The sequence below is a fragment of the Marmota monax genome, unplaced genomic scaffold (genome assembly GCF_021218885.2).
Source record: "Marmota monax isolate L192 unplaced genomic scaffold, Marmota_monax_Labrador192_F-V1.1 WCK01_AAM20220418_F8-fsc00395, whole genome shotgun sequence".
Lineage (NCBI taxonomy): Eukaryota > Metazoa > Chordata > Mammalia > Rodentia > Sciuridae > Marmota > Marmota monax.
The window spans coordinates 217,314-287,789 of NW_026693011.1; the positions used below are offsets into that span (position 1 = coordinate 217,314).

Genomic DNA, 70,476 nt, shown 5'->3' on the forward strand with positions numbered 1-70,476 from the left:
CCCCAGACTCCACCAGCTGCACCTCACACTGGACACCTGCAAACACAGAGGCAGCCTGGTCAGGACACTGGCACTCATCCACTCTTTCTCTCACTCCTGTCCACTCACCCACTCAGGATCTCTGGTTCTCCATTCATTACCTTTGAAAACAGCCACCAGGAAAACCCAGCTGAACACACTCTCCATGGTGAGCAGCTGTGCTCAGTCCTGATCACTGAGTGGGCTGAGCTGGGAGTCCAGGGCTGGGCTCCTGTGCAGAGCTGCAGGGTCAGGTGGGCTGGTTTTCATGAGCAGAGGGAGGCCCTATTTGCATGTCCTCCTGCTATATAGAGCTCTGGGTGGAGGCCTCCTAGAGGAGCATTTAGGGTAGAGGTGAGCATAAGGTGCAGTTAGAAGCACACAGCAGCATTTAGGAAAGTAAAACTGCTTTTGTGTATGTTTCTATTCTGCCCACATCATCCATTAATGTGTTTTCCACATCTACATAATCATGACAGAGAGATCAGGGTCAATTCCATGATGCAGTTCTGAAATGACACAGAAGTTTGAGTGGTGATGCACTGTGCCCAACAGCTCATATCTGGCAAGAGCAAGTTGAGTATTTAGGCTTCTGCTCTTACCCTGGACAGGTGTGGTCCCCTGAACCTCCTATAACTCACAGGTGGACACACTTAATGACTTTCTCAGAACCTGTTTTGTGGATGACCTCACACTTGCTGGGAGCTGGGCTCACTCAGGCTGGAGCAGACTGTGGGCTGGACAATCTCAAGGGCACAGGTGAGGCCCTGGCATGTGGCCCCCTGACTGATGTCAGGCCATGTGCAGGACAGGGAGGGGCAGAGAGGGGCAGTGCAGGCAGAGCTGGTGCTTTGCACTTTGGCCAGGAGAGCAGCACACTTGTGGTGCTGCCCAGGAGCTGTGGCCAGGAGGGGGAGGCCAGCAGCTCCACTGGGAGCAGCCCAGGCCTTGCACCCAGAGGATGGAGGGTGTTTCAGGATCCCAGGGATCAACAAGGCCCAGCTTCCCCAGCTCAGAGGCAGACATGAAGACCTGAAAGACCCTCCAGGGCAGGGCCTGTGGGAGAGAGCTCTGGGCTCCTGACCCAGGACTGCCCAGGGCGTGGTTTCCCCTGTTCAGCCATCAAGGGGCCCAGAGGTTCCGAGCCCTGGTTCAAGGGAGGCCAGGACCTGCTCCCTGCTGAGGGTGACCTTGTCCTCAGCCACACCATGCTGGCTTTGCAGGGGGCAGACTGTGAGAGCTACAGGGTCAGGGAGGCTTACATGAATACTTGAAAGGAAGGGCTGGGAGGTCAGATGGGGGTCAGGGGTCAGGGTCCCTGCTGGCAGCCCTGGCAGGTGATGCATGGGGCTGTGAGGTGAAGTCAGGGCTGCTGAGGAGACCCCAGGATCAGAGGAGCCATCAGTGAGAAGCAGTTGTTTAGAAGGATGCAGGCTGCAGGCCAAGCTCACTGAGAGTGAGACCAGGGGACTCTGTCCACCTGGTCTGGGGCTGGGCCTGCCCAGAGTCCTCACCCTTCTCCCCGTAGAGTGACCCTGAGGATAGAATTGGAGCACTGGGTTTAATGAAAGTCCTGCTGGGCTTCAGTCCCCCTCAACATATCTGTGTTTTTTTCCTTTTGAAATGGGAATATCACTCTTTCCATAGAGCTTAGGAGTGTGTGACCCCTCTTTGATTTAAGGCACAGAGTCGAGTTTTCCCTGAAACTTTTGGAGTCTTTGCACTGTACTTCTGAGCTCTGCTGAAGTATTTGTGCCTTTAGGGTCTCAAGGATGAGGACTGAATGTGTTCTGCATTATGAGATGGACGTGAAAGTTTTGTGTCCAGGGATAGAATGATTAATGTGCATCACTGTCCTCCCCAAATTCCATGTCATAAGGTTGTTCTGAGCTCCTTGGGCAGTGGGGGATCCCTTGGGACATGTGGACTTGGGGAATTTATACCAATCACCATGGACATTCCATGCAAGGGGATTGTCAGACCCCATCTCTTCCTCCCTCCCCTTTGATTCCTAGCCACATGGAGAGTGATTTCCCCACAGGGGGCTCTCTGCATTGCCCCTGGCACATCCAGGAAAGGTGTAAATGCAAAGGACTCAGCTGAGCATGGACTGGAGGTTTAATGTCTTCATCCATAATAAAGATCCTGTTTATGTGCTGATGGTCTCAGGTACCTGCTTCAGGGATGCAAAGCTGAGGAGCAGAGTTTTAGGTCCTATGTTAGGAGAAGAGGCTGGGCCTGAAGGACACACTCCAGGTGGTGGCAGGTGTCAGACCCCCTCAGTGAGCTTCCCCTGGGGTCCAGCTGGGCCCAGGTCCCTCAGGAGAGCACTGAGGAGCAGAGGACCTTCTGTCTTTATGTGTGGAGCTTCTCACCTGGGCCTGTCTGGAGAGCCAGGGCCAGTTCAGGTCCTGTCACCAGAGTGAGTGTGAGGCCCAGGTGAGGGCCTGTGGCATGGAGCTGGGAACTCCCAGGGCCCTGGGCTGCCCTACAGCCAGCTGCCCCTGGTTGGTTTTCTTGCTGACATGTGCTCCTGCCATGGGATTTCCAAGTCCACCTGTCCTTTCCACAGTGGAGGGCTGTGGGCTGCTTCTTCTTATGACACACAGGTGGCTGCCATCTGTAGGATGTCCTGTGAGCCTGGGGTTTCCGTCGTCCACAGCAAGTGCCCAGTGTTAGACCAGGACACATGAAGAGACCACTGACTCCAATTAAAATCAAATTAAAGCAAGCTTATTATTCCGACCGGTTGGGATGCCTCTCCCTCCCAAAATGGCAGGAACAAGACAGCACCCCAGCTTTCCTGCAGCCCAGCTTTATAGCCCAGAATGTTACACAAAGGGGGGTTACAGATAACAGAACTCTGACAAGCATCACACTAATGGTAGGTTACATTTTTTGCTGGCCTCAACATCAGAATTTATGAGGACCATTAGAGCCTCAGAGAGGGTCATTGTCTGGCCAGGGAAGGCCAATATTTATGAGGTGTCACTAAAGTTTCAGAGAGGGCTGCTATCTGGTCAGAGAGCCAGGCATGGGTGAGTTCAAGGCACGGGCAGACATTCCAAGCAGGTTCAGAATTTGCAGTAATTTATATTAAAGCCGAAATTATCTTTTCATGGCTTTGGGGCAAGATTGCTCCCAATTTTAAGAAAAGATCAGGTTGGGTCTATCACCCAGGAGGGCAGCTCCCAGGCCTGAGTGAAGGTCACCCTTGAAGGAGAGGTGCAGTCCACTCTGCCCTCCCACAGCTCCCCCCAGCTCCAGGCCCTGCCTCCACCAGCAACTCTCTGTCAGGTTTTCCTGGTGCTCTGAGCAATCCCACCCTGGGAGGAATCTCATGGGGTGTGGATTTGGACTGTCCTGGGGGCAGATGAAGGAGAGCTTCTGCTCAGGAGCTGCAGTGTCCTCTCAGGCACTCTCCCCAGCATGTGCAGGTGTGACCCTCTTCTGCTGCTCAGTGGTGAGGCCCTACCCCTGCCCTGCACGGGCTGTTGGTGTGTGATGCAGATGTTTCCAGAGTCTGACATCTTCACAGCCACGTGGGGTGAGGTGGTTTCCAACTTAGTGGACCACAGGGATCCTCTCTTCTCCTGACCAGAAGGTCCCTTTTGATGACCTCTGCCTCCTGGTAATGATTTCCTGGTGCCGCAATCCACATATACACCTTGATTTACCTGGTCCCTCCTCATGCTGACCTGGTCACTCTCTGAACCCAGCCCACTGTGGAATGGCAGGAAGGTTCTCCTAACGTTGTAGGAAATTCTGTTTTCATGCTTAAATCTCAACCTAGAGATTCTCATAAATGTGTTTCCACATTCCTGCTTTATTAACTCTTTGATAATTAGCTAGTGTTTCGGTTTCTGTTTTATTAAGTTCTTTATAACTTGCTAATGTGGCTGGTTAGATGGGCATCTGACATGGAGCACACACATTCTGCTTCAGCTCTCAGGCTGTCCCCCTCTCTGAGCACCCACTTCTCTTCTGGCCATGAGGACCATCAGGAGCAGATCCCAGGGATCCCTGGAGTCAGGTTTGCACAGTGCCTGCACCAGGCCTGCACAGTGGGGAGACCTTGGACCTGCCACCACCTCATGGGTTATGTCCTCAGTGCCCCTAAGGACACATGTGTCTCTTCTTCACTGCAGGAAGTGGTGTCTGTCCTGCCCTCTTGCATGGGCTCTGACCCCCAATGCCAGTGCAGCTCCTGCACAGCAGTTAATGAAGGCACAGCTGGTGCTCAGTGGTGTTCTGCAGTGGGTGGGATTGGAGGCCCTGTAGCAGGTGGCCTGTGCATCTGTGTGGCCAGGGAGCAGTCACCCTGCATGCTGCCGTCATGAAGGAGAGCACAACAGGGCACCTGCTTGTGCAGTCCAAGGGACGTGGCCAGAGAATTAGAGGAGGAACAGGATTTCAGGGCTCTGAGGCTCTGGATGGAGAGGGAGCCAGGGAGGCTGGCAGGAAGGCACTTTCTCCACACTGTCCCCAGAGGAAGAGGGACAGATCAGAGCTGAGGCCAGCCTGGGCCCTTGTGCAGGAAGCCCCAGGCTGTGCCTTTAGCACCTGAGCACACTCATGGGGGCTGCCTCTGCAGGGTCCATGTTGGTCACAGTCATGGGGGCTGCATCTGCAGGGTCCAGGCTGGTCATAGTGAAGACCTTCTGGTTGTTGCAGGGGTCCTAGGAGTTTGTGAGCCTGCTCCTCAGGGCTGGGTGGACCAAACACTGGCCAGCCCCTGCAGGGCCTTCCCTGGGTGACTCAACCAGTCCAGTCCCCTGTTAGTAGAGACCAGTGAGGACCTAGAGAAGGAGCAGGTCAGCCTGTGGTCATGGTGGGTCCTCCAGCTCAGGGCCAGACACCCTCATGGTGACCTTGAGCAGGTGCCCTTGAAGGAAAAGCCGGAGGCTGTGGATGAGGACAGCAACTTCTCTTCCTTGAGGCAAGTCTCAGCAGACCCCTCACAGGCAGTGGCTGTCACAGCAGAAGCCTGTCCAGAGCCCAGGGCATCCCTATCTGTGATGCTGCTACCTGGAGACTCCAAGGTCTCAGTCCATGGACAGTCTATACCATTCCCCAGGCCCAAGGTGAGGCAGGACCAGGGCAGAGCACTGGGGGAGGAAAGCAGCCCTGGACACCAACATGGAAGGACAGAGAGACCCTCCCCTACCACAGATGAAATACAAACCCCACAGGCTCATCACAATGACCCCCTCCTCCAGCCACAGCCCATCTGCCCACAGTCACCACCCAGCTAATCCCTTAGGGGGGACTTGGGTTAGGCTCTGGTCTAGGTTGAGGCTCTCCTACCCAACCTTTCTACCTCAAATGCTCTTGCTTTTTCTCACAGATGAGCCCCCTGGGAACCTCATATCTAAACTGTAGATGGTAGTCCTCCAAATGCACTGGGTGAGGCCATCGTCACCAGGTCCAAAGAGCCTGCCTAGCCCTCTCCCCTGCCCCTCTGGCCCCCATTCTGGGCTCAGTGAGAGATAAGGGGAAGAGGGCAGGGGAGCAAAGACAGCCTAGGGCATATAAAAGTGGCAGAACCCCCTTTTGTTCTGGGGATACCAGGAAACCAGCTATGGCCCCATCTCCCACCAGGAGAAGTCTATGCCACCCTTTTTAAATAAGCCCTGCTTTAATAAGGCCTGTGTTGGTGTGCTTCTCTAGTGCTCATACTCCAACATGTGAGGAAGCAGAATCGTTACCATAACTGGAGGTATCCCCATCACTAGTAATCTGGTTCCCCGGATGTGAGGCTGCTCCTCCTTTTTCTCAGGTCTTAGGCTTCCTTTGTTCCCCTGCTCTCTTCCCCTCCTCTCTCTCCTTCCTCCACAAGTGACTAGGCCCTGGAGATGGTCAGTGGGATGACCAAAAGGTGAGAAGCAGATTGGCTGGTGACTCCCTGTGGGAAAATCCCTGGGGCACGTTACCTTAGCAACAGGTTGGAGCAGGGCCAGGTTACCTTGATTAGGGTGGCAAAGGGCTCTGAAGGCACTGGCGTTCCAATCCTTCCATTCTCTGGATCCCACCCTTGCCTATCTGCCTGATTCTGGTTCACTGCTGCACCAGCCCGGCTCTTCCTGGGAGTCCCTGTGGGGGACTCAAAGTGTCCCCCAAATCCTGTGTGTCTGTGGAAGGATACTGGGACTGAAAGGAGCAAATTATCTTCCAAATATGAATAATTATGTGTAAAGAAAACCTAATGTTATGTTTAACTCTAAGGAAGAAAACTTAGGACCATTACAGAAGAAAGTCTGGAGGACACAGCCCCAGCTGCAGGGCCAGCAGCCCTGCTCCTGCATTCATGAGCCAGAGGTCATGGTGAGGGCCTTGGGTTACTTCCAAGTGCACAGAATGACCCACGAAGGAGGCAGACCCTTCTCAACATGGACAAGTGATGGGAGTCCATGTTGGCTTTGCCTTGGGGGACATGTTACACACCCCCCCAGTCCTTCTTATGTGTTCATATGGATGGGGCCATGTGTGCCCTACGTCTGGCCCTCTACTTGCATGTGCAAGCAGGTGGGTCCTGTTCACTTCCCAGGGAGTTGTAGAAATAGCAACAGCAAATTGGCTCAGGAGGACTAATTAGGACAGAGACTATGGCCACAGGGCCAATGAGAGGACTTGACTGACCCTAATGGCCTCTGGTGTCTGGAGTCCCCTAGACTGTGTCCTGATTGTCCTGGTGAGGGCTTCCACAGCAGAGAGCTCTTGGCTGTGCTGGTCATGGTGGTGGCTGTTTCCTGGGTCAGAGTCCAGTAGGGCAGCAGTGGAGGACATCTGAGCTACTGTCTCAGCAGCTCCTGGCACAGGGGTCATCACACTCCCTCCCTGAATGTCCATCAGGCCTCCTCTCTGCCCCACAGAGGGCTGCTGTGGACAATTCAGGTTCAGGGCCACCTGGAGTCTCAGGCAGGACCTGGGCAGTCAGGCTCCTGTTCTCAGGTGCCAGGTCTGGGGTGGGCAGACTTTGTCAAGAAAAGGGCTTACTGAGTTGGCTGGTCAGAGTGCCCCCTGCCACTCACTAGGGCTCAGCTGCTGTGATGACCCAGCCTGGCTGCCTGTCCCCCTGAAGGAACCTCACCTGATCCTCAGCCCCTTCCCTTCCATCTACAAGCAGCAAAATTGTCTGAATCCTGTGCTGAGTCTCAGGGACTCTTTGGGATCAAGGAAGACCATGAGCCTGAGGTTCACCAAGTGTCCAGGGCACCAAGCCTGTGTGGGGGTTGGCTTAGCTCCCTGTTTGATATACAGAGAAACACAAAGACAGCCCTGATCAGGGAATCCCCTGGAGGACTCTCCCCTGAGATGATGGAAGAGAGTCCTCAGAGTCCTCTGAGCTTCCTCAGCATCTGTCCCTGGTGACCACAGTGCAGTCACTTCCACTTCAATAATGCTGTTCTGCGTGTTGTTCATGTGAAACTTCTCCTGTGTCAGAGTGTGCAGTGCAGGGACCCAGCAGAATCAGAGTGGGAGAGTGGACATCCTTGTCTCTGACCTGAGCCGAGAGGAACTGTTTTCTTCATTCAGTTTGGTGGTGGCCTTGGGCTTGTCATATGTAGTTTTTAGAAGGTCGAGATGAGGCCCTCGTACCTCTAGCTTCTCCAGTGCTTTAAACATGATGGGGTGCTGAAGTTTGTCCAATGCCTTTTCTGTACCTGTTGATGTGATGGTGTGACTCTTGTCCTCACCTCTGTTTATGTGGTGAATCACAGATGGATATGACATTATGGATCTGTCTATGTTGCGCCAAACTCCCAACCCTGTGGTGGTGACCACCTACTCATTTACACAATCTTCTTATATGTTTTTGAATGCATTTTGTCAAAATTTTATTAAGGAAATGCACATCTATGTTGATCAATGCTATTTGTCTGAAGTCTTCTTTTCTGGATGTGTCTTTGTTTGGTTTTTGTATCAGGGTGTTACTAGATTTTTAGAATGATTTCTTCAGTGTTTCTCCTTTTCCATTTCACAGAATATTAGGAGGAGGTTGGCCTTATCTCTCTTTAAAGTTCTCTTAGAATTAACTAAGAATCTTCTTCTGAGCTTTTGGCTCTTGGAATAACTTTAATGGCTTTTAAATTTCATTGCTTGATTTTTTTCTGTTTTAGATTTTGATATTTTTGTGCTACAATTTGTGTGTGTCACAGGTGTTTAGAATTTCCTCAATCTCTTCAGTTTTTCTAGTGTATTGGAGGATATTTTTCAACATAGTTTCTAATAATCTTGTAGATATCAGAGTAGCCATATCTTGTCTTTTATGTCTATTTTTTTTGTTTGTGTCTTCTGTTTTTTATTAACTTTAGTTCCTTCATGATTTTTCAATCTTCTTTATGTTTTCTAGGAACCATTTCTTTGTTTTTTTGATTGTTTGCATTGTTAACATAGTTTCTAAAAACTCTTAAACATAGCAATTAAGCAAGAGAAGGAATTTAAAGGGTTACAGAGGAAAGACAGAAGTCTGACTATGCTGCTTGTAGGGGATCCAATACATAGAAGGACCAATGTCTTCATGAGATGCTTTCAGATCTGGTAAATAACTTTAGCAATGTAGTTAAATACATCATGCATACATAAGTAAACCACTTTCTTATATTACTAAAATAGGCTTGCTGAGAAAAAAATCAAGAAAATGGTCCCATTCAAAATAACCTTAAGACTGACTTCAAGATGGTGGGCCAGAAAGAGTCACCATTCTGTGACACTCCATGACCCAGGTCTCACCTAGTCAGAATACAACATCTTAGAGTGTGTGAGAGGACCTCTAAACAGCAGATTTTCACAGAAATCACCAGTACTGTGACCCCCATGCAGAAATCAGAGCCTCTGTGTTTGAGTAGGACTCCAGACTCCAGGTCAAAAGCCCGCAGTTCTAACTCATGCATGACACTCAAGTGGCTTAGCAGAACCACCTATCAGCACCTTTGCAGAACTCCAGACTGCACTTGGCTCCAACACTGGTTACCGGGCTGATACATATCCACAGCACAAGGCCATTGCCCAGCTCCCGCACCTCAACAGACATCCCGGCACTGGAAGGAGAACAACTCCAACTTGGAAAACCTTTCTCGCCATTTTTGGTGGGTGTGGTTCTCAGATCAAATCTCCATCTGAGCAGCATATCATCCTAAACCTGACCGCCAGTTCACTGTCCACAACCAGAAACCATAAACCTTTTTATGAAACTACTGATTATATTTTAAATAATAATTGAACCCAACATTTCTGGACATTGAAACTAAGCTGTAAATATCTTAATAACAACAAATTGTTCACAGGTGAAATATTGTTGATATTGGGACCTATTAACATTGTCCTTCCCCAAAAAGGGGGGCTCTTGGCACCTAAAAGAGCACTACAAATCTATAGGGTAAAAAACAAACACCCCAGACCCACAGAGGTTGAAAGGAAGACACATGATCAACATGAAAAGACAAGGGAAGAAAGTTCCACAAACAATTCAAGACAACACTTCATTAGAATCATTGGCAGCTAGAGCAGAAAAATGACAGAGAAAGATTTCAGGATACACATGATTAAAATGTTCTGGAAACTCAAAAGAAGTCATAACAGAACAAATACAAGCAGTGAAAGTTTACGTCAACAATGAGCTAAATAAACAAATCCAAGAAAGAAAAGTTCACCTCAACAGGGAGATAGAGGTTCTTAAAAAAAATCAGAAATCCTTGAAATGAAAGAAATAATAAACCAAATTAAAAACTCAAATTAAAGCATCACCAACAGAGTAGACCACCTGGAAGACAGGACATCAGACAATGAAGATAAAATAAATCATCTTGAATAGACCATAGACGACACAGTGAAAATGATAAGAAATCATGAACAGAACATTCAAGAAATATGGGATAGCATATAAAGACCAAATTTAAGAGTTATTGGGATAGAGGAAGGCATAGAGGTTCAAACCAAAGGAATGAACAATTTATTCAATGAAATAATATCAGAAAACTTTCCAAACATGAAGAATGAATTGAAAATCCAAGTTCAAGAAGCCTACAGGATGCCAAATGTACAAAATCACAACAGATCCACATCAAAGCATATCATAATGAAAATGCCCAACATACAGAATAAGGAGAGAATTTTAAAAGCCACAAGAGAAAGGAATCACATTACATATAGTGGAAAACCAATTAGGATAACGGCAGATTTTTCCACACAGACCCTGAAAGCTAGAAGATCCTGGAACAATATATATTAGGCTCTGAAAGAAAATGGTGCCAACCAAGAATCATGTATCCAGAAAAATTAAGCTTCAGGTTTGAAGATGAAATGAAAACCTTCCATGATAAACAAAAGTTAAAAGAATTTATAGCTAGAAAACTGGCACTACAAAAGATATTCCATGAAGAGGAAATGAAAATCAGCAGAATGAGGTAGTACCCTAAAGGAAAAAGTAATCAAAGAATAAAACAAGTCAAGTTAAATAACAAAAATAAACAAATATTGCTGGAAATATAAACCATGTCTCAATAGTAACCCTAAATATTAATGGCTTAACTCACCAACCACAAGACATAGGCTAGCAGATTGGATTAAAAGAAAAGTACCCAACAATATGCTGCCTCCAGGAGACTCATCTGATAGGAAATGCCATACACAGACTGAAGGTGAAAGGTTGGGAAAAATCATATCGCTCACATGGACTGTGGAAGCAAGAAGGGGTTTCCATCCTCATGTCCAATAAAGTAGACTTCAAGCCAAGGTTAATCAAAAGGGATAAGGATGGACATTACAAGTGAGAAGCGGCTGCAGTGCTGAGCAGAGGAGGCAGAAGGCAGATACCAGAAGCGGCTGGGTGGGCGCCATGGGGGGATCACCACTGTCGAGGTGGTGAAGTGTAAGATGCAGGTTCTGCAGCAGCAAGTGGATGATGCCCAGGAGAGGGCTGGGCGCCTCCAGTGGGAAGTTGAGGGAGAAGGGCGGCCTGGGAACAGGCTGAGGTAGCCTCCTTGAACCGCAGGATCCAACTGGTTGAAGAGGAGCTGGAAGGTGCTCAGGAGCACCTCACTACTGCCCTGGGCCATGCTCAGGAGCACCTCGCTACCGCCCTGGGCCATGCTCAGGAGCGCCTCGCTACCGCCCTGGGCCGGGCTCAGGAGCGCCTCGCTACCGCCCTGGGCCGGGCTCAGGAGCGCCTCGCTACCGCCCTGGGCCGGGCTCAGGAGCGCCTCGCTACCGCCCTGGACCGTGCTCAGGAGCGCTTCGCTACTGCCCTGCAAAAGCTGGAGGAAGCAGAAAAGCTGCGGATGAGAGTGAGAGAGGTTTGAAGGTTACTGAAAACCGGGCCCTAAAAGATGAAGGAAAGATGGATCTCCAGGAAATCCAACTCAAAGAAGCTACACACATTGCACAAGAAGTAGGCAGGCCTATGAAGAGGTGGCTCATAAGTTAGTGATCCCTGAAGGAGACTTGGAACGCACAGAGGAATGAGCTGAGCTGGCAAATACGAGGAAAAAATAAAGATCCTCACTGATAAACTCAAGGAGGCAGAGACCTGTGATGAGTTTGCCAAACTGGAAAAGACAACTGACGATTTGGAAGATAAGCTGAAATACACCAACGAGGAGAACCTTGTACACAAAGGATACTGGACCAGACTCTGCTTGACCTGAATGAGATGCAGACTCCCCAGTCCTGCCTGCGGCTGCTCCTCCATCTGACCCTGACTCCACCTGAGGCCAGCCAGCCCGAAGCTGACCTTGAAACTGAGGGCTGGTCTTTAACTGGAAGGCTGCTTTCTCCTTTCAACACCCCCACTACCCCCACCCCCTGTCCTTTCACCAAACTGTCTCTGCTTCTTCCCAGAGATTCCAGCTGGGCTAGAGGCTGAGCACCTTTGAGAACAGCATTTAAGGGAATGTGAGCAGAACACAAAGTGTCTCTAAAAGCACGTTGTGATGTACACACTTTGTGATTACTTTTTTGTTGTTACAGTAACCATTTGTAAACATTCCAGATAATTTCAATAACCCAATCAATAACTCAGAATTAACTGACATATATAAAATATTCAACCTGCATCAAACAACTCTTAGCAAATAAAAAAAGTAGAGATATTACCATGCATTTAATCAGATGATAATGGAGTTAAATTGAAAATCAACAACAAAAAATAAAATAAAATAAAAATTTCTCCATTACCTGGAGACTAGACAATATGCTACTGAATGAACAACAGGCTGCAGAAGACATCAAGGAGGAGATTAAACAATTCTTAGAGGTAAATAAGAACATAGACACAAAATATCAAAATCTCTGGGACACTATGAAAGCAGTACTAAGAGGAAAGTTTATTGCATGGAGTTCATTCCTTAAAAGAAGTAAAAGTCAACAAATAAATGACCTTACACTACATCTCAAAGCCCTAGAAAAAGAACAAATCATCAGCAAAAGCAGTAGAAGGCAAGAAATAACTAAAATTAGAGCTGAAATAAATGAAGTTGAAACAAAAGAAACAATTAAAAAATTGACAAAATAAAAAGTTGATTCTTTGAAAAAATAAATTAAATTGACAGACCCTTAACTATGCTAACAAAGAGGAGAGAGAACTCCAATTACCAGCATACGTGATGAAAAAGGTAATATCAAAACAGAAACTACAGAAATACAGAGAATAATTAGAAATTATTTTGAAAACTTATACTCCAATAAAATAGAAGACATTGAAGACATTGACAAATTTCTTTAGTCATACAATTTGCCCACATTGAGTCAGGAAGATATACACAATTTAAACAGACCAATATCAAGCGAGGAAACAGAAGACACCATCAGAAGCTTACCAACCAAGAAAAACCCAGGACTGGATGGAAAAACAGCCAGTTCTACAAGACCTGTAAAGAATAACTAATACCAATATTCTTCATTATTATTTCAGGAAATAATAAGAGAGGCAGTAATTCCAAAGTCATTCTATGAGGCCAATATCAACTTGATCCCCAAACCAGGCAAAAACACATCAAAGAAAGAAAACTTCAGACCAATATCTCTAATGAACATACAGCCAAAAATTCTCAATAAAATTCTTGCAAATTGAATACAAAAACATATCAAAAAAATTGTGCACCATGATCAAGTGGGATTCATCTCAGGGTTGCAAGGTTGGTTCAATATACGGAAATCAATAAATGTAATTCATCACATCAATAGACTTAAAGATATAAATCATATGATTATTTCAATAGATGTGGAAAAAGCATTTGACAAAAAACAGCACCACTTTATGTTCAAAACACTAGAAAAAACTAGGGATAACAGGAACTTACCTCAATGTTATAAAGACTATCTATACTAAGCCTCAGGCCAACATAATTCTAAATGGAGAAAAATTGAAGGCATTCCCTCTAAAATCTGGAATAAGACAGGGATGCCCTCTTTCACCACTTCTATTCAACATAGGTCTTGAAACACTGGCCAGAGCAATTAGACAGACAAAATAAATCAAAGGGATCTGTTTAGAAAAGGAACTTAAATTAGCACTACTTTCCAATGATATGATTCTATACCTAGAAGACCCAAAAAGCTCCACCAGAAAACTTCTAGAACAAGTAAATAAATTCAGCAAAGTAGCAGGATATAAAATCAACATCCATAAATCAAAGTAATTTCTTATATCAGTGACAAATCCTCAAAAAGGGAAATGAGGAAAACTACCCCATTCTCGATAGCCTCAAAAAAAAAAAAAGATACTTGGGAATCAACTTAACAAAAGAGGTGAAAGATCTATACAATGAAAATTACAGAATCCTAAAGAGAGAAATCAAAGAAGTCCTTAGAAGATGGAAAGATCTACCTAGCTCTTGAATAGGCAGAATTAATATTACCAAAATGACCATAATATCAAAAGCACTATACAGATTTAATGAAATTATAATCCAAATTACAATGGTATTCCTCACAGAAATAGAAAAAACAATCATGGAATTCATCTGGAAAAATTAGAGGCCCAGAACAGCTAAAGCAATCATTAGCAGGAAGAGTTAAGCAGGTGGCATTGCTATACCAGACCTTAAGCTATACTACAGAGCAATAGTAACAAAACCAGCATGGTATTGGCACCAAATCAGACTGATAGACCAATGGTACAGAATAGAGGACACAGATACTAACCCACAAATTAAAACTATCTTATATTAGACAAAGGTGCCAAAAACATGCACTGGAGAAAAGATAGCATCTTCAACAAATGGTGCTAGGAAAACTAGAAATTCATATGCAAAAACTGAAATTGAACACCTATCTCTCACCATGCACAAAACTAAACTCAAAATGGATCAAGGACCAAGGAATGAAACCAGAGACTCTGTGTCTAATAGTAGAAAAAGTAGGCTTTAATCTTCATCAAGTGGGATTAGGTACCAACTTCCTTAATAAGACTTCTATAGTGCAATAATTAAAACCAAGAACCAATAAATGGGGTGGAATCAAACTAAAAAGTTTCTACTCAGCAAAAGAAACAATCTCTAATGGGAACAGAGAGCCTACATCCTGGGAGAAAAGTTTTACCCCTCACACATCAGATGGGGCACTACTCTCTAGGGTATATAAAGAACTCAAGAAGATTAGCACCAAAAAACAAACAAACAACAAACAAACAAACAAACAAAAACCTAAATAACCCAATCAACAAATGGGCCAAGGACCTGAACAGACACTTCTCAGAAGAGGACATACACTCAATCAACAAATACATGAAAAAAATGTTCATCATCTCTAGCAATTAGAAAAATGTAAATCAAAACTACTCTAAGATATCATCTCACTCCAGTCAGAATGGCAGCTATTATGCATAAAAACAACAATAAATGATGGTGATGATGTGGGGAAAAAGTACACTCATATGTTGCTGTTGGAACTGCAAATTGGTGCAGCCAATATGGAAAGCAGTATGAGATTCCTTGGAAATCTGGGAATGGAACTGCCATTTGACCCAGCTATCCCTCTGCTCAGACTATACCCAAAGGACTTAAAAACAGCATACTACAGGGACACAGCCACATCAATGTTTATAGCAGCAGAGTTCACAATAGCTAAATTGTGGAGCCAACCTAGATGCCCTTCAGCAGACAAATGAATTAAAAAATGTGGCATATACACACAATGGAATATAACTCAACATTAAAAGAGAATAAAATCAAGGCATTTGCAGGTGAATGGATGGCATTGAAGAAGATAATGCTAAGTGAAGTTAGCCAATCCCCAAAAAATAAATGCCGAATATTTTCTAAGATACAAGGAGGATGACTCATAGTGGAGTAGCGAGGGGGAGCATCAAAGGAATAGATGAATTCTAGATAGGGAAGAAGGGTGGGAGGAAAAGGGAGGGGACAGGGGATTAGAAAGGATGGTGCAATGTGATGGACATCATTATCCAAAGTACACGTATGAAGATATGAATTGGGTGTCAACGTACTTTATATACAAAGAGAAATATGAAAAATTGTGGTATACATGTGTAATAAGAATTGTAATGCAAAAAGTACATGTATAAACACATGGATTGGTGTAAACATGATTTATATACAAAGATATGAAAAATTGTGCTCTATATGTGTAACAAGAATTGGAGAAGCTGGGGATGTGGCTCAAGTGGTAGCACGCTCGCCTGGCATGCATGCGGCCCGGGTTTTATCCTCAGCACCACATACAAACAAAGATGTTGTGTCCACTGAGAACCAAAAAAAATAAATAAATATTAAAATTCTCTCTCTCTCTCTCTCTCTCTCTCTCTCTCTCTCTCTCTCTCTCTCTCATCTCTCTCTTTCTTTGAAAAAAAAAGAATTGAAATGCATTCCACTGTTATATATTTTAAAAAAATAAAATCAATTAAATAAACCTTAAAAATACTTGGAAAAATACAACAAAGGAGGTGAAAAATCTGTATAATGGAAACAGTGAACACCACAGGGGGACATTGTGGAACTTTATATGGGAAGACCTACCATGTTCCTGAACAGTCAGAATTAATATTATCAAATGGCCAAACTGACCCAAGTGTCACACAGATACCACAAAATCTCCAACAAATATCAAAAACATTCCTAAGAGGAAAAAAGAGTGCTAATATTTGAGTGGAGAAGTACAAACACAACATCCAAAGCAATCCTAAGTAGGAAGAGCAAACATGGGGATATGACAACATCAGACCTCAAATTATTTGAGAGAGCAGCTGGGGTTGTGGCTTGGCGGTAGAGCACTTGTGTAGCACATGCAAGGCCCTTGGTTTGACCTTCAGCACCACATAAAAATAAATAAGAAAGCGTATTTTGTCCAACTACAGCTAAAAAATATAAAATAAAAAGTTATTTTACAGAGGTACTGTATCAAATCCAGCATGGAGCTGGCATCAAAGCAGACATGAAGATCAATGGGACAGATTAGAAGACACAGAAACAAATCAACATACGTGCAGTTACATGGCACTTGAAAATGTTTCCAAAATCAGGTTGGAGACAGCCTAATCAATAGATAGAGCTAGGAAAACTGAATATCAATATGTGAAAGATTATACTAGGTCACTGTCTCCCACCCTGCAAAACCCAACTCAAAGTTGGCCACAATTAAACTGGACACTCTGCAAGAGCTAGAATCAAATATTGCACCAACCCTCCTGTGTGCTGACACAGACACCGTCTTACTCAACCAGGTTACTAAAGTTCAAGGATCAAAACCTAGAATCAGTAAATGGACAGTATCAAATTAAAACCTTCAGCACAGCAATGGAATCCAGTCACAGTGTGAGGAGAGAGCCTTCATAATGGGAAATCATTGTCACCTGCTCCCCAGACAGGGAACTAATATCCAGTATATGTGAACAACCCAAAGCACTTTATGACGAGATAAATATAACCCAATAAATAAATGGCAAAGAACGGATCATACTTCCCAAAATAGAAAATAATAGTAGCCAACAAATATAGAAAATCATACTAAAAATTCTTAGCAATCAGAAAATGCAAATTGAGACTACAATAAGATTTATCTCACACCAATTAGATAGTCATCATCAAGAACAAAAATAATAACGTGTTGGCAAAGATGTAGGAAGAGATACAGGGAAGTGTTGTTGGTGAGACTTCAACTTAGTGCAGCCATTCTAGAAAGTCAGAATGCACATTTCTTGAAAGACCAGGAATACAGCCACAATGTGACCCAGCTCTCCCACTCCTTGGTATTTATCCCTAAGAAGTAAATTCAGCAGTCCACAGCTACACAGCACCTCAATGTCTGTACCAGGGCTTCTCACAACAGCTCTACTACAGAGCGTTCCCAGACGCCCATCACAGATGACTGGATAAAGGGTTCTGGTGTCTGTGCAGAACAGGGTTTAACCCATCCACAGGGAAGAGGGAAAATAGGGCATTTTCTGGTCAATGCAAGGAACTGGAGAATATCATGTTAATTTCAATTAACCAGATTCACAGTGTGAAATGTCAAGTGTTTACTCTGAAATACAAATTCCAGACAAAACAGAGAAAAAAGGGCTGGGAGGAATCCCATGGAGATAGAAGAGGGAGGAGGGAGGACAGGAAGGGGATCAAGGGAGAGGAAAGAGGGACAGAGATGGGAGGGGAGGTGGAAGGAAATTGACCAACCACCTGTGCCCCTGCATGAGGACACCACAGTGGATTTCCCCTTATGTGCTCTAAGAAGCACTAATGTAAACAGATCACTAAAAAGATGTGTTAAGAAAAGGAAGAGGAAGAGGGTAAGGAGGGAGGGATAAAGAGGAGGGGAGGGAAAGGGAATTGTTAGGTTGCTGAAAAAAGTAAATTGCATCCCATGATTTTTTATTATGGCAAATTGAAATGTGATATTATTTATAATTTTATGTGGTAATAAAGCTCGAGTAAAGTTTTAAAAATCCAAATTGTTTCTTTTATATAAGTCACAGATCAGTACATAAAATATGTACGTAGAGCTCCCTTGGGAAGCTGGTTCATGAGAGGCTCCAGATGCAGAAGTCCAGCCCCACCCCCTCAGCACTTGCTCCATCAATAATGAATGAGTGAAGACAATGTGGAATATACCAATAATGCTGCTCTCTTCAGCCATTAGGAAGAGTGAAGGTGTGGTTAATGGATGGGGCTGGAGAACATTAGCACAAGGGACATAGGAAAGCTCAGAGCATCAGGATTAAGTGTTTCCTCTCACATGTGGAAGATATAACAAATAAGAAAAATAAAGGCAACAGGAATCTCAAGACAATAGCACAGATCAGTGAAAGAGGAAGGTGACCAAGGTGAGGGAGGAGGGACAGAGAAAGGGAGGAGCCAGGTGTGAACTGTGCAGATGTGAAGGGCCAGTCCCATGGATCCTGCACATGTACAGTGCAGCATAGAGTTTCACTATATAATATAAAATACAGTGTACATACAGACACACAGTACATACAGTGTTGATTTAATAAAAAGTATAAAGAAGAGGAAGAAAGATAAGTAGGGCAAAGCAACTGGGGAACAGAGGAAAAGAATGAGGAGGCACAGTGAAAGAAAGAGACTTTAAAGTCAATGAGTGTGCATAACCGGGTCACAGTGAATAACAAGGATATCTATGATGTCCTATTTAGAAAGGAAAAATAGAGTTAAAAAATAATCATTTTCAAAGCCATCAAAGTTAAGTGTAGGCCACAAATACAGAGGTGCCGCAGTCCGGCTATAGCACAATAACCGGGGGTGACAAACAACTTGTGTACATTGATACAGCAGGAGTGGGAGCCATTTATTATAGTACAGGAGGGGTATATATACATTCCACATGTTATCTTAATTAACATAAACTAGATACATCAGTCAACCAATAAGTAATCTCCACACTTAATGGCTCGCTGGCGTTACTTCACAAACCACTCCCTCTGGCAAAATGCCAGGCGCCATCCTGACTTGTTTACAGACCCTAACACAGAGGCTCCCCTGGGAAGTGAGCACATGAGAGGACCCAGACACAGAAAACCACCTCAAACCTCCTCTGCACCTGCTCCTGGGCTGACCTGACCTTCTGTGTGCTGAGCGCCCCCTGCTGGCCCTGGGCACCCTGCAGGAGGTTTGTGTCTGGGCTCACACTGAGGTCCCCTCACTGTGTCTCTGGCACAGTAATAGGTGGCTGTGTCCTCAGTGGTCAGGGAGCTCAGCTGCAGGGATAAATGGTTCTTGGACATGTCTCTGGAGATGGACACTCAGCTCTTGAGGGATGGGTTGTAGTTAGTATCACCATCATACCATATGTACCCTATCCACTCCAGCCCCTTCCCTGGGGCTTGACGGACGCAGTTCCAGCCATAACCACTGGTTGTGATGGAGAATCCAGAGACAGCACAGGTGAGGGACAGAGTCTGTGGGGGCTTCACCAGGCCAGGTCCCGACTCCTGCAGCTGCACCTGGCACAGGACACCTGGGGACAAAGACAGTCACACTCTGTCAGTCACCTGCAGTCACAACCTCCCCATGGACACAGGTCTGACACTGGGGACACTCACCTTGGGGAGCTGTGACCAGGCACAGGACAAGACCCAGCAGCCTCATCTTCTAGACCACACCTGCCTTCCCAGAGACCTCAGCCCTGTCTGAGCAGAGAGCTGGGAGCTCCCACAGCCCAGAGGGCCTTTGAACCCAGAGCAGGGGGAGGGATTTGCATGTGGGTGAGGCTCTTCTGATATCTGGAGAGGCTGAGGTCAGGCTGCCCAGGTCCTCTGTGCTCCTAGATGTGTCACCGTCTTGAGCCCAGGTGGAGCTTTACCTGTGAGAGGAGAGCAGGTGGTTTCAGGGGTGCTGGAAGGCTGTCAGAGGGGGAGCCCACCCTCCTGAGCCCAGCCCTGCCTCCTCCAAGCCCTTCCTCCCTGCACCTGGGAGGGTGTCAGAGTGGCAGGAACGTGCCCAGCATGCAAGAGGCCCAGGTCCACCTCCCAGCCCTGAAGGAGAAGCCCTCAGTGATGACTGAACAGAGCCCAGGGCTGAGGATGGGGTTCCCCCCATCCAGGAGAAGAGCCCCCTTTGTTCTCAGGACGAGTTCTTCTCTTTCATCTCTGTGAGATTTGGGGGCTGCAGACTGAGCAGGAGAGGAGGGAGCAGGGTCTCAGGAGGGGAGGGGCTTCCTGCTGTGTGCCCACTGCCCTCCCCCACCCTCTGCCCTGCTTGTCCTCCTGACTGTCCAGCCAATGCCTGTGGACAGCAGTGGGTGGGAATCTGCCCTGAGCTCCTCCCCTCACCTGTCCTGCCCTCTGGTCTCCACCAGGAGAGGACAGGATGGAGGTGCTGGGCCAGGGGAGAGTCCTGGGGGCAGAGGCAGCTCTCAGCTGCAGCCTGAGGCTGAGAGCCCCTGAGTGCCCCAGAGCAGCAGAGCCAGGCTGACAGCAGACAGGACGGCATGCAGGGCAGGCTGGGTGAGGGAGGAGGCCCAGTCCCCTTCCCTGTGCAGCATCCCTGCAGTGAGACCTGCCTTGCCCACAGCCCAGCATTTGGAGAGAACAGTGGACAGTGTCTTTAGTGAGGTGGGGTCACTGAGAGGGCAGGTGTAGGTGCTGACCTCCTGATGAGGTTCAGGAATTGACCTCCTGCCTAACTGAGTGAGCACAGCACACTAATAAGACATGTGACTCCTCTCCTTGTTCCCTGTGGTGTTGACCATGAGCTCCCTGCAAACACTGAGCCTGCAGCGCCCACCTCCTGGTCCTGGGGTGACCCAGGTATGTCCTTGCTGATCTCCATGATTTTGCCATCTGCAAACGCATGTCTCATTGTGTGTTGTTTCCAATTCCTAGCAAATCATTTGATTTAGAAAGCTGTCCTTCCATGTGTACTAATGGAGAGATTTCTATATGCCTCCTCTTCCTCACCTGGGGAACCTGGAGCCCCCTCTGTGATAGATTTCCCAACATTTCTTGGGCCAGGGGTAACCCAGTGGGCTCCAGCAAGCCTGAGCTGCAAGAGTGTTTGCTTCATGTAACTTGCCCTTCCGGCTGCATTGACCACCAGCCTCCCTGGAGACTTCCCATTCATTTCTGTGTTGATCAAGATTTCATGGATCCAACATCTTGGTCTCTTCAGTCTCCTCAATGACTTCCTCACCAATGACGCTTGTTTCTTTGGAACTTTCCTGAGTGGCCTCTATCTCAGTTCAGGTGATTACTCCTCCAGTTCATGGGTGATTCACCTGGTTGACCAACAAACTCAGGACCCATGGCCAAAATTGCTGTGAGTTATATTTAGAAGATTTCCTTTAACTCACTTGCTTCCTTTCTAAGCACATCCATCTTGCACCAGGGACAGACTTGGGGATCATTGCAAACACAGCAATCACCATGCACAGACATGGCAGGGACTGTGACCTGCTCAGAAGAACTTGTATTCACAGCAGGAGACAGACACAAGAGGATGGGGTGGAGAAACTCTTCTGGGAATTGGGCCATGGGAGGGAATTGCCTTCTCAGGCAGCTCAGATCCATGAACAACTGCAAAAACACAACAGCTTTGAATTTGAGGTTTGGCCTTGCTCCCAGGGCTGAGGAGGTGTGACGTGGCCCCCAGAGCTGGGACACTCTTGCTGTAGAAGTCTGGAGTGGGACAAGCTGCACATTCTGTTTCATGTTCCTGTGGTGCACTAATGGTCACTCAGGTGTAACCATCACGTGCACAGCTGAGAGTGTGTCTTGCACCTGGATCAGAGTGTGTGTTATTGTGTAAAGTGATCAAGAAATGTTCTATGTGTTTGTGAGAATCCTCAATTCACCTCCTGCTGGAAACGTAAATAATTGTACTTTTAATGATTTCACATTACTGTTTGAGGACATATGTTATAAGTTAGTTGATTTTTAGCCTTTTAATTTTTGGACTATTATACATGAAGTTACTCTTGTTTGCAAGTTAATTTGGGGACCATGGAATTCAGTATTATGGCATAAACACAGTTCCATCCACTCCAGTGAGTCATTATTATTCTTTATTACTCCTCCATTTCATGGGTGATTCCTCTGGTTGACCAACAACACAGAACCCATGGCCAAAATTGCTGTGCCCAGAAATTGGGGAGCTAGTTATCTATGCTATGCCCAGAATCATAAGTGCAGAAGCGTTCCTAGGAAGGGACTAAAGTCACAGAGAAGTGAAAATCATGATGGGAAGAGTCCAGGAGCATCAGTCAGAACTCCTTGCAGAAGCAGAGAAATCATGGAAAGGCCCTGCCTGGGGTCCTAAGTGATGGCTGGGGAAAACAGGATTCTTTAAGTTCTTCTCATCTCGGAGGGTTCCAGTTCATGTCTGTTAGACTTTAATTTTAGGTGTTGGGTTCTAGAGCTATATGTGAAAATTCACTGTCAGACTGAGGTATTCAAAGATCATTCTCTTTTCTTCTAAAATACGTGGGCTTGTGCTTCAATGTAAATCTGTAATCCAGTTACAGTTCAGGATTTTAAAAGGTCTCTCCATTTTGTTGCAGTGTAAGTTTTCAAAACACTTTCTAACTATCTCTGTATTTCAGACCTGGTGAGGGTGTGGAGCCTGTGGAGCAGTGACCAGGCCTGGTGCCCAGCTTCAGGGGGAGCCAGTGTGTGGTGGTGTCTCTTGTTCTGTGGTCATGGCCCCCAGGTGTGCACTTCTTCCCTCCCACCCCATCCTCCCTTCTCTGTTCTGGAGGCTGTTAGGAAACTCCATTTCCCACGTCCTCCCCATCTGAGCTGCTGCCAGGGAGGCCCAGGGAGTCCTGGGAAGCAGTGAGAGAGTCAGAGCTGCTGCCTGTAATCAGGCCTTCACTGCCTTTGCTCACAATCATGATTTAAGACTTAAAAGGGCCACTATTTGTTGTAAATGAGCTTTCTCCTGTGTAGATGGCCTGCTTCATAGCCACGATTTAACCCAGAAATTCCCCAAGTAAAAGAAAACCACCTCATCTATTCCTAGATTTCTCTGATGCCCCACTCCCAGGGCAGGTGATTCCCTGTGACACCAAACACCTCCTAGAATCTCAAAGCTGGTACTGGCATTTTCTTTGTATTTTTAGAATCATAACATTGATGTAACACAGGGAGCTGAGGTCCACCTGCCACACCACAATGTCCAGGTCTGTGACTGAGCATCAGCTGGTGGTTCTGTGAGCACATGGCATCCCATGAACACAGATGCCCACCATGTGGGAAGCTCACCCTACAGGGCCTGGCTGGGCAGCTGCAGTCAGAGGAGAGCTGCAGAGGACACAGTCCTGAGGCCCAGCCCCCACTCCTGCCTGAGTGTGTCAGGGTGGCCATGCAGACAGCCTGCCCAGCAGCACTCAGGTCCAGTCCACGTCCTCACCTGCCTTCCCCAGAGAGCTCACCCTGCCCACGGCTTCCCTTCTGCCCCTCTGCCCACAGCCATGATGCCACAGCCAACTACAGGACAGGGGGATGGCCAGGTCCCACCAGGTCTCCAGGACTGCACCTGGGAGAAGTAAACAGCAGGCAAAGAGACATGGCAGGAGGGACTGATGGTGACTAACAATGAATGGAGGAGCAGAGCCAGGGCCGGGGACCTCGGGATGGTCCTGCAACACATGAGAGGAGAACTGGTGGGAAACCACCTGAGGAGGCCAGACACAGGCTGCTCCAAAACCCAGATGAGCACAGTGAGGCCAACTGCAGTCCAACAGCCATGATGAACCAGGGGCTGGAACTCTGCTGAGAAGTCCTGGCAGGCTGGAGCTGAAGGGCAGGGCACAGTGGGAGAGAAGCACCTGTCAAAATGAGCTCCATATGGCATAAATGTAATGCTCTAAATTTTAAAAAAAGGACTATTTTAAAAATGTAACAAGAAATTTCAGAAATCAGAGGACATAAAATCAACATGGATCATTTAGTTGTATTTTTGTGCACTGAAAACCTTCTACCCAGGAGGGGATTGAGAAAGCAATTCAAATTCCATGGCATGAAAGGAAACTCAGCAGAATGAGCAAGGCTGTGCCATCCCAATGACCCACTGAGGGCTGCACCACAGAGCTGTATGGACAGAGTTGCACGGCACTGGCACCAAGGCAGATGTGAAGGTCAGTGGGACAGCACAGAAGGCACAGAGGCGGACCTGCACAGACACAGCCATGTGACACTAACAGAGGTGCCAGAGACCTGCTCTGGGATCAGGCAGCCTCTGTACCCAAGGACATGGACGTGCTCAGGAAGGAGAAGGAAGTGGACCCCTTTCCTCACACTGCCCAGTCATTGCAAGTGGACCAAAGTCGTGGCAATTGCACCAGAAATTCTGTGAAAGGCAGAAGAAACAGGGTGCACACCCCAAAGCACAAATGCAGAAACAGCCTTCCTGAATAAGACCCTGAAGGTCAAAGTCCAGAAGAAGGGTCAGCTAAAGGGAGGGCCTTGGAGTGGTAAGGGTCTCAGAGCCCAGGAGGGAGGGAGGGAAGGAGGGAGCCAGCAGGGTGGGGAAGTTCTGTGGCAGCTGCTCTTCTGCAGGACAGCTGACACCCAGAACACTGAGACCAGAAAACTCACACAAAGAAACACCCCATCAGTCAGTCAGCAAATGGTCTCCGCAGACTCTTCTCCACAGGAGATCACAAATGGCCAGGAAACAATGAGAAACACCCTCAGCTTCCTCAGCCACCCAGGACATGCACATGGACACACACTGAGCACCTTCTCCAGGCAGAGGGGGTCCTCAGGAACACGGAGAGCAATAACTGCTGGGGGCTGTGGGGAAGCCCACTCACACACAGTGGGCCTTCAGAGTAGCACCTCCTGGGAAGCAGTGGGGCCCAGGAGAGACAGGGAGTGGGACCACCTCATGGCCCAGCTGCCCCATGTGGTCACTCCTGAGAAGACAGGAAGTCACCTAGCCCCATGTCCTGTGCCCTCCAGTGTCTACAGCAGCACAATTCACAGAGCCTAGCTCTGCACGCAGCCCAGGTGCTGAGCACAGGTGAGTGGGGGGCAAGATGGGGCACAGGTGCACAGCAGTTAGGCTCAGCCACAAAGGGAAGGAAATTGTGGGGTTTTCTGGTGAATGGACGGAAATGGAGACCATCCTGCTGAGTGAAGCCAGCCAGACCCAGAGAGCAGAGGGTGGGGTTTCCTTTAATGTGCAGAGAGAATAAGGGAGGAACAGCAATTGGACGGGGTCTCACGAAAGTCTGAGGGCAGTGGGGAAGAGGAGGGGGTTAAGGGACACGCAGGCGGGCTGGGGACAGGGAGGAGCTGCAGAATGAAGGCCACCAGAGCATCCTGTGAGCCCAGAGGAATCATCACAGGATCCCACTCCCTGTGTCGCTGCAGTGCACCAATAGACAGGGGATAAATAAAGAGAGGAAGACCATGGAGTGGAGGAGGGGAGCCAGGGAGGAAGGAGGGGGACAGAGGGGGTCCTGGGGTGAAAGGGAGCAACTCTGTCATTTTAATCTGTGACGCTTGACTCATGATTGTGCATAGCTCTGATGCACTTAGGAAAGTGAATGTCAGATGGACAGACAGACAAGGACATAACCACAGAGAAGCATGAGGGGAAAGGCCCTGAGGGTCAGAGGGCCTGCTGTGCCCTCCTCACCTGCACTCAGAGCAGTGCCACACACCACGTCCTCACAGAGGGTGGAGTCAGAGTAGCTCAAGCAGGTGACAGGGATTCACAGACACAGGGACAGTGGCTACACAGTGACAGATAAGTTGTGGATGAAACAGATCTGGGTGATTGGGAGCAGTGCTCAGAGCCCCCAGACTCCAGGCAGAACAGGAGGGAAGAGAAGAAACAGGTAGATTGTAGGTCGCAGAGGCAGAGGGCACAGGAGACAGTCAGGGAGACCTTGCAGCAGCCCGTCAGCCAGAGGTCAGTGCCTCAGCTGAGGCTCTGCTGTCTGGAGGATCCACAGGTGGGGGACTGACGGCTCCCTATCTGTGGACCTTGGTGGATCTCATACAATGACTTTGCTTCTTCAGAATCAGGGCTGACCATTTTCCCAGGTCCTGAAACCCCAGGCTCCAAGGCTCCCATCAGTGCCCAGCTGGGTGGCACAAGCCAGGCCTGGACCAGCCTCATCTTCAAGGACCTCAGGATGGGCAGAGTGGCTCCAGGTCCCACAGGTGTGTGGCCTTGCCCTGTCCTGCACCTGTGTCTGCTGTGGGCACCCTGCTCTTTCCTAGGTGCACACTCAGGACACACTCCCCACACTCCAGGGACACAGGGGTGAGGAGTGGTCCCAGTGCCCTCTGTGCACACTGAGACCAGGTGAGCTGAGAGTGTCCAGGTCAGTGAGTCACAGTCAAGTCACTTTGTGGGGTGAACTGAGATGAGGCTTAAGGTGGGCACAGGTTCCTGAGCCTGGCAGAGCTGGCATTTGGGCTCTGGGATTGTGAGGTGGGAGGCAGCAGGGAGCTCTCTACCACCCAGGGCCAGGAGAGGCCCACTGCCCTGCAGACACCCAGACTGACTCCAGACACTGCCATGGTCCCTGGGGTGGAGCCCAGCAGCAGCAGGACCCGTGGACACCACATCCACATGCAGGACGCCACCTGCCCAGGGAAAGGCTCAGGCAACCATGAACCAGGGTGGGAGAGGTCACCAGGGAGAGATGAGGAGGAGATGTGGCCAAGGGTGGAGGACAGCTGTGCAGTCACCAGGAGAACCACTGTGTCAAAGGACGTTTCTATGATGACAGCTCAGGACACTGTGTGGTAGGATGAGTAGGAGACACAGGTTTCCATTGCATGTGTGTGTGTTTGTGTGTGTGAGTGTGTGTGTGACTGTGTGTGTGTGAGTGTGAGTGTGTGTGTGTAAGTCAGTGTGTGTGAGTGTGTGTGTATGTGTGTGTGTGTGAGTGTGAGTGTGTGTGTGTGTGTGGGCGTGGGCTGAGGACTCTGGGGTCCAGTGCTCTGGTCTGGAAGAGGAGGCTGCAGCCTTGGTGTGAACTGACAGCTGCCTGCCCTGGGGAGGGTGAGCCCAGGTCAGTGTGTAAAGAGCACCTGGCAGGGTCAGGGTCATGGCTGTGATGGGTGGAGTTGTCTGAGAGCCTGCTGAGCCTTCCCCATGTGAGTCCTCTGCAGCTGCCCAGGGACTGGCTGCTGGAGCAGGGGGCAGGCCTGGAGCTCAGGAAGGAGGTTTGTGTCTGGGCTCACACTGAGGAACCCTCACTGTGGCTCTGGCACAGTAATAGGTGGCCATGTCCTGCTTGGTCAGGGAGCTCAGCTGCAGGGAGAACTGGTTCTTGGTCGTGTCTCTGGAGATGGACACTTGGCTCTTCAGGGATGGGCTGTAGTTAGTGCTACCATCATAACTTATGTACCTTATCCACTCCAGCCCCTTCCCTGGGGGCTCACGGATCCAGCTCCAGCCATAACCACTGGTTGTGATGGAGAATCCAGAGACAGCACAGGTGAGGGACAGGGTCTGTGAGGACTTCACCAGGCCAGGTCCTGACTCCTTCAGCTGCACCTGGCACAGGACACCTGGGGACAAGAACAGTCACACCCTGTCAGTCACCTTCAGTCACAACCTCCCCAAGGATCCAGGTCTGATGACCCCACCTCCTGACGTGGAGATCCTGGAGCCCTCCATGTGACAGTCTTACCCACCTCACCTGTTCCAGGTGTGAGGTCTTTAACACATCACCTGTGCCAGGGCTTCAGTTTGCTTTCACCATTCAGCAAAATGTGTTCGTGAAAATCAGAGAAACTTAGTGGATGTATGATGCGGCCATCAGAAAACCTCCTAAAATATATCAATATTTGACAGCGTTTTGTCACCTGACCAAAATTCTGAGAACACAGAGGAGGACAAGCTTCCCTTGGGTCATGACTTAGGAGGTTGGAGTGCATGGTGGCAAGTCCTTAGCTTTGGCCAGGGAGGGAGAACACCATGGCAGAAGGGTGTGGAGGAGGAAAGCAGCTCAGGACATGGCCACCAGGAAGCAGGTGAGCTCCATCCAACAGGGACACAGAGTGTCCCCGGAAGTCACACCCCAGTGATCCAGTATTCCAGCCATACCCCACCTGCCTACAGGAGTCAATCCATGTTAGTGGATAAATCCACTTTAGGTTTGAGCTCTGGTAATCTAGTCCTCTCTCCTTTGTCTCACATGTGAGCTTGTGGGCCACCTCATGTGTGAACCATGACAGCAAATTCCTGGTCCTGGTAATCCTTCCACCTTGTCAGTTTCCAGGGATTTAATCTCCTCATTTCATATTGACATAAAGATCCCAGGGAAATAACCGACTGTGTGAGAGGCTCATGTGCAGGGAGGGGTGAGGCGTGTCCAGGCTGTTGCTGGGAGCCCCTGAGTCCCCTCAGAGCAGCAGAGCCAGGTTGACAGCAGTTGATGTGTTGATGTGTCAGGTGGGAGAAGAATTACCCAGGAACAGGGTGTGACTGTGGACAGAGAATGTGGACATGTCCTCCAGGGAAGAGAAGCAGCAGGTGTTCCTCCTGCTGTCCATCACCAGCACCGTGTCTGCCAAGCCTGTGGTCTGCATGTGGAGTGTGCATAATGCACCTCTTGTGTCCACAGACATGCAGGGCAGCTGAGCAGGCCCTGAGCAGCCACTGCACAGAGTCCCTGTGGAGGTGCAAAGCCAGCCCTGGGTGCTGAGAGCATCTCGCCCTTGTCCCCAAGTGCTACCTGCCCTGTGCTGTCCTCTAATCTGACAGCCACCTCTCCAATCATGGGGCCTGCTGCACTGCTGACCTGGGCCTGCTGGGGGGGCCACCCCAGGCAGCCCTTGGGAACAGATGGGCTGCACCTCTGCTGCTCTGCCAGCAGCCCCTCAGCTGTCCAGGCTGTCAGAGTGGCCCCAGCACCATGCAGCCCCCAGGACTGTGAGGCCCAGCTGCTCCAGAAACACCTGACCAAGGTGCTGTGAATGCACTCCTCAGGTGGAAAGAACAAGGAGCCTGTGGGACTCTTCAGCCTCCATTTAGCAAAGAATTATTTGCATTAGGTGACACGGTAGTGGGAGCAGAATGCAAAGTTATAACATCTTCTCAACGAGCTATTTCTGAGGATTTAGAAATACAAGTGATCATGAGGCCTCCTGGACATAATCCCTGACCACAGTGGGACATGCAGAAGCAGGTGCATGAATTTCCAGACCTGTTCACCTTTCCCAGCTGAGCCTAGGAGCAGCAAGCAGCCTGAGAAGAGCAGTGACAGTCACAGAGGTCACATTACGAGTCAAAACCCAGGAAAGTCAAGTTCAAGGGCAGATGCTTCACAGGAGAATTGTACCACATATTTGAGATCAGCCAATGCCACATTCACTAATTATTTTACTTCATTTTATACAGCCATCTTCACCTAGACATTATGACTGGGGACTTCCCCATCCCCTGTGGCCCCACGTCTGGTCACAGTGCTGAGAAAGCCCCTGGGGGCCTCTTCCTCTGGTGCTGGTTAACCTTAAACATCCAGGTGGAACTTTCTCTGAAGATCCCTGACACTGGGGGCTCAGCTCTGTCCCCTGCTCCCCAGGACAGCTGCGTCCTGCTGCACCCACCCAGCTCTCCTGGGCATCACTGTTGGGATAGCTGAGTCCTGCTGCACCCACCCAGCTCTCCCGGGCATCACTGATGGGGACTCAATGTGACCCTCCATTTCTCTGTATCTGTAGAAGGTCCCCAGCCTGGACATCACAGTGGGCTGTCATGAATATGTCCCTCCTGGTTTTGAAGGAAGGTCCTAACACAGAGCCCCTACAGCCCTGGGGACCTTCTCCTCCTCCTCTGGCTGCTAAAGGGCTCTTCTCTCTGGAGGGATCAGGCTCCGTGAGCTCTGCCTGTGCACACTTGTGATGAGGGCCACGCTGCCCTGTGCTGGACTGTGGAGCTGTCCTGACTCTCTGTGACCTGACGACAGCAGATTTTCTGATGAACAGTTGACATCAGGCAAATGATAAGGGATCAGGCCCTCCTCCCTCAGTGGCCCTTGGTGTCATGACTGCCTAGAATCATCTGTGTCCTGAGCCCACTGTCTTTTTGTCTGACTCTGAGTCCTGTGGAGCAAGTCTATCTGGTGACTGAATATGTGTCTCAGCATGTTCTATCCCCAGTTCTGCAGAGGGCTAAGGAGCCATGTGGCCCACTTTGAGGTCACTCACAGGAGAAAGTGTGGCCTCACCCTGTGCTTGTGCCTGGTGAATCTCTGCTCCCGTGCAGTGGTGACTATTGATTGTAGAATTGCGAGCAGAGGCCCCAGGTCCTAAGTCAGGAAAAGATCCACAGAGAATCTCTGAATGGAGGGGAAGCCCCAGTGCATAGCAGGAATCCATCTGAACCTCCCTCTGCAAGTGTTTAACGTGGGGCCTGTGACATGGGGCTCTGAATGGCCCTGGTGTTTCAGATGCCCTGAAAAACCAAGGAATAAACACTTCCATCAAAGACATCAGGGAAATATACAAACTGAATTAAAAAGTATTACTTGCCTTGGACCCAGGGGGATAAAGAAAAAGCCTCAATATCCCACAGGAAACCAGCCCTCAGCTCCTCTCTGCACCTGATCCTGGGCTGAACTGAGCTCGCTGGGTGCTGAGCGTCCCCTGCTGGCACTGTGCACCATGCAGGGAGGTCTGTGTCTGGGCTCACCCTGAGGTCCCCACACTGTCTGTAACATAGTTATAGGTGGCTGTGTCCTCAGAGGTCAGACTGCTTGTTTGCAGGTACAGCGTGTTCTTGGCCTTTTCCCTGGAGATGGTGAATTCGGCCCTTCATGGAGTTGGCATACTTTAAAGTACCACTACCCTGATAAAGTATGAGACCCACTACAGCCCCTTCCCTGAAGACTGGAAGACCCAGTAGCTACTAAAGGTGAATCCAGAGGCTGCACAGGAGAGTCGCAGGGAACCCCCAGGCTGCACCAGGACTCCCCCAGACTCCACAAGCTGCACCTCACACTGGACACCTGCAAACACAGAGGCAGCTGGTCAGGACACTGTCACTCATCCACTCTTTCTCTCACTCCTGTCCACTCACCCACTCAGGATCTCTGGTTCTCCATTCATTACCTTTGAAAACAGCCACCAGGAAAACCCAGCTGAACACACTCTCCATGGTGAGCAGCTGTGTTCAGTCCTGATCACTGAGTGGGCTGAGCTGGGAGTCCAGGGCTGGGCTCCTGTGCAGAGCTGCAGGGTCAGGTGGGCTGGTTTTCATGAGCAGAGGGAGGCCCTATTTGCATGTCCTCCTGCTATATAGCAGCTCTGGGTGGAGGCCTCCTAGAGGAGCATTTAGAGTAGAGGTGAGCATCAGGTGCAGTTAGGAGCACACAGAAGCATTTTGGAAATAAAACTGCTTTTGTGTATTTTTCTGTTTTGCCTACATCATCCATTAATGTGGTTTCCATATCTATATCATCATGACAGAGGGATCAGGATCAATTCCATGATGCAGTTGTGAAATCACACAGAAGTTTGAGTGGTGATCCACTGTGCCCAACAGCTCATATCTGGCAAGAGCAAGTTGAGTATTTAGGCTTCTGCTCTTACCCTGGACAGTTGTGGTCCCCTGAACCTCCTATAACTCACAGGTGGACACACTTAATGACTTTCTCAGAACCTGTTTTGTGGATGATCCACACTTGGTGGGAGCTGGGCTCACTCAGGCTGGAGCAGACTGTGGGCTGGACAATCTCAAGGGCACAGGTGAGGCCCTGGCGTGTGACCCCCTGACTGATGTCAGGCCATGTGCAGGACAGGGAGGGGCAGAGAGGGGCAGTGCAGGCAGAGCTGGGGCTTTGCACTTTGGCCAGGAGAGAAGCACACTTGTGGTGCTGCCCAGGAGCTGTGGCCAGGAGGGTGAACACAGGATGGACAGGAGGCCACCCCGCTGTGTGAATGTCCAGGAGTTTTAGAAGAGCAATGTGGATATGCAGTTTCTGTTGTGATTGACACAAGGTGATGCTCCTTGTCCCCAGGTGTCCTGACCCAGATGGAAGTCCTAGATCCAGGACCTGGATGAATAAAGGCGTTGCACATGTGCCCCTCACCTGTGCTGTCTCTGGATCCTCATTACACATCTATGTGTGAGCTGGATCCACCAGGCTCCAGGGAACGGCCTGGAGTGGGTTAGAAGGATGGATGTTGGCTGAAGCAGACACCATTAACCGGGCCTTGAGTCCCTTACTGGTCATCAGTGCTCCCTGATGGTCCTGAGCTTATGCTGACAGAGCAGGGCAAAGGCCCTCAGGAGGCGATCCCCTGTGCCCTCCCTCTGCATGGCTGTGCACTCCTGCAGGGAACACCCCCTCTGTGTGGTGCTTTTTCTTAGGTGTCTTTGCCAATTGCAGCTGCTGGGGTTGGGACCTGCACTGGTATACAGTCAGCATCACCAGGGACATTTCCAAGAGCCAGGTTTCATTAGAACTCAATACGATGAAACCTGAGGATATGGCTCTGTATTCCAGGGGGAGACACCCAGTGAGGGAACTCAGTGTGAGCAGTCACTCACCTGCCTGCAGGGGGCACTGAGGACCAGCAGGGGTCGCTGAGGACCAGCAGGGGCACTGAGGACCAGCAGGGGGAGCTGAGGAGCAGCAGGGGGAGCTGAGGACCAGCAGGGAGCTGAGGACCAGCAGGGGCACTGAGGACCAGCAGGGGCACTAAGGAGCAGCAGGGGGAGCTGGGGACCTGCAGGGAGCTGAGGACCAGCAGGGGACGCTGAGGACCAGCAGGGAGCTGAGGACCAGCAGGGGACGCTGAGGACCAGCAGGGAAATCTCAGAATCAGCAGGACACTTGGGGAGTTCAGAACAAGGAGGGGAAGCTCAGGTCCAGCTGGAGGCTCAGGACCACCAGGGGGCTCCAGACAAGTAGAAACCTCAGGAGCAGCTGCCACCTCAGGGCCATCAAGGGGCGCTCTGGTCCAGGAGAAGGTCAAGAAACATCCAGAGGACTGTGTGTATTAAGAGGCTAATCCTGTCATTTTAGATTATAAAAACCAGCTGCACATCTTGGGGAGGCAGGAGCAGAAGTCCAGGTGCCTGAGCATGGCCTGTGGTTAGCTCAGGACACGTGGTCCACCCATCACCCCACACTCTCCCTCCTTGGAGGGGAGCCCTCCTGATCCCTCCTGCTGGCTCTGCTGGGTCTGCAGGGTGAGTGTGCTGCCCACAGCCACCCTCTGGGTGAGGACAGACAAGTGCTCCTGTATCAGCCATGGCCATGTGCCTCTTGTCTCATCCCCTCCATGAACACCCAGTGTTCTTAGCATCAAAGGCAGACATTCTCTCTAGGATGGACAGGAGGCCACCCCGCTGTGTGTTCATCCTGCTATTTGCTAAATCGTGTATTTAGGTCAGGGTGAGCTCCATAGAGCTCATTTGTATCTTGTTGTGTTCTGCAGGTTGTGGTCAATTTTCAAGCTTTATTCTGTGGTCCACATTCCAGCAAGGTCTGCCATCTCTTCATGTGTCCCTGCCCTGGTCAGGGTGCTGAGTCAACCAGGCCAGATTACAATCTCCAGGAAGGTGACCGAGTAGTGGTTGTTCTGCGTGCGCATGGCATCCCATGATCACAGAATGACAGTGATCAACAATACGAGTAATGACAGGTGCTGGAGGAAACCTGGGGAGAGGACCCTCACACCTTGTTGGTGGACAGCAGATGAGAACCACCATGAGGAGAGCAGGTGGAGACCCTCAGAACAACAGGGAGGAAGCCACCGTGGGACCCAGCTCTCCTTCTGCTTGGTATTTACCCCAAAGACCCAAGTCAGCACAGTGCAGGGACACGGCCACTGCAGGGTTTATACAGTGCAATTCCCAAAACCAGGTTATGCAACCAGCCCAGGTGCCCTTCACTAGTGGATGGATAAAGGAAATGTGGGTCATGTACCAACACTGCAGCTCTGCTCAGCCAATAGGAGGAGTGAGATGATGGTGAGTGGACGGAGCTGGAGGACATTAGGGAAGAGGAATGAGAGAGGCTCAGGGAGTCAGGTGAGTGTTGGCTGTCCTCTGTGGGAGCTGCCACAAATAAGGGAGATAAAGGAAGGGGAACCCCAAGAGCATAGAAGAAGTCATTGGGGATCAGGAAGTGACTAAGGATGAGGGAGGAGGGACAGGAGAAGGGAGGGACCAGGAGTGAGCTGAGCAGATATTATTGGTCAATTCTGCCCACGTGGGAGTCCTGCACCTGTGGGAGTGAACCACTGTGAGTTTCATACACACACACACACAGTGTAAATTTAATGAAAATTGGAAGAAAGGTCAGTAGGTTAAATAATGGGAAGAAGGAGAAAAATTTAAAAGGAGGTGCTGTGAGAGCAACAGAGGTTTTATACACAATGAATATATGTGACTATGTCAAAATGAAAACCTATAATAAATATATGTAAGATGCACTATTTCAAAAGAAAAAGAACATGACAAAAACAGAATGATTATCTTCAGACACATCAGAGATAAGTAGAGACCACAAGGCCACAGAGATCCCCTGGGAAGCTGGTACATGGACAGGCCTCCAGATGGCGGAAACCTGCCCCAACTCACATCTGCACCTGCTCCTGGGTGACCTGAGCTCCTGTGTGCTGAGCGCCCCCTGCTGGCCCTGGGCGCCCTGCAGGAGGTTTGTGTCTGAGCTCACACTGAGGTCCCCTCACTGTGTCTCTGGCACAGTAATAGGTGGCTGTGTCCTCAGTGGTCAGGGAGCTCAGCTGCAGGGAGAACTGGTTCTTGGACGTGTCTCTGGAGATGGACACTCGGCTCTTGAGGGATGGGCTGTAGTTAGTACCACCACTATAACTTACGTACCCTATCCACTCTAGCCCCTTCCCTGGGGACTGACGAATCCAGCTCCAGTCATAACCACTGGTTGTGATGGAGTAACCAGAGACAGCACAGGTGAGAGACAGGGTCTGCGAGGGCTTCACCAGGCCAGGTCCTGACTCCTTGAGCTGCACCTGGCACAGGACACCTGGGGACAAGGACAGTCACACCCTGTTAGTCACTTGTAGTCACAACCTCCCCATGGACCCAGGTCTGACACTGGGGACACTCACCTTGGGGAGCTGTGACCAGGCACAGGACAAGACCCAGCAGCCTCATCTTCTAGACCACACCTGCCTTCCCAGAGACCTCAGCCCTGTGTGAGCAGAGAGCTGGGAGCTCCCACAGCCCAGAGGGCCTTTGAACCCAGAGCAGGGGGAGGGATTTGCATGTGGGTGAGGCTCTTCTGATATCTGGAGAGGCTGGGGTCAGGCTGCCCAGGTCCTCTGTGCTCCTGAGATGTGTCCCTGTCTTGAACCCAAGTAGAGCTTTACCTGTGAGAGGAGAGCAGGTGGTTTCAGGGGTGCTGGAAGGCTGTCAGAGGAGGAGCCCACCCTCCTGAGCCTAGCACCTTCCTCGGGACCCTGCTCCCTTCCTGGTGCCCAGTCTCACTCACCACACCCTCTCAGGCTGTGGGTGCTGAGTGCTCAGTTCTGAGTCCAGCACACTGCTTTTTGTCCCACTGCCTGCTACTGTGACATGATCCTTCTGTTCCTGGAGAACTTGTGACACTGTCATGTTGGTTGTGTGACATAGGTACAGCCTTCCTCATCTTCTAAATGTCCTGTAATCCAGGACACATCAGCACCAGCAGGGAGACTGGATGCAACTAATGATGGAGAGCATTTGGGAAGAGGAGGAGACAGACTGTCTAAGTGGCTGTCCTCAGAGGAGCTTTGCACCTGACATGTGACTCGCTCTCTATGTCCAGCTCCCTCTTCATCTGCAGAGGTTTCCCTGAATTCCAAAGGATCAGCTCAGTGCAGGTCCCAGGTGAGGAGAGCCATTAATGAGGGAAGCCACCCTCGATGAACCTCCTTAAGTCCTGATGCTCCAGGTTCTGAACAGTTATTTCATTCAGTCGGGCAAGGTAGTCCCAGGTACAGTAACTTGGGTGCTCCCTCAGCTGGGATAACAGGGTGTGGCTCCAGGAGTAGGTGTCACCTGCTGGGGTTGAGTCACACTCACCTGTTCCTTTGTAATCCTGCCCCTTCTGCCATTTTCAGATAGAAAATTCTAAGAAACAGCATCACCCAAAATAAAAGCCCACTTCTGAACATGCCCCCTCTCTCCTGTCAGCCTCTCTGACCTTCTCGTGTCCCCCTTTTGGGGACCCTGAGGCTGGGAGATGGAGAATGCCATCATGAAGCTTATGAAAGGTATTCTGTGTCTGTGTGGTACTTTGTGTCTCCCCAAATTCACACAGTGACTTCAGTTCAGCTGCCTGTGCTGGACGGGGGTGGCAGTGTAGAGCAGCCCAGGCCCAGGATTCTGCTGTCTGAACCCTCAGCAGTGACACCACCTGCCTGTCAGGTTCCAGCCCCATCCTCCCCACAAGTCTCACTGGGAAATGTGTCTGCAGACCCCGGGGCCAGCCCTGCTCTGGTCCCAGGAGCAGTGCCCATTCTCCATCACCCTCAGGAGGGAGGTGGAGGGAATGTGGGGACACTCCTGCCCAGGGAAGACGGGGTGCACAGCTGAGCAGTCAAAATGCTGTCAACAAAACCGAGGGTCCCTCACAGCAGTGGACTTAGGAGAAGACGCTGCTCTTTGGAGTAAGGAAACGTCTGACCAGCCGCAGTGCCCAGTCCTTGCCTTATCTCTGCACATCTCCATGGTACCTGTGGGGTCCTTTCCTGAGCAGCATGAGCCATGCTCCTGGTGCCCAGCCCGTTCCTGGGCAGAGCTCAGTGAGCTGCCCGAGGAGGGTCCTCCTGCAGGTGGGCACCCACCTGGGGCCTGTCCTCTCCTGAACCCCTGGTGCTGCCCTCTGTTGGCTCCCCTGTGAGGTCAGGGGCCATCAAGGGAAACCAGACCTCATGTGCTCAGTGCAGAGACTGAGCCAGGTCCCAAGGTGCTGTGTCTGTTCCCCTCATCAGTTCCCGCAGCGCCCCACAAGCCAGGCACCAATTCAGTGCTTCCTGGTTGTATTACTAAGACACTGTGAGTCATGACCTTGAGGGGCATGTCAGAGCCCTGTGGAGGGGTGGACTGGACAGCTCCTTAGACCAGGCCCTCTGTGCCCACACTGTCTCCACAGCAGCAGGGACACTTCAGTGCTCCACTTGACAGGTGGGAGAAGCCCATCATGCTAATGGACCTCGTGTGCCTCCTTCTGTCAACTATTAACTCCACAATCTTATGAAGCTCAATCTTCTGACCTGAGGTCATGGGCGTGTTCTCTGAGTTAACGCATTCACCATGTTCCAAAGAGAACACTGCAAACAAGGAGGGCACTAAACCCTGGGTCTCAGTGTCTGCTGCCATCTCTATTTAAATGTAATTCTAATAAAGCCCACAGAGGGCAGAGCAGGGCCCCTGGAATCCCTTTACCTAGGATGAAGGTTCCCGATGGGCACCCGTGGTGGAAAGGCTGATCCAGGTATTAGCAGGTGCTGCAGCTCTGACTTCCACCATTCCATGGTGAGAAATCAAAGCCTGCTCTCTCAGCACTGCTGCAGGTGCACAGTAGGTGGGACTCACCAGAACCTCCTGCTGAGCAGCTGTCTTGGAGGTTCTCCTCCTGCTTATCAGAAGTGAGCCCCACTCTGACCAGCCTCTCCCAGGTCTACTGCCCCAGGCCCTGCTAGCCTCCTTCTCCTCTGTGCACCTCTGGGAAACTTTAGATCAGAGCTGTAAGTGAGGCAATGGTTCCTGTCTTTCTGTGCCTGGCTTATGTCAATGAGTGCAGTGTCCTCAGGTCACCTGCGTTGTCCCAAATGAGAGCCCTCCATTGTTCCTATCTGAGTAGTATTCCATGATTACTCAGGCTCCCCTGCTCCTGCTGAGGGCACAGGTGGGTGCTGTATGCTGCTGTGGTGAAGAGTGGTGCCCTCAGCATGGGGTGGAGGTTGAGATTGCTCCTCCCAATGATGGAACCAGGTGGCAGAGCTGAGGCCCTTGTCCGTCACATCCTGGACCAGTGAGTACTGATGGTTTCTCAAGCACAGCTCAGGTGCTCACCTTGCTGAGAGTCGGGGTCACAGCAAGCCCTGGGGTGACACAGCAGAAAGGAGAGTCAGGGCCTCAGGAGGACAGAGCTGCCTGCTCTGTGCACACTCCCCTCCCTCCACCCTCTGATGTGGCCTGTCCACCTGACAAGTGCATCCACAGACGTGTGCAGGAGAGGATGCGTCCTGAGCTGTCCACCCAGGCAACAGGAAAGTGTCCTTCAGAGAAAACCACTGAGCTGTCCATCAGTAGGATGGTGACACATGAGTTCTGAGAGAGATCAATAAACTTCTGTATGTATTTCATGGTAAAATGAAGGGAAGAAAGATGGTTTCTGCCTCTTGTGTGAGTGTAACACCCACAACACTGTGCAGTCCAGCCCCTTATGTGGGGACTTCCAATCCTCAAGGCCACTGCAGACATTCAGTTACTGGCTGCCAACCTGTTGCTCCCAGGGACACACAGGACTGGTTCCTGCTGACCTCTGGTCACAGGTTGGTCCCCTGAAACCACACCTTGGGTCATAGGGGTCCTTGTAAACTAGTCACTTCCATGTAAATTCACAACCTGCTCCGTCACCTACCACCTCCTATGCAGCACTTGCAAGAAATTAGAGAAAATCCTGCCACATTCTTCCTGTCCCCAGAAGGTGCTCGACCCCCAGGTTCAGCCTTTGCACCTGCCTCACCTTCTGTCATATGTGAGACCAGCAGCTCCATCCAGAGAAGGTTTCTCATCTCCTCACCCTGAGCAGCCTGGCCGTGCACACTTCAGCCTCAACTCCAAGAGACACTGTTGGTGGCACTTCTGTATTTTCACTGGAGGAACCCAATAATCTGGTCAGTCCAGATGTCACCACGGTCACATGCCACGTTAGAGTCAGTGACCAGTTCCCAGAGCACCCTCAGGCTCAGATCAGCTGATTTCTCTGCCTCTTTCTGTAACTTCAAATTTGTGATTCATTCACCCTGAGCTCATGGACAGCACTACAATACCAGAAAATCACCTTTACTCACATACTTACCCTCTTAGAATCTTCCCTCCTTCTAACACTGAGGAAGGACAAAGGGCACTATACCAACATCCCTGGGTATAATGTAAGTGCCAACTTGCCAATGTAGCAAAAATGTGGAATTCTTACACTAAATTGCCCCTGAAGGGCAGGAAGAAAGCTGAGAGAGGAGTGGGTGACCTCAGCTCGCTGTGCAGTACACTCCGGGCCTCAAGCCTCCCCAGGGTGTGCGTGCCAAGAGCATCAGCAAGTTCACCCATCATTCATATGTGAACTGTTGAGTCAGTATTACATTCTCCTCACCACACTGAGCCAGAATGGAAATTTCAAATCCTGAATCTGTGGCATCAGGAACTACTGCACCCAGGGTTGTGCACTATTGCATTAGAAATCTGAAACTGGTATTTAGACTTCATGTTGCCTTTGCACAGTTGCACTAATACATGGAGGCTGTGGGCTCTCCTTGCACGTGTAAAGCAAAGGGAGGGGTCTGCACACAATTTGGGATTCCCAGGGACTTCTTATGTAGGTGTCAATCACCATGTTTTAGTGTGAAGCACTTGATGAGAACATGGTCAGTTAATGATACGGACAGCTCCTCTGTAAAATGCAAACAAAGAGAACAGGGAACTAAGTCTTTCCCAGAAAATAAGTTGGACTTGAAAATGAGGTAGCAGGAATGGAGAAGGCAGCTGAGGGGATCCCACGGAGCTGCAGCAGGTCCCAGGAGAGAAGGAGCTCAGCAGTTGAGCAGCAGGCACTGAGGCAAGGCCACAGGAAAGGCAGGTGGCACCTCGTGAGCTGATGTTCAGAGAAAGCTGAAAGCACTGGCTCCCAGAGTAAAGAAGGTTGGCTCAGGAGACAGACTGCAGCTGGTCTGGGGTGCATGGACCATGGGGAGGACAAGCCCTCCCTCAGAGGAGGAGGGACACCTTCCCACCAGGCCTGGAGAAGCAGGGTAAGTAACAGACCTCAGCCCAGCAGACATTGACCTCAGGGGAGCTGGGCTGTGCTTACCAGGGAAAGCCCAGGGTCCTGGCTGGAGAGGGCCTGCAACCCCCATGCAGTACTTGACCTTCCCAGTTGAGGTGCCAGAGCTGGGAGGGGCTGGAGTTGAAGGGACTCAATGGCAGGCGTGGACACCCTCCAGGGCACCTCTGCTCACCACACTTCACTTCAGAATCCCCTCCACTCTCCCCTTCTTATTATTTCTCCTACACAGGAGGACGTGCTTTGGAGTGTCCAGACTGGACAGCCACTTAGGTGCACTCTTCACTGGGTCCTCGGAGCCCAGCTCCAGCCCCTTTCTGGGAGGAGGAGAGGCACTGGGTCCTGGCTGGAGGTCTAAGTGTGGATGAGATCAACAGGCACTTCCATCTGAATGGACAGACTGACCTGTGGGAGACAGAGTGTGATGGACAGGGCTGGGGACTGGGTCTCAGGAGCACTGGAGGGAGTGATGTTCCAGCACTCTGCCCCAAAGAACAGCAGAGGGACAGGGACTCCCAGAAGGAGGGGGTTCAAGCCACATCTCTACACAGGTCACAGGTGCAGGTGGTGGTCAGTTGCCCTCGCAGACCCACAGTCTCACCCTGGTGCAGCTGAGCCACTGTGAAGGAGAAAGGCAGTTCCCCACCCTCCAGGACAGGTGGTCAGACAAGGGGATCCAACTGTGTGTGGACCAACTCAGAAGGTGAGTGGCACTAAATAGAGAAGAGAAATAAATAAATACCAGAAAACTAGGAGAGAAGAGGGAGGGGTGGGGGAGGGGAGGGTGGAGGAAGGAGGAAGCCCTGGGGAAAGAGTGCAGCCACCATGTCCCACCTGCTGTGACCATGTCAGAGGAGCCCCACTGTCCTGTGTGACCATTGGCACTGGGAGTCCTCAGGAAGAGACCCAGGGAGTGTCAAGAAAAACCAATGTATCACAACAGCAGTAGGAGTGTGTGGGGCTGGGTTGAGGCCCAGTGCAGAGCCCTTGTGGGAGGCCTGGTCTGGTCCTCAGCACCTGGGAAACAAACCAGTAAAATAAGGCATTGTGCCCACCTACAGCTAAAAGTGTATTAAAATGAAAAGTAAAACAGCAGTGTGCTGACTGATGGTGTCAGTGCTGAAATCAAAGGGGACTGGTGGTTTCATGTCTTCCCACAGCTGCTGTGTTCTTAGGACCATCTGGGATGTAAACATTGCCACTGCTCATCCTCACCCAGACAGGAGCAGACCCTCAGGACAGGGTGGGCACTGATGTGAGCAGGGACAGAGCCCAGGTGTCCCTGTCTGTGACCCTGCAATGCAGCCACAGGGGCTGGAAACCCAGGCAGGCTCCACGCTGCCTCTCCCCAGCAGCCAGGTGTCCTGGGGCTTCTCAGGCTCAGTGTCAGCTCATACTGAGATGGGGTCAGTGTGGTCCTGGGCACAGCGTTTCCTCTGGGGCCTGAGGCCAGTGGCAGAGCTGACCTGAATAGCAGACCATCCTTCCCACTGGTTTCTTGCCTAGGGTCCCCCTTTCTCTTGAAGACCTTGCTTAGGTCACCCCTGTCCACAGGCCATACACAGCTGCATGAGGAGTGGGTGTGTCCACCATTTGGAGCCCTAGATTTGAGGTGTGGGTGTCACAGAACCTCATCATGAGAGAAAGACAGTCAATATACACCAAGGTTCACTCTGAATACACACATTTCTGTACATTTCAATAAAGTTTATGGTTTTCTGTCACCTCTTTTCTGTTTAGTCCATAGATATTCATGTCAGATAATTCCTCGCTGTGGGTGCTGTCCTGTGATGGTTGGAGGTGTGGCAGCCTCATTGGTCAATAAAAATGAGAAGCCAGGAAAATCCCTACTTCACATGTGAAAACAACTCCCTCCAGACATTGCAAATGGTCCCCAGTGGTGGAAAGTTCTGGCAGTAGGTGGGCTCCAGTGAGAACTGTATTCTGTGACCTGATGCATCACAGGAAGGTCACTGGGTGGAGGGGGAAAGGGAAGGAGTCATGGGAAGGGGATTAGGAATCACCTGAAGAGAAAGGGAGTAAGACATGGCATCAGGAGTGTGTTAAGTTCACAGGTGTGGGGGAGCTCACCTGTTGCCCCAGGGACATTTTGTGCTGCGGGAGGAGAATCATAACTTCAAGGTCAGCCTGGGCATCTTTGGGAGAACCTGTCTCCAAATACGATACATAAAATCTAGAATGGACATCAAGGTGGAGAACCCTGGATTCAATCCCCAACGAGGAAATGAAAGATCCATACAGTTCACTTTAAAGGCGCTGTTCAGGAAACGTCACTGAAAATTCATCTCCATCTGCAAAATTTCCTGGTCTGTGCTGAGAGAATTCCAGACAAGCAAGACCTAGAGCAGAATCACCTCACAGAGGGTCTGGCAGAGGAGGGACCTCGAGAATCTGCAGGCAAGGTGGAGTCAGGAGGTGCTGGGTGGGCAGGGACCTCAGGGCCTGAGCTGAGCTGCTCCCTCCTCCCTCTGCACCTGCTCCTGGGTGACCCTGGGCTCCCTGTGTGCTGAGCGCCCCCTGCTGACCCTGGGCACCCTGCAGGAGGTTTGTGTCTGGGCTCACACTGAGGTCCCCTCACTGTGTCTCTAGCACAGTAATAGGTGGCTGTGTCCTCAGCTCTCAGACTGCTCATTTGCAGGTACAGGGTGTTCTTGGAGTTGTCTCTGGAGATGGTGAATCGGCCCTTCACAGAGTTGGCATAGTTTATGTAACTACTATCATCACTAATGAGTGAGATCCACTCCAGCCCCTTCCCTGGAGCCTGGCGGACCCAGTCCATGTAGTAATTACTGAATGTGAATCCAGAGGCTGCACAGGAGAGTCGCAGGGAACCCCCAGGCTGCACCAGGCCTCCCCCAGACTCCACCAGCTGCACCTCACACTGGACACCTGCAAACACAGAGGCAGCCTGGTCAGGACACTGGCACTCACCCACTCTTCCTCTCACTGCTGTCCACTCACACACTCAGGATCTCTGGTTCTCCATTCATTACCTTTGAAAACAGCCACCAGGAAAACCCAGCTGAGCACACTCTCCATGGTGAGCAGCTGTGTTCAGTCCTGATCCCTGAGTGGGCTGAGCTGGGAGTCCAGGGCTGGGCTCCTGTGCAGAGCTGCAGGGTCAGGTGGGCTGGTTTTCATGAGCAGAGGGAGGCCCTATTTGCATGTCCTCCTGCTATATAGCAGCTCTGGGTGGAGGCCCAGGTAGAGCAGCTCTGAGGGCAGATGGGAGTGTCATGGGCAGCAGGGTGGACAGAAGAGCATACAGGAGGGGAGAATTTCTTTTATTTTGATTTTAGAGCCCGCTTTCTTAGTTTATTTAATATAAACACATATTCATATGGTGGAGTTGTCTGTGCTAACTCCCTGGTGCAGATGTAAAGTCACACAGAAGCCTGAGTGCTGGTTCAATGTGTCCAACAACTCCTGTGTGGCAAGAGTGACTGGTTATCTGGTCTTTTGCTCTCACCCTGGACATGACTGCTGCCCTGACACTCCTCCAGCTCCCAGGTGCACACACCAGGTGAGGTGCTCAGAACTGTCCTGCATTGGAAATGTGCTGTGTCTTCTCCCCTCTGCTGCCACCTGCTCTCCAGGGAGGCGTCCAGCTGAGGGCCTCAGAGGCTCCCTGCAGGGGGAAGGCTGTGCCTCCCTGTGAGGGCCTCCTTCAGCTCAGGAGCATCCATTTGGCACAGAGCCCTCAGGTCCACATGCTGCTGCCATCTGTGGTGGGCACAGGGCACAAGTGTGGGCAGGGAGAAACCCAGGTTCTGTCCTCACTTTCAGTTGTCATGGGCTGAGTCCACAGGGCCAGGAGTAGCCCCATCTTGTAAGGGGCCTGGGAGAAGGAGCAGCCAATGTCTTCATGAACTTGTTGTTGTGTTGAGGGTCAGGATTAGTTTATTCTATTTTACTATTTATGTGGTATCTATCTATCTATCTATCTATCTATCTATCTATCTATCTATCTATCTAATCTATATTGTGTTATCCAGGCCTCCGATCCTGCACAAAGACCTGGGGAAGCAGGGACTCTCTGTGTAGGTCAAGTGTCCTGGAATCCTCCTGGAGGCACAGCCACATGCCCTCAGTACTGCTGCCCTGTCACTCTTCACATGTCCACATGGTCCCAGAATGGAGAGGACACCTGAAACCCTGGTCCTGGTCACCTGAATTCCCCTAGGGCGTAGACCCTTCCCGGCACCCTGAGTCCCAGTGTGACCCCAGCACCACTCAGGAGTCCATCCCCATCTGCCTCTCTTTGCTACTGCAGCAGGTCCTGGAAAGAGAGAGGACAGTGGCCCCTGGAGATGGGAAGGTTCAGGGAGGGTGAGGGTGAGGGTGGGTGGTGAGGCCACGTGGAGAGAGGGCCTTGTCCTGGGACTCTGCAGATCACAGGGCACCTGTGGCCAACAGCCAGGCTGTGCTTCACAGTGACTGGGGCAGAGCAGCTGATGGGCTCCCCACACCCAGGAGGGACAGGTGATGGACAGCTGGGTGTGCACAGCCTGGGATCCATCATGGCACCTGGCACCCCTGTGTCAGGGTGCTGTCCTGTGCCTCACTAGAGCTAGGTTTCAGTGTAAGTGTGAAGATACAGCTGGAATGGCCAGATGTTGTCTGATGGAGAGAGGTGCTGACATCCTTATTGATGTTGATGATGAAACACCTTCACATGAGAAAGACAACAGCATAGAACACCTCATTTCTCACCCACATCCTTCAAAATGTATTAAACTGTCAAATCTCTAAATCTAATTCATGGATCTAAGTCCTAATTTTATACTTATAAAACCAGGCATAAGCTGGGTGCAGTGGTGCGCACCTGTACTCCCAGTGGCTTGGGAGGCTGAGGCAGGAGGATCTCAAATTAAAAGCCTGCCTCAGCAACAGTGAGGCACTAAAACCTCAGTAAGTCCCCATCTCTAAATAAAATACAGAACAGTGGGGGATGTGGCTCAGTGGTCAAGGTCCCCCTGAATTCTATCCTTGCTGCCTACTTTCCGAAATAAAGCAGGTTTAATCAGTCAAATACAGACTATTTGCAATGAGGGGTGTCTTGTTTAGGGAAAGTGATTGCAGTATCCACCTGGGTCAGGAAGGAGCTTAATGAGGCTCCCAGAGCAAGTCCAGAGGATTCAGTGAGACACAGGAGACAGAAACTAATCCACTGGGAAATAAAGAGTTGGGAAAATTCTGTTTATCAGAACTAATATCATTTGTGTTCACTAATGAAAAAAAGTATTGTACAAAATATGATTATTAATCAGACATATAAAGATATTAGAAATATAAGGTAAATAAAAGTTATTATATATGTATTTGGTATAAAGAAAAATAGTTAATAATTTGAGAAGATTATGACAGGTAGAGAAATTTCATAGAGAAAACACAGGCAGGAAAAAATGACTCTTCTACCAAATATTGTGAATGCATTTTGAATTTTGGATATGCCAACGTAAACCACATAATTATACATAATTACACTGCTCAAATAAAATATTTAAAATATAGAAGTATTGTTGATTGGTGCAGAAATGTGTTGCATTTATATAAAATATAAGACTGAATGGGGCTAGGGATGTGGCTCAAGCGGTAGCGCGCTCACCTGGTGTGCGTGCGTCCCGGGTTCGATCCTCAGCACCACATACAAACAAAGATGTTGTGTCCGCCGGGAAAAAAAAAATTAAAAAAAAAAAAGACTGAATGAGGGACTTATAAGTTTAGTTTACAAAAATCAGTGTTTTAACTGCCAATGAAAATCTTTTGTAAAGACAAATCAGGATTTAACTTTCTGGAATGAACCAGGAGTAGCTTAGGACAATCTGGGATATAAAAATTGCCACTGCTCATGCTCACCCAGACTGGGGCTGGACTCTCAGGACAGGCTGGGCACTGCCATGAGCAGAGACAGAGCCCAGGTGTCCCTGTCTGTGACCCTGCAATGCAGCCACAGGGGCTGGAAACCCAGGCAGGCTCCATGCTGCTTCCCCCAAGCAACCAGGTGTCCTGGCGCTTCTCAGGCTCAGGGTCACCTCACATCAAGATGGGGTCAGAGTGGTCCTGGGCACTGGGTGTTGTCATGGACTTGAGGCCAGTGGCAGAGCCGACCTGAAGCTCCCACAATCAGTGCAGGGCTGACCACCCTCCCTCCTGGGTCTTTGCCAAGGGAGCCCCATTTTCTCTGAGATCTTGCTCAGGCCACCCCTATGCACAGGCCACACAGCTGCATGAGGAGTGGACATGTCTGGCTTTAGGGGACCTGGGTGTGGGGTGTGTGTGCCACAGAGCCTCACTGTGAGGGACAGACAGCTCACATACACCAAAGTGCACGCTAATTCATATATTTATCTACATTATGAGCAGGCTTAGGGCTTTCCTTCAGCGTTTCTGAGATAGGTCTTGGACATTTGGGTTGGAAACTGTGAATTGTATACAAAACCAGGAGGGGTCTACAGGATGCACCTCAGTAGGGGAGTGTGCACCTCAGTAGGTGAGTGTGCACCTGTGTAGGGAGTGTAAACCTCAGTAGGGGAGTGTGCACCTCTGTAGGGGGTGTGCACCTCTGTAGGGGAGTGTGCACATCTGTAGGGGAGTGTGCACCTCTATAGAGTAGTGTGCCCTTCTGTAGGAAGTGTGCACCTCTGTAGGAAGTGTTCACCTCTGTAGGGGAGTGTGCCCCTCTTTAGGAAGTGTGCACCTCTGTAGGGGAGTGTGCACCTCTGTAGGGGAGTGTGCACCTCTGTAGGGGAGTGTGTACCTCTGTAGGGGAGTGTGTACCTCTGTAGGGGAGTGTGTACCTCTGTAGGGGGTGTGCACCTCTGTAGGGGAGTGTGTACCTCTGTAGGGGAGTGTGCACCTCTGTAGGGAGTGTGCACCTCTGTAGGGGAGTGTGTACCTCTGTAGGGGAGTGTGTACCTCTGTAGGGGAGTATGTACCTCTATAGGGGAGTGTGCACCTCTGTAGGGGGGTGTGCACATAACTGGAACACCCAAGCCATAAGGAGGAAAGAGCAAAGGTGCTTGGGCAGACCAAAGTGGAAGCTCAGCCTAGAAACACCTGCAGGAAAGAGTGAAGAGCATCAGGAAAGATCAGAGTGGTCAGGGCCTCCGCTCAGGACACAGAGACTCAGGACAGAGAGCTGCCCCAGCTCACCCAGCTAGAAGGCAAGAAGGAACCAAGCTACAGGTACCAGGAGGGAAGGAAATGCAAAGCTAAAGTGGACATAAATGAAACAGAGAATAAAATCTACAGAATATCAATGAAAACAACTTTCACTTTTAAAGATATATAAAATGGACAGATCTTTGGTGACACTAACCAAGAAAAAAGGACAGAAAATGCAAATAAATAAAATCAGAGAAAAAGGGAGATGTAAAGGGAGACATTGTAACCCATGCACAGAAATACAGGGTCATGAGGGGTCATATGACATATTTGCCAGTGATCTGGAAAGTCTGTTGATGGACACAGAAGGCCCCTGAAAACTTACCAATGAATGTTTGGAAACACTGACGAGATCCCCTGTGAGCAAGGAGACCTGGTATCAAAAGTATCTGCTGGTGCATGTGCAAGGGCCATTGGCCTCACCACCGCATTCTGCCAGATGCTGCAGGAAGGCTGCATGCCCACCCCTCAGACACCCCCAGGAATCAGAAAGGCAGGAATGATTCCAAACACACAAACATGAGGACAGGTACCTGAGGTCATGGACTGGGAAAATCATATTGAGGAAATGTCCTGAGCCCTGAATTCTGCTGTCCTGGGTTCCCCTCCACCAGGTGCCGACTCTGTCAAGGACAGCATTGTGCTGGGTCCTGGGAACCTGAGCACAGGACGTCCTGCACTGCCTCTGTCCCTGGCTCACTTTATCATCTCGAGAGATTGCTGGGAGTGGAAGCTACTGACCATGGGCAGACCCTGGCCCGCCTGCCCAGTTCTCAGAGCCCCTCTCCCTCTGCAGCGTGTGTGCCTGCCCTTTTCAGGGTCCTGAGCTGGACGTGCAGTGCCAGGCCCCGAGTGGGCTTCCCACAGCTGCCCTCCCCATGCCCATGGCCAGGAGCCTCCACCAAGCCTGGTGGGTCTGCACTTGCTTCACATGGAGAGAGGACCGTCCCTGCAGTGGAGATCCAGCTCTGGAGACGCGATGTGCCCCTGACCATCACAGATGACCATGGAAAGTTTCATGTCTGCATTTCTGACAGGTGTTATGGGGTCTCACTCCTGGAATGAAGGTGGCCACTGAGGTGTGGTGTGACCAGCCTCCCCCAGCAGCTGACACACCAGGTGAACACAGGAAAACGTGCTGGAATCCAAAATGGGTGGTTTGTCTTTGTCCATTTTACTTTCATAAAGATGAGAGAAGAAATGATTCCATCCTGAGTAAATGCTGGAGGAAAGAGTGGACAGTCTAAATAGCACACGTGACTGATGGTCACCAAGCCTGAGACCCCCATCTAGTGGTCAACTTGAACACTCCATGGGAAACACCTACAGACCATCTCAGCTGAGGTCAGACTCGCCATCCTTGGGAAGGGTCTATAACCTGGACTTCAACCCACCTCCCATGCAGGACACTGGGGTGTCTTCCCTGAGCCATTGGTCCTGCAGGAGCAGATGCTGCCTGGCCAAGACTCCCTGGAGACAAGGCTGGCCAGTGCAGTCCTTAAGAACCAGCAGTGGGCTACCAGGTCCTGGGAGGGAGAGGAACACAACCTGGCCTCAGGTTTACACACTGCCTCCACACAGGAGCACATCTGCTCAGGCCAAAGAGGCTGACCATCCTGCCCCAAGGACAAGCCAGGAAGACCTGGTCCTGCATTCAGCCCTGTGGGCAGCATTGGTGCCACGTCAGATTAGAAGCCAGCTGCATCTTCTCTGTTTAGAGGATGAACTGGTCAGAAAAGGAGCTTGTGAACAAGAAGTGCAGGCTGCATTTCAACCAGGCCTGACCTACCCTGCAGCCAGGGTTGATTACCTTGTCCTTGCTGTAGTAGCCGGTTTGCATGTGATGGCAGTGGCCTCTGATTCTCCCCACCCTGCAGAGTCTGTTGGACCACAGAACCAGTGAGCACAACCCTCTGTTAATATGCACACTCCTCTAGGGATGCGAACACTCCTGTGGTGATATGTAGACACCTTACTCCTGTGCACACTCCTCTAGTGACATGCACACTCTTCTAGTGATGTGCAGACTCCTCTAGTGATGTGCACACTCCTCTAGTGATGTGCACACTCCTCTAGTGACACAAACACTCCTCAGGTGATATGCACACTCAACATTGCTGGTGGGACTACAAATTGTTGCAATCCCTCTGGAAAGCAGTATGGAGATTCCTAAAAACACTAGGGATGGATGCACCAGGTGACGCTTTTCCCCACATCCTGGCAAACACTTATTGTTCCCTGTGTGCTTGGTGATTTCCATTCTGACTGGGTGAGATGAAATCTTAGAGTAGTTTTGATTTCCACTTCTCTAATTGCTAGAGATATTGAACATTTTCTCATATCCTGGTTGATCAATTATATATTTCTTCTACTGTAAAGTGTCTGTAGATTTCCATAACCCATTCATTGATTGGATTTTTGTATTTGGTGTTAAGGTTTTTGAATTATTTATATATTCTAGATATTAATGCTGTCTCTGAGGTGCATGTGGTAACATTTTCTCCCAATCTGTAGGCTCTCTCTTCACATTATTGAGTGTTTCTTTGCTGAAATGAAGCTTTTAGTTTAAATCCATCCCATTCATTGATTCTTGCCTTTACTTCTTGTGCTTTGGAGGTCTTGTTGAGGAAGCCAGATCCCAGGCCAACATGGTGAAGATGTGGGCCTATTTTTTCTTCCAGTAGGTGCAGGATCTCCGTGCCTAAGTCTTTGATCCATTTTGGGTTTCATGCAGGGGAGATAGGGTTTAATTTTATTTTGTTGCAGGTGGCTTTCCACTTTCCCCAGCACCATTTGTTGAAGAGGTTATCTTTTCTCCAGTGAACCTATGTGTCACCTTGTCTAGTAGGAGATAACTGTACTGTGTGGGTTTGTCTCTGTGCCTTCTATTCTGTTCCATTGGTCTACGTGTCTGTTTATCTAGCAGTTCCAAAGTTTCCACTCTGGGGCAACGCTGCTTAACTTTCCTGTCATGTTCCCCACAGCTAAAACACTCAGGGTCACTCCAGGTGAACTGGGCTGCAAGAAATAATCTCACAAGAGACAGAGGTATATTTATGGGTGGTACTGTGACAGATCCTCTGATCTTAATGGGAGAGAGAGAGAGAGAGAGAGAGAGAGAGAGAGAGAGAGAGAGAGAACGTGCTGAACCCTTTTACTGAGGACAAGGCATTCAAATGAGGCAAGGGGTCAGGTGTCAGGGGTTCAGTGCAGCTTCCTGATGTCTGCTGTCAGCAGGTTGACTGACATCTAGGAGGGCCACACCCAAAGGCAGAGCAAGAGAAGGGGACACACAAAGGGAGTTTCCATGGAACATTCTAGCCCCAACAGGGCACAGGGTTCATGTCACAAAGGAACAGGTGAATGTAGCTCAATCCATGGGGTGACACGCCTGTGTCTGAAGACATGCCCTCAAACTTCTTGGACCTGGGCAATCTCCAGGTGACTAAGAGACACAGTGACTGGTCAAAGCCTCTCAGCTCCAGGAAGAAAAGCACAAATGATTCAAAGTGGCTCCCCACAGTCTTCCTAAGAACATGGGTCTGCTCAAAAAAGGAATCAAACCCACTCAGTTTAAGCTCCTAAGTACCCTAAGACCAACCCCACCCCAGGTTAAACTCCTAAGTACCCTAAGATCAACCCCACCCCAGCTTAAACTCCTAAGTACCCTAAGATCACCCCCCACCCCAGCTTAAACTGCTAAGTACCTTAAGATCACCCCCACCTCAGCTTAAACTCCTAAGTACCATAAGATCCCCGAACCCAGCTTAAACTCCTAAGTACCCTGAGATCCCCCTACCCAGGTTAAACTCCTAAGTATCCTAAGATCCCCCCACCCCAGCTTAAGCTCCTAAGTACACTAAGATCCCCCGACCCCAGCTTAAAATCCTAAGTACCCTGAGATCACCCCACCCCAGCTTAAACTCCTAAATTCCCTAAGATAGCCCCAACCCAGGTTAAACTCGTAAGTACACAAAGATCACCCCACCAAGCTTAAATTCCTAAGTACCCTAATATCCCCCCAACCCAGCTTAAACTCCTAAATACTCTAAGATCAGCAACCACCCTAGGTTAAAGTCCTAAGTACCCTGAGATCACCCCCACCCCAGGTTAAAGTCCTAAGCACCCTGAGATCACCTCCACCTAGCTTAAACTCCTAAGTATCTTAAGATCAACCCCACACAGCTTTAACTCCTATGTACCCGGAGATCAAACAAAACCCAGCTTAAACTCATAAGTTCCCTAAGATCACCCCCACCCCAGGTTAAACTCCTAAGTACCCTGAGATCCCCCCACCCTAAGAAGACCCTCACCCCATCTTAAACTACAAAGTACCCTAAGATCAACCCAACCCAGCTTAAACTCCTAGGTACCCTGAGATCACCTCCACCGGAGCTTAAATTCCTAAGTACCCTGAGATGACCCCCACCCAGCTTAAACTCCTAAGTACCCGGAGACCACCCTCACCACAGATTAAACTCCTAAGTACCCAAAGATCACCCCACCCCAGCTTAAACTCCTAAGTACCCTAATAACCCCCCACTACATCTTAAACACCTTAGTACCCTAAGATCCCCCACCTCAGCTTAAACTCCTAAGTACCCTAATATCCCCCCACCCCACCTAAACTCCTAAGTACCCTAAGTTCAGCCCCACCCAGGTTAAACTCCTAAGTACCCTAAGATCACCCCCACCCCACCTATACTACTAAGTACCCTAAGATCACACCCACTTCAGTTTACTCTTAAGTACCCTAAGAGCCCCCCATCCCAGCTGAAACTCCTGAGTACCCTAAGATCACCCTATCAAAGGTTAAACTCCTAAGTACCCTAAGATCACCCCCACACAGCTTAAACTCCTAAGTAACCTAAAAGCCCCCAATCCAGTTAAACTCATAAGTACCCTAAGATCCCCCCACCCCACCATAAACTCCTAGTACACTGAATTCACCCCACCCCAGCATACCCTAAGATCAGCCCCACCCCAGATTAAACTCCTAAGTACCTGAAGATCACCGCCACCCAGCTTGAACTCCTAAGTACCCTAAGATAAACCCCACCCCACCTTAAACTCCTAAGTAACCTGAGATCACCCCACCCCACCTAAACTACTAAGTACCCTAAGATCACCCCACCCCAGCTTAAACTCCTAAGTACCCTAAGACCCCTAACCCAGGGTAAAATCCTAAGTACCCTAAGATGACCCCACCCCAGCTTGAAAACCTAAGTACCCTGAGATCATCCCCACCCCAGCTTAAACTCCTAAGTACCCTGAGATCACACCCACCCAGCTTAAACTCCTAAGTACCCTGAGATCACACCCACCCAGCTTAAACTCCTAATTACACTGAGATCACACAACCCCTGCTTAAACTCCTAAGTACCCTAAGATCCCTACACCCCAGCTTAAACTCCTATGTACCAGAAGATTAACACCACCCCACCTATACTCCTAAGTACCCTTAGATCAGCCCCACCCCAGGTTAAACTCCTAAGTACCCTAAGATCCCCCCACACCAGCTTAAACTCCTAAATACTCTAAGATCACCCCCACCCACATAAACGACTAGGTACCCTAAGATAAGTCCCACCCCAGCTTAAACTCATAAGTACCCTATGATTTCCCCACCCCAGGTTAAACTCTTAAGTACCCTGAGATCACCCCACCCTAGCATAAACTCCTAAGTACCCTAAGATATCCCCACCACAGCTTAAACTCCTAAGAACCCTAACATCACCACCAACCCAACTCAAACTCCTATGTACCCTAAGATCAACCCAACCCAGCTTAAACTCCTAAGTACCCTTAGATCACCCTCACCCCACCTAAACTACTAAGTTCCCTATGATCACCCCACCGCAGCTTAAACTCCTAAGTACCCTAAGATCTCCCCACCCAGCTTAAAATGCTAAGTTCCCTAAGATCACCCCACCCCAGCTTAAACACCTAAGTACTCTGAGATCCACCCCACCCCAGTTTAAACTCCTAATCACCCTAATATCCCCGCAACCCAGCTTAAACTCCTAATTACCCTAAGATCACCCCACCCCAGCTTAAACTACTAAGTACCTTAAGATCCCCCACTCCAGCTTAAAGTCCTAAGTACCCTGAGATCACCCCCACCCAACTTAAACTTATATGTACCTTGATATCACACAACCCCAGGTTAACCTCCTAAGTACACTAAGATAACCCACACCAGCTAAAACTATTAAGAACCCTAAGATCCCCCCACCCCAGCTTAAACTCCTTTCTACCCTAAGATCACCCCACCCAGATTAAACTCCTAAGTACCATAAGATCACCCTACCATAGCTTAAACTCATAAGTACCCTAAGATCCACCCACTTCAGTTTATACTCCTAAGTACCCTAAGATCGCACCACCCCAGATTAAACTCCTAAGTTCCTTGAGATTCCCTGCTACCCAGCTTAAACTCATCAGAAACCTATCATCACCCCCACCCCAGGTTAAATTCCTAAGTACCCTAAGATCACCACAACCAGCTTAAACTCCTAAGTACCCTGATATCACTCCCACTCCAGCTTAAACTCCTAAGTACCCTGAGATCCCCCCACCAAGCTTAAACTCCTAAGTACCCTAAGACCAACCCCAACCAGCTTAAACTCCTAAGTAACCTGAGATCCCCCCACCAAGCTTAAACTCCTAAGTACCCTAAGACCAGCCCCAACCAGCTTAACCTCCTAAGTACCCTAATATGACCCTCACCCCAGCTTAAACTCCTAAGTACCCTAATATGACCCTCACCCCAGCTTAAACTCCTAAGTACCCTGAGATCTACCCCACCCCAGCTTAAACTCCTAAGTACCCTGAGATCTACCCCACCCCAGCTTAAACTCCTAAGTACCCTTAGATCACCCCACCCCAGCTTAAACTACTAAGTACCCTAAGATCACCCCAAAGCAGCTTAAACTCCTAAGTACCCTAAGATCTTCCCACCCCAGCTTAAACTCCTAAGTACCCTAAGATTACCCCACCCCAGTTTAAACTCCTAATCACCCTAGTATACCTGCATTCCAGCTTAAAATCCTAAGTACCCTAAGACCCCCACACCACAGCTTAAACTCCTAAGTACCTTAAAATCCCCCCATTCCAGCTTAAACTCCTAAGTACCCTGAGATCACACAACCCCAGCTTAAACTCCTAAGTACCCTAAGATAATCCACACCAGCTTAAACTCCTAAGAACCCTAAGATCACCCCCACCCCAGCTTAAACTCCTAAGTACCCTAAGATCCCTACACCCCAGCTTAAACTCCTATGTACCCGAAGATTAACACCACCCCACCTATAGTCCACAAGGTCACCTGCTCTGCTGTTGCCCTGACATGCCACAGCTATCATTTGGGCAGGTCACAGAACCCCAGCCCTGTCCCCTGTCACATGCATCTACTGATATAGGTCCAAGATTTTCTGAAGATCCCTTCCTGTCACTTCTTTCAATGAGCCATGTTGGAAGCTGAATATCAGCTTTAGTTTAGATGTGAGGTGCTCCAAAGCCTCTTGTGTGAGACATTGGAAGAATTTGCAGAGGTGACAGGGTCAGATTCTGAAGGTTGGGATAAATCAGTGGATTAATGCACCAACAGGGATTAACTGGGTTTAGTAAATGTAGCCAGTTAGGGTGTGTATGTAGGATAGAGGTTCCTGGAGATGTTTATATTTAGGGGTTTATTTTTGATGAGTGGAGTGTTATTTTGATGTGGGGAGTTCTCTCTCTCTCTCTCTCTCTCTCTCTCTGTCTCTCTCTCTCTCTCTCTCTCTCTCTCTCTCTCTCTCTCTTTCCTCATGACACTGTCCTGAGCAGCTTTCCTTCTCCAAAAACCTCGGACATGATGTTCTGCATTAAATGTGTCCTGACCAATGGAGTCAGATGGTGGGGGACTGAACCTTTTGTCCCACACCATGTTCCTCACAGGTATTTTGACCTCAGCAGTGCAAATATTGACTAAAATAGGAATAGGGATCCATACAGGTGACTTTGCCAAAAACCTGGTTGTGTAGTTCAGAAGGTTTTGGAGCTTTTTGGTGTTTGTGGAAGATGATAGAAATATTTACAAACAAACACTGGAAAGTGTCAGACCACTGTGTGTGTGTTTGATATGGGGAGGGGCTTATGGTGGGAGCTGAGGAGACCATAATTCTGTCACAGAATTGCCTACATTTCCCCCATGTCCTGATTCCTCTTGTGAAGCTGGTTTAAAGGTGATGGACTTGTAAAATAGCAGAGGGACTTTCAGGACAGCACAGCCTTCAGCAGAAGCATGGAGAAGGCTGCCTGGTCTTAGCCATTTAGTGTGATAATGAGGAGGAGGAGGAGCAGAAAGGTGTGGAAATCCTGCAGTACAGTTAGAAATGTGTGAGTGTAACTGAGGCTAAAGAAACTGGGGTTGTTCAAGACAACACTGTCACTAGGGAAATGCTAAATACTCTCCCTGGAAACAAGATAAAAGACTGCTTTACAGCACCTCAGAAATTGGCAGGACCACCCCCATCTCAGGCTCAAGGTGAGAAGAGACCACGGGGACACTCTGCTTGCACAGGGGGAGTAGAAAGTCGTTTCACCATTCTCAGCCACCCAGGCAGGCAGAGGCCACTGTGGCCATGGTCCCAGGAGGCCAGGTCACTGCTGGAGATGGTGGCAGACCTGGGAGCCAACCACATGGTGCAGGTTCTGCAGGATTGCTGGACACTGGACGTAGGGGCAGGTCTTCCAACAAGACTCCAAGGAAGGTGGGAAGGCCAGAGATTGGAGGGTCACAGTTTCTGTGGTCTGCTCCTGAGAGGACGGTGCATGGAGACGTGAGGAGAAAGGTGACACTCCAGGGGCACAGTCCCCAATAAGAGATGCCAGCAACATGGAATTTATGCCAAGGAAACTGCATGAGTCCAGCAGAGACCAGCCCCGAGAGAGGCCATGAGGCTGCACCCAGCAAGGTCACTGGAGCTGAGCGGCACAGCCCTGTGGGTAAAGCAGAGGATGCCAGGTGCCCCAGGTGCTGGACATGGAGCTACAGGACCTGCTTGTCCAGCTGGACCTTGGTCTCCCTTTGCTCCCATCCCTTTATTCTATGCCTCATTTCTAACTTTCAAACTGGAGATGTTGACTCTGCACCTTTATATATCAGACACCTGTAACTTGGTTTTGAACTTTACTCCCACAGTGAGGAGTTTGCCTTGAGCCTCAGGAGAGATTCTCTACCTGGACTTTGGGTCACCCTGGGGCTGTTAGGACAGTGCTGACTCTTGAAGGTGGGCTCAGTGAGTTTTGAAATGTGAGATGGGCATGAACATTGGGGGCCTGGGGAAGAACACTAAGGTTTAGAAATGAAGTGTCCCCAAGAGATTGTGTGTGGCAATGCAATGATTTGTAGAGGTGGATCATGAGCATTGGATCATGAGCATTGGATCCTAATAAGTGGACTCATGCACTGATGTGGATCACCTGGGTGGCAACCAAATGTAGGAAGGCTGTGTTGGTGGAGGTAGGTCACTGGGCGTGTGCTTTTGGAGTTGTAATTGTGTCCCTGGTGAGCAGAGCTCTCTCTAAGCTTCCTTGTTACCATATCCTGAACTGGTTACCCTTCTGCCATGATGGTCTCCCTCACCTAGGACCAGAGCTGTGCAGTCAGCTGACTGTGCACTGAGACCTCTGAAACTGTGAGTCTGAATAAATGTTTCCTCTTTACATGGCCATTGGCATACCTATTGGTGACAGCAATGCAAAAGGTGACCCAAACACTACCCAGCACTATTTACAGAGAGATTTAAACAACAACCAGGCTGCCTTCCTCCAGGACGTGGTAGGATGAGAAGCAGCAGAATGAGACAGAAGGACAGCGTGACTGTGCACCATCCTGTTAGGATCTGAGAAGAGGGGAGAGCTGCAGGGGGACAGGGAGGGGAAGGACAGACCCCTCCCTGCAGAACCAGGGTAGCCTGTCACTGACCAGGGCCTTCCTGCCATGAGGGAGCAGCATGAGGTGGTGGCATGAAAAAAAAAAAAAGAACAAGACTAACCACATTATTTGTGAATCAAAAATATATAAATGTGCAAAGCACTTAGGTGTATAATTAATCTGTTTAAAGAGAGATGTTGAAATTTATGAAACATTTTAGAAAAAAAAAAACATGAGAAGGAAATTGAAGGTAACCCAGTGTCCCAGGGGTAGAAATAGAAAAATCATGAACATGTTTTAATTCCCAAATAGATCTATGGTTTTAGTGCACTTCCTATTAAAACCTCAACAGCCTTTGATGCAGAAGAAGAAAAAACTATTTTACAACATATTTTGAATAGAAAGAGACCTTGAGTATTTGAATCAGTTTTTAAAATTTTATTTTTTATTAATTCATCATAAATACTCATGTTTTTTCTTTCTTTCTTTTTCTTTTTTTGGTACTGGGGATTGAACTCAACTCATTTGACCAATGAGCTATATCCCCAGCCCTGTTTTGTATTGTATTTACCGACAGGGTCTCACTGAGTTGCTTAGTGACTTGCTTTTGCTGAGGCTGGCTATGAACTTGTGATCCTCCTGCCTCAGCCTCCCTGGTTGCTGAAATTATAGACATGCACCACTGTGCGTGGTGAGTTTTGATGTTATTATAAAAGCTTGGACTCTAACTGGTTCCAATTCAGTCACCAGCCCTTCCACGGTCCCTCCCCTCCCTCCCCTCCCTGTTCCCTTCCTCTACTCTGCTCATCTTTGTGTTGCAGGTGGGAGGTGGACTGTCCCCCAAGCTCCTGTGTTTGGGCAGGAGGAGTCAGAGGTGAATGATTAGATTATGAGATCTGTAACCTGATATCTGCATCCACCCTACTTTGATGGACTAGATGGTGGTGATTTCATGCAGGTGGGGCTTGGCTGGAGGAGGGGAGTCACTGGGGTGTGTCCTGGGGAGTTTCCTCTCCACTGTAAACTGTCATTTCCCCTGTGTGTCGTGGCCTCCATGAGGTGAGTACCTTCTTCCATTGGTGTCATTCCACCATGATGCTCTGCCTCCCCTCAGGTCCAGAGCAATGGAGTGGGCCAACCATTGACTGAACTTGTACAACCCGGAGGCAAAACAACATTCACCTCCTCTACATGGGTCTTGTCAGGGGCAGATCTCACAGGGAGGGAAAGATGACTGTCACAGCAATTAGCACCAAGAGAGGGGTCTACCTGTGACAAATTACTCCATGAGATCCCAAGGCTTCAGAACTGGTTGTAGTATATAACGTGGAGCAGTCTGAGGAAGCAGGATAAAGACTCTTACAGGTGTAAGTCGGGCTTCATGGGAAATTCTAATAGCAGCTCCATCCTAGGTCCATGGAGCCAGTGCCCTCTGTGCACACTGAGACCAGGTGAGCTGAGGGTATCCAGGTCAGTGAGTCACAGCCAAGTCACTTTGTGGGGTGAACTGAGATGAGGCTTAAGGTGGGCACAGGGTTCATGAGCCTGGCAGAGCTGGCATTTGGGCCCTGAGATTGTGAGGTGGGAAGCAGCAGGGAGCGCTCTACCACCCAGGGCCAGGAGAGGTCCACTGCCCTGCAGACACCCAGACTGAACCCAGACACTGCCATGGTCCTTGGGGTGGAGCCCAGCAGCAGCAGGACCCATGGACACCACATCCACATGCAGGACGCCACCTGCCCAGGGAAAGGCTCAGGCAACCCATGAACCAGGGTGGGAGAGGTCACCAGGGAGAGATGAGGAGGAGATGTGGGCAAGGGTGGAGGACAGCTGTGCAGTCACCAGGAGAACCACTGTGTCAAAGGACGTTTCTATGATGACAGCTAAGGACACTGTGTGGTACGCTGAGTAGCAGACACAGGTCTCCATTGCATGTGTGTGTGTGCTTGAGTGTGTGTGTGTGTGTGTGTGTGAGAGAGTGTGTGTGTGTGTATGTGTGTGTGTGTGTGTGTGTGTGTGGACGTGGGCTGAGGACTCTGGGATCCCATGCTCTGGTCTGGAAGAGGAGGCTGCAGCCTTGGTGTGAACTGACAGCTGCCTGCCCTGGGGAGGGTGAGCCCAGGTCAGTGTGTAAAGAGCACCTGGCAGGGTCAGGTTCATGGCTGTGATGGGTGGAGATGTCTGAGAGCCTGCTGAGCCTTCCCCATGTGAGTCCTCTGCAGCTGCCCAGGGACTGGCTGCTGGAGCAGGGGGCAGGCCTGGAGCTCAGGGACAGCACTGTGACAAGGTAGCAGAGTCTGCCTTCCAGGGGTGTCACCTATACAGTGTCACACAGACACACACACACACAACACTCCTGCACACACACATACACACACATAACCTACACACATATACACACACATGGACACACAGACTCACACGTGTACTGTGCAGCCTGACCTGAGACAGGTGGAGAGAGACACTCCTGACTCCATAAGAGAACAGCATGGGATGATCTGAGGCAGAAGAGACCTCCAGATTCTCCATGATGGGATCCAGGGAGACACTGATCACCTGGAGAGAAACCATCCACTCTCCTCTGCTGCTCTGAAGGGGGCACCTGAGCTTCTTGTGTGCTGAGCGCCCCCTGCTGGCCCTGGGTGCCCTGCAGGACGTTTGTGCCTGGGCTCACACTGAGGTCCCCTCACTGTGGCTCTGGCACAGTAATAGGTGGCCGTGTCCTGGGTGGTCAGAGAGCTCAGCTGCAGGGAGAACTGGTTCTTGGACGTGTCTCTGGAGATGGACACTCGGCTCTTGAGGGATGGGCTGTAGTAAGTGATACCATCATAAACTATGACTCCTATCCACTCCAGCCCCTTCCCTGGGGGCTGACGGATCCAGCTCCAGCCATAACCACTGGTGATGGAGAATCCAGAGACAGCACAGGTGAGGGACAGGGTCTGCGAAGGCTTCACCAGGCCAGGTCCTGACTCCTGCAGCTGCACCTGGCACAGGACACCTGGGGACAAGGAGAGTCACACCCTGTCAGTCACCAGCAGTCACAACCTCCCCATGGACCCAGGTCTGACACTGGGGACACTCACCTTGGTGAGCTGTGACCAGGCACAGGACAAGACCCAGCAGCCTCATCTTCTAGACCACACCTGCCTTCCCAGAGACCTCAGCCCTGTCTGAGCAGAGAGCTGGGGGCTCCCACAGCCCAGAGGGCCTTTGAACCCAGAGCAGGGGGAGGGATTTGCATGTGGGTGAGGCTCTTCTGATATCTGGAGAGGCTGGGGTCAGGCTGCCCAGGTCCTCTGTGCTCCTGAGCTCTGTCCCTGTCTTGAACCCAGGTGGAGCTTTACCTGTGAGAGGAGAGCAGGTGGTTTCAGGGGAGCTGGAAGGCTGTCAGAGGGGGAGCCCACCCTCCTGAGCCCAGCCCTGCCTCCTCCAAGCCCTTCCTCCCTGCACCTGGGAGGGTGTCAGAGTGGCAGGAATATGCCCAGCATGCAAGAGGCCCAGGTCCACCTCCCAGCCCTGAAGGAGAAGCCCTCAGTGATGACTGAGCAGAGCCCAGGGCTGAGGATGGGGTTCCCCCCATCCAGGAGAAGAGCCCCCTTTGTTCTCAGGACGAGTTCTTCTCTTTCATCTCTGTGAGATTTGGGGGCTGCAGACTGAGCAGGAGAGGAGGGAGCAGGGTCTCAGGAGGGGAGGGGCTTCCTGCTGTGTGTCCACTGCCCTCCCCACCCTGTGCCCTGCTTGTCCTCCTGACTGTCCAGCCAATGCCTGTGGACAGCAGTGGGTGGGAATCTGCCCTGAGCTCCTCCCCTCACCTGTCCTGCCCTCTGGTCTCCACCAGGAGAGGACAGGATGGAGGTGCTGGGCCAGGGGAGAGTCCTGGGGGCAGAGGCAGCTCTCAGCTGCAGCCTGAGGCTGAGAGCCCCCGAGTCCCCCAGAGCAGCAGAGCCAGGCTGACAGCAGACAGGACGGCATGCAGGGCAGGCTGGGTGAGGGAGGAGGCCCAGTCCCCTTCCCTGTGCAGCATCCCTGCAGTGAGACCTGCCTTGCCCACAGCCCAGCATTTGGAGAGAACAGTGGACACTGTCTTTAGTGAGGTGGGGTCACTGAGAGGGCAGGTGTAGGTGCTGACCTCCTGATGAGGTTCAGGAATTGACCTCCTGCCTAACTGAGTGAGCACAGCCCACTAATAAGACATGTGGCTCCTCTCCTTGTTCCCTGTGGTGTTGACCATGAACTCCCTGAAAACACTGAGCCTGCCCCCCACCTCCTGGTCCTGGGGTGGCTCAGGTAAGACCTGCTGGTCTCCATGTTTTCACCACCTGCAAATCCAGGTGAGCCCCTGAGTGAAGTTTCCAAGTCCCAGCAAATCATCTGATTAGAAAGGTGTTCTTCCAGGCATCTAAGTAGGAGGCGTCCTAAGATGATTACACCTCCTGACCTGGGGATCCTGGAGCCCTCCATGTGACAGTCTTCCCCACCTCACCTGTGCCAGGTGTGAGGTCTTCAACACCTCACCTGTCCCAGGCCTTCAGTTTGCTTTCAACATTCAGCACAAAGTGTTCATGAAAATAAAAATATCTTAGTGGATGTATGATGTGGCATAAGGAAACCTCCTAAAAATATATCAATATTTGACATTGTTTTGTCACCTGACCAATATTCTGAGAACACAGAGGAGGACAAGCTTCCCTTCGGCCATGACTTAGGAGGTTGGAGTGCATGGTGGCGTTTCCTTAGTTCTGGCCAGGGAGGGAGAACACCATGGCAGAAGGGTGTGGAGGAGGAAAGCAGCTCAGGACATGGCCACCAGGAAGCAGGTGAACTGCACAGAGTGTCCCCCAAATGCACACCCCAGTGATCCAAGTATTCCAGCCACCTCCCCACCTGCCTACTGTTGCCGCAGGTCAATCCATGTTAGTGGATTAATCCACTGTAGGTTTGAGCTCTGGTAATCTAGTCCTCTCTCGTTTGTCTCACACGTGAGCTTGTGGGCCACTTCATATGTGAACCATGACAGCAAATTCCTGGTCCTAGTAATCCTTCCACCTGGTTAGTTTCCAGGGATTTAATCTCCTCATTTCATATTGACATAAAGATCCCAGGGAAATAACCGACTGTGTGAGAGGCTCATGTGCAGGTAGGGGCGAGGTGTGTCCAGGCTGCTGCTGTCCAGCACCAGCACCGTGTCTGCCAAGCCTGTGGTCTCATGTGGAGCGTGCAGAATGCACCTCCTGTGTCCACACAGACATAGGGCACAGAGGATGGGAAGACGTCACGGGCAGGACCATGTTGATGTGTCAGGTGGGAGAAGAATTACCCAGGAACAGGTAGCCTGAGACTGGGAGCTTGCACATGAAACTGTGGGTCTCTGTGTGGTTGTGCAAAGTGGCCCAGATGTTCTGGGCCATCAATTAATCTCCAGCTATAAATGCCAATAATTGTAATGCCTTGATGATTTCATATTACTTTTTGATGAAGTATATTGTATGTTCAGGGACCTTTATGAATTTAGAATTTAGGGACATGAGACATGAAGATATTGCTCTCTGAACACTCATTTGAGGACTAAGGAATTCAAGGTTACACCATCAACCAGTTAATCATTATTTTTTAAATTGATAAACATCTCTTGAAGGCCCAGAGGCATAACTGTGGAGGCCTTTCTCAGGAAGTGTGTCACGTTTACAGAAAAATGAGAACCACAACTGGAAAAAAATCCACCAGTCCATCAGAAACTCCTTGCTCTTGCGCGCCCTCTGCTGGCCACAGGTGCCTCCTGCGGGAGGTTTGCATCTGGCTCACACTGAGGGAGTGACTCTGCACAGTATGAGTTGGCCATGTCCTTGGCTGCATTCTTCACTCCTCCTTGGGGGCACTGCAATGTTCCTAGGGCCTCAGTCCTTTGAGGATGACCTTGTGGAGGCCTCTGCAGGGACTCCCTCCTGCAGGGCTCCTTTCCTGTCCTTTTGGTTTCTGTGTTTTCTGAGGACTGTGTCATGCTGCCATACCCCACAGATCTTGGACTCTGTCCCTGTCACTGTGAGAAGCACATGGACACCATCTCTATGCATGCACTGGACCTCTGTAGGGGCAGCCACAGAGACCCACACTGCCCTTGGACACACTGAGCCACAGCTGCTGTGACTACATAATAAGACTAGTCATCTGTGGCAAGTAAGAGCCAACACTATGGTCCTGTGGTAGGTGAGGGTCTCCCATGGCAGTTGTTGGTGTCATGCACACTGTGTCCTGTCATACTGCCTTGTGAGGTGAACATCCGAGTCTGCAGAAGAGCCTCTCCAAGTCCTGAAGCTCAGGACAGCAGGAGAAGCCTTGCCTGTGGCCAGGACCAAGGGGACAAGCCCTATGGCAGGGGAGCAGGCACACTGGCTGGGCTCACCTTGGTGCTATGAAGCACAGAGCTGGACAGGCCATGACCTGAGCACCCAGTGCCCACTGGGAGAACAAGGGCATCCATGTTCTCCCTCGCCAATGAGTGGCTGAAGCGGGTTAGACATTAATTTCAGGGACCCATCCTCTGTATCTTGATGTACACCTGAAAGTTTCTTGTCAGACTGGGTCATCAAAAATTTATTGTTTTTATCTGAAAAGCTGTGGACTTGTGCTTCAAATGTAAACCTGTAATCCAGTTACTTTCCAGATGTTTACAAAGGATGCTTTCTCTGTGTTTGCGTGTTCTTAAACCAAAAACATCCACACACTTAGCACATGTGAAATTTGCACTTTAGTTTACATGGCCAGGTCCCTGGAGGCTGCTTAGTGGATGAGGGAGCTGCAGAGGCCCCTGCTCTTCTCCCTGCCCATAGGCCTGGGTCAGTCTATGGCCACTGGTGCAGGACAGAGCACTGTGGAGGGAGGGAGTGCTCATCCTGCCCCCACCACACAGAGCACATGGGTGACAGGCAGGACCTCTGCTGAAGCCACACTCAGGTGGGGCCCCTTGTGCAGGTGCTGCCTCTGCCCCTGCCACACAAGCAGCTGTCAATCATCCTTCAACCCTGACAGGGGGCACCTGTGCTGCTGGAGCCACTGAGCCCCCAGCTCCCAGCACAGTTTGGGAACTTCTGGGAAACAGGCCCCAGCAGTGGTGGGGACAGAGCAGAGCCAGCCTGGGCTCCACACCAGGCTCCACTGCACAGAGCCATGCAGGGACCCCACCAGGGTCCTGGGAAGCAGCTGGCTGGCTCTTCCCTTCACCCTCCCTACTCAGCTGTGTGCTGGTCAGGGAGGAACTGTCCATCCACCTGCAGACACAGGACACAGATGGCCATAAGTCCACACTTGTACAAAGGAGGGAAGAGTCATGGACCCTCCCTGAGTGGCAGGGCATGCTGAGAGCAGGGCCAGCTGTAAGGGCCACACACCTTTCCCAGGACCCCAGGTGGCATTGCAGGAACCTGTAACCCCTAACAAGGTCCCCAGGGCAGCTGAGCAGGCCCTGAGCAGCCACTGCACAGAGTCCCTGTGGAGGTGCAAAGCCAGCCCTGGGTGCTGAGAGCATCTCGCCCTTGTCCCCAGGTGCTGCCTGCCCTGTGCTGTCCTCTAATCTGACAGCCACCTCTGCACTCATGGGGCCTGCTGAACTGCTGACCTGGGCCTGCTGGAGGGCCACCCCAGGCAGCACTTGGGGACAGATGGACTGCACCTCTGCTGCTCTGCCAGCAGCCCCTCAGCTGTCCAGGCTGCCAGAGTGGCCCCAGCACCATGCAGCCCCCAGGACTGTGAGGCCCAGCTGCTCCAGGAACACCTGACCAAGGTGCAGTGAATGCACTCCTCAGCTGGAAAGAACAAGGAGCCCATGGGACTCTTCAGCCACCATTTAGGAAAGAATTATTTATGTTATGGGTGACACAGAGGGGGGAGAATGAAAGACATAATACCTGCTCAACCAGGTGTTTCTGAGCCCTTAGGAATACAACTGGTCATGAGGCCACCTGAATGTATTTCCCTGATGACATGCAGGAGCAGATGCATGCATTTCCAGAACTGTGCACCCTGCCCAGCTGAGCCTAGGAGCAGCAAACAGCCTGAGCAGATGAGGGACAGACACAGGTCACATCATGAGTCCAAACCCAGGAAAGACAAGGCCAAGGGCAGATGGCTTCACCGGGGGAGCATATGAATGATTAAGGACAGCCAATGCCACACTGACTGAATTAGGTAGGGTTAGTTTTATACATGCAGATGTTATCCACTGGGACAGGCCAAATGGGGATGCTGTAACAGATCAGGGATTACCACTGTAGAAAGGCAAGCTTGGGGATCAGGTAATACATCAGATAGTATCCACTGGGGACAGGGCCAGTGTGTAGATGGGTTATGAGGCCAGATAGTATCCACTGGGGACAGGACCAGCATGGGGAAGGAGTAAGTGTTCAGATAATATCCAGTGGGTACAGGCCAGCATGGGGTAACAGGTCAGATGTCATCTACTGTGGACTTACCAGCACGGGGATGGAGGGACAGGTCAGATATTATCCACTGGGGACAGTCAAGTGACAGATGGTGTGACAGCTCTGATATCAAGCCCTGTGCACAGGTTTAGCATGCAGAGGCATCAATATGTTATATATTATCCACTTGAGATAGAGTGAGCACGGGGTGGGGTAACAGGTCACACAGAATCAACTGGGATGAGAGAGCATGTGAATGGAGTAACCTGTCAGATGTTGTCCCCTGGGGTCTGGGCCACCATGGGGATGGAGGAACAGGTCAGATATTATCCACTGGGACAGGTTCAACATGGGGATAGATTAACTTGTAATGCAGGGATTGGGCAGTTGTCTAGGAATCCCCTGAACCATCCTAGCAGTCCCCAAGTGGTTATGCCCTTGTCCAGGGAAGGTCTGTGGGCATCTGCCAGGGCTGGCATCTCCTGGGCCCAAGATCTCATGGGAAAACAAGGTCTTGAAGGATTTCCCAGGAGAGAAGCAACACTGGCTCTTCATGAAGAAGGTGAAATGGTCAACTTTCCAGCAGAAGCTCTGACGGGCTGCACCCTACAGGGGCTGGTGTAGATGAAGAAAGCTTGGAGTCTGTGCACAGTGGGTCTTCAGCCAGGAAGACAATGGAGTGACAGCATTTGCTGGGAAACAGGTGGAACTGGGACCATCAAGCTGAAGAAGGAGGCCAGACGCAGAAGCCCAGGGCCAGTCTTCTCTCCCAATTGAGGAAGCTGGAGAAGAGGGAGAGGAGAGGAGAGTGATGTGGACAGAGAAGGAGATCAGTGGGTCCAGGAAGGTCCTGCGGGTGGGCAGAGGGGTGAAGGGAGGAGAGCAGAAGGGAACTCACCATCTATGCTGTGAGCTGATGTGAAGGAGCACAGTGAACTCCACCTTCATGAACATCCATGAACCTCCAACTCAGACATGTGCAACACATAGAAGAAATACCACAGAGCCCAGGAGGGGAGCAGGGAGGGAGAAGGGCAGGAAGGGGAAGGGCTGCCCACAGAAATGGGGGTCCTGATCCAGGTCTGAATCACTATGGAAACCAACTCCAGTGCTCTGTTTCCCTACAGTGCACCCACAGTTATAAATACCACAGGAGAGAGTCAGAGGACACAGCCACAGCTGTGGGCCAGCAGCCCTGCTCCTGCTTCATGGGCCAGAGGTCATGGTGAGGGCCTGGGCCTCTTCCAAGTGCTGAGGATGACCAGGAAGGAGGGTGACCAGGAAGGAGGATGACCAGGAAGGAGGCAGACCGTCGTCAACATGGACAAGTGGTGGGGTCCCTGCTGGCTGTCCTTGGGGGACCTGTTACCCTCTGTCCTTCTGATGTATTGACATGGATGGGGCCATGTGTGCCCTACATCTGTCCCTCCACTTGATTGTGGAAGGAGGTAGGTCCTGTTCACTTCCCTGGCAGTTGTACAAATAGCAACAGCAAATTGCTTCAGGAGGATTGATTAGGAGGGAGAGTATGACCACAGGGATAAGGAGAGGACTCGACTCTGATTCTAATGGCCCCTGGGGTCTGGAGTCCCCTAGACTGTGTCCTGATTGCCCTGGTGAGGGCTTCCACATCAGAGAGCTCTTGGCTGTGCTGGTCATGGTGGTGGCTGTTTTCTATGCCACAGTCCAGCAGGGCAGCAGTGGAGGACATCTGAGTCACCCTCTCAGCAGCTCCTGGCACAAGGGTCATCACACTCCCTCCTTGGATGTCCACCAGGTCTCCCCTCTGTCCCTCTCAGGACTGGGGAGGACAATTGAGGAGCAGGGCCACCTGGAGTCTCAGGCAGGACCAGGGCAGTCAGGCTCCTGTTCTCAGGTGCCAGGTCTGGGGTGGGCAGACCTTGGTGAGGACAGGGCTTACTGAGTGAGCTGCTGAGAACATCTCCTGCCACTCACTAGGGCTCAGCTGCTGCATTGACCCAGCCTGGCTGCCTGTCCCCCTGCAGGAACCTCACCTGATCCTCAGCCCCACACCTTTCATTTATAAGGTGCAAAAGTGCCAGAATCCAGTGCTGTTTCTCAGGGACTCTTGGGGAGCCAGGAGGACCATGAGCCTGAGGTTCACCAGGTGTCCAGGGCACCAACCCTGGGCTAGCTCCCTGTTTGCTGTACTGAGAATCCCAAGGGTGGCCCTAATCAGGGCATCCCACTGAAGACCCTCCTCTGAGTTGATGGAAAAGACTCACCAGGGTCCTCTGAGCTTCCTCACCCTCTGACCCTGGTGACCCCAGAGCTGTCACTTCACCTCAATAATGCTCTTCTGCATGTTGTTCATGTGAAAATGCTCCTGTGTCAAAGTGTGCAGGGCAGGGACACCGGGGAATCAGAGTGGGAGAGTGGACACCCTTGTCCTGTCCTGAGCTGAGAGGAACTGTTTTCAGGTTATTTCTATTCAGGATGGTGGTGGCCTTGGGTTTGTCAAATATCACCTTTATGAGGCTCAGGCCCATCCCCCATGCTGCTTGCTTCTCAGTCCTTACACATGACTGAGTGCTGGACTTTAGCAAATGCTTTTTCTGCTTCTGTTGATGTGATGGTATGACTCTTGTCCTTAATTCCATGCATGTGAGGAATCACATGTGGACACTACATTACTGATCTCTATTTCCTAAGCCAACTTCTGAGCCCTGTGGTGAGACCCACTAGATCATGGACCCCACCTCCTTATATGTCGTAGAATGCACTGGGCCAATATTTTATTAAGGAAACTCACGTCTATGCTCATCAATACTGGTCTGAAATCTTCTTCATGGATGTGTCTAGATCTGGTTTGGTACCAGGTGTTAATGGATTTACAGAATGATTTTTTCAGTGTTTTCTCCTTTTCCATTTCATGGAATAATGTGAGGAGGTTGGCCTCATCTCTTCTTTAACGTTCTCTTAGAATCAGCTGAGAATCAATCTGCCACTGGGCTTTTCTCTCTTTGAAGGATTTAATGGCTCTTCAACTCCATTGCTTGATATTTTTCCATCTCACTTATTTAGATTCTTGTGCTTCAACTTGTGTAGGTCACATGTGTTTAGAGTTTTCTGTCTCTTCAAGTTTTTTCTAGTTCACTGGAGGATATTTCCTGAAAGTAGTTTCTAATAATCTTGTGGATTTCAGAAGTGCCTGTACCAATATCACTATTTTGTCTAATTTCGTTGATTTCAGTCTTCTGTTTTTATTTCCTTTAGTTTGTTGAGGGTTTTCAATCTTTCTGTTTTCTAGGAGACATGTCTTTATTTCTTGGATCATTTGTGCTGTGCCCATGGTCCTAAAACTCTAGCCAGAGAACTGGAGCAGGACAAGGAAGTTAAAGGGCTCCATGGGAGAGGAAGAGCTGAACCCGCTGCTTGCTGGTGGGGTGATCCAGCATCTGGAAGAACCAAGGTCTCCATCAGGGCCTTCGGGATCCTCTTCTGGGCTTCTCCGTGTGGGGTTTCTGGGCGCGCAGTGTGGTGCTGGGAGCACAGGCTTCAGCGCGATCTCAGGGCCTGTCTGAGCTCCGTGCAGCGACACTCTGCGGCCACCCCTCTGCCAAGCAGCAGGAGGAGCAGAGAAACCAGAGGAGACACTGGGCTCCCGCAGCTTCCTGCTCAGAGCCTGGACCCTTTGCTCCATCTGCTTCCTCCTTCGCTTGGCTCCGGCAGGGGATTGTCAGTACCTGAGGGGAGAAAGCTCCCTGTGCCCTGCTGTTGAATATCTGTGTCCTGGGAGGTTTGTGGATGGGATTGTTCCCGGGCCTGGCTTTCTGTGCCCAGGAGATCGCTTATGTCCAGGCTTTCTTCTGGCTCCGATCCAACTCTGCTCTCTGCATCTCTTTTTTTAATTTATTTTTATTAGTTACACATGACAGTACAATGATCTTGACATACCATACATTTGAATCAAATGGAGTAGAATTTCTCATTTTTCTGAGTGTACAGATTACAGAATCCCATGGGTCATGCAGTCACATATCAACATACAGCAATACTAGTGTCTATTTTATTATGCTGCCCTTCCTATCCCCCCTTCCCCTCCCCTCCCCTCCCATCACTTCTCTCTACCCAATATAATGTGACACACTTTTTCTCTTCCCCTCACAACATCTGTGCAATTCTCCTTCTCCCTCCCTTTCCCTCCCACCAGGTGGAGGTTCATCAGCAGAGTCAAAAGTAGTGCATGAGCCCACAGGAGGAGAAGATTGGGGATCCGTGGTTGTGGGGGTTGGTTTCCAAGCTAGAAGAATTTGTAGAGTTTGCAAGAGGTGCAGAAAGGTAAGAGCATGGGAAGAAGATTACCTCTATGCACCTTTTGCAAACCTCGATCCCTGCCGTGGAGATCCAGCTCTGGAGATGTGATGTGCCCCTGATGACCACAGATGACCATGGAAAGTTCCATGTCTGCATTTCTGACCGGTGTTATGGGGTCCACTCCTGGAATGAAGGTGGCCACTGAGGTGTGGTGTGACCAGCCTCCCCCAGCAGCTGACACACCAGGTGAACACAGGAAAACTTGCTGGAATCCAAAATGGGTGATTTGTCTTTGTTGATTTTACACCCATAAATATGAGAAAAGAAATGATTCCATCCTGAGTAAATGCTGGAGGAAAGAGTGGACAGTCTAATCACCACATGTGTCTGATGGTCACCAAGCCTGAGACCCCCATCTATTGGTCAACTTGAACACTCCATGGGAAACACCTACAGACCTTCTCAGCTGAGGTCAGACTCTCCCTCCTTGGGAAGGGTCTATAACCCGGACTTCAACCCACCTCCCACGCAGGACACTGGGGCATCCTCGGTGAGCCATTGGTCCTGCAGGAGCAGACATTGCCTGGCCAAGACTCCCTGGGGGTCAGGTCAGCCAGTGCAGTCCTCAAGAACCAGGCATGGGCTGCCAGGTTCTGGGAGGGAGAGGAAGACAACCTGACCTCAGGGTTACACACTGCCTCCACACAGGAGCACATCTGCTCAGGCCATAGAGGCTGACCA

At 50.2% G+C, this 70,476-nt stretch overlaps 2 pseudogenes and 4 gene segments (V, D, J or C); 1 reads left to right on the forward strand and 5 right to left on the reverse strand.

Moving 5' to 3' along the window:
* Positions 1-255, reverse strand: part of LOC124098392 (immunoglobulin heavy variable 3-23-like) — a 650-nt gene extending 395 nt beyond the window's left edge. The window contains 2 exon segments of the V gene segment in view: positions 1-36; positions 141-255. The exon segment at positions 1-36 is cut by the window's left edge and continues 395 nt beyond it. Of these exon segments, the coding sequence occupies positions 1-36; positions 141-186 (82 nt within the window).
* Positions 256-6,500: 6,245 nt separating this feature from the next.
* On the forward strand, positions 6,501-11,874 carry LOC124098393 (tropomyosin alpha-3 chain-like; annotated as a pseudogene).
* An 18,583-nt stretch (positions 11,875-30,457) lies between these two features.
* LOC131424490 (immunoglobulin heavy variable 3-48-like) lies at positions 30,458-31,111 on the reverse strand (annotated as a pseudogene).
* Positions 31,112-34,465: 3,354 nt separating this feature from the next.
* Positions 34,466-35,108, reverse strand: LOC124098411 (Ig heavy chain V region 1B43-like). The segment is given in 2 exon segments: positions 34,466-34,908; positions 34,994-35,108. Coding segments are annotated over 2 exon segments (474 nt in total).
* A 7,394-nt stretch (positions 35,109-42,502) lies between these two features.
* LOC124098413 (immunoglobulin heavy variable 3-11-like) lies at positions 42,503-43,050 on the reverse strand (the record flags this gene model as incomplete). The annotated part of the segment is given in 2 exon segments: positions 42,503-42,843; positions 42,948-43,050. Coding segments are annotated over 2 exon segments (387 nt in total), but the record flags the coding sequence as incomplete, so codon positions are not given.
* A 604-nt stretch (positions 43,051-43,654) lies between these two features.
* Positions 43,655-60,234, reverse strand: LOC124098394 (immunoglobulin heavy variable 4-38-2-like). The segment is given in 3 exon segments: positions 43,655-43,677; positions 59,715-60,041; positions 60,127-60,234. Coding segments are annotated over 3 exon segments (396 nt in total).
* Positions 60,235-70,476: the final 10,242 nt, after the last annotated feature.